Source organism: Centropristis striata, chromosome 8 (assembly GCF_030273125.1).
Source record: "Centropristis striata isolate RG_2023a ecotype Rhode Island chromosome 8, C.striata_1.0, whole genome shotgun sequence".
Taxonomy (NCBI): Eukaryota; Metazoa; Chordata; class Actinopteri; order Perciformes; family Serranidae; genus Centropristis; species Centropristis striata.
In genome coordinates, this window is record NC_081524.1 from 19,623,773 (window position 1) to 19,695,861 (window position 72,089).

General features: G+C 39.3%; 3 protein-coding genes across 5 annotated transcripts; 2 read left to right on the plus strand and 1 right to left on the minus strand.

The window, feature by feature from the left end:
- Nucleotides 1-14,728: 14,728 nt before the first annotated feature.
- Nucleotides 14,729-41,440, minus strand: efhb (EF-hand domain family, member B). Of its 3 annotated transcripts, none has more exons than XM_059339423.1 (14): nt 41,239-41,440; nt 41,057-41,116; nt 39,344-39,487; nt 38,588-38,765; nt 37,394-37,504; nt 37,161-37,290; nt 36,949-37,029; nt 36,789-36,856; nt 36,510-36,664; nt 35,962-36,169; nt 35,142-35,366; nt 33,962-34,143; nt 33,694-33,789; nt 14,729-14,821 (listed from the first exon to the last, which is right to left on the minus strand). In XM_059339423.1, the coding sequence occupies exons 1-14, from the start codon at nt 41,305-41,307 to the stop codon at nt 14,786-14,788; spliced, it is 1,743 nt and encodes a 580-aa protein (XP_059195406.1). In that variant the 5' UTR covers nt 41,308-41,440; the 3' UTR covers nt 14,729-14,785. The 3 variants fall into 3 exon arrangements, with proteins under 3 accessions (XP_059195406.1, XP_059195405.1, XP_059195404.1); XM_059339422.1 differs by lacking the exon at nt 14,729-14,821 and adding an exon at nt 32,734-33,340; XM_059339421.1 differs by lacking the exon at nt 14,729-14,821 and having other exon boundaries at nt 33,198-33,789.
- On the plus strand, nt 22,458-30,306 carry si:dkey-82o10.4 (uncharacterized protein LOC797793 homolog). Its single transcript, XM_059339424.1, has 5 exons — nt 22,458-22,956; nt 24,427-24,498; nt 24,924-25,050; nt 26,288-26,432; nt 29,513-30,306. The coding sequence occupies exons 1-5, from the start codon at nt 22,564-22,566 to the stop codon at nt 29,595-29,597; spliced, it is 822 nt and encodes a 273-aa protein (XP_059195407.1). The 5' UTR covers nt 22,458-22,563; the 3' UTR covers nt 29,598-30,306.
- An 857-nt stretch (nt 41,441-42,297) lies between the features above and the next one.
- On the plus strand, nt 42,298-54,450 carry rab5ab (RAB5A, member RAS oncogene family, b). The gene is made up of 6 exons (XM_059339425.1): nt 42,298-42,453; nt 45,260-45,486; nt 46,779-46,930; nt 48,203-48,325; nt 48,549-48,642; nt 52,577-54,450. The coding sequence occupies exons 2-6, from the start codon at nt 45,321-45,323 to the stop codon at nt 52,690-52,692; spliced, it is 651 nt and encodes a 216-aa protein (XP_059195408.1). The 5' UTR covers nt 42,298-42,453; nt 45,260-45,320; the 3' UTR covers nt 52,693-54,450.
- Nucleotides 54,451-72,089: the final 17,639 nt, after the last annotated feature.

Below are 72,089 nucleotides of genomic sequence, written 5' to 3' on the forward strand. Positions count from 1 at the left end.
ATTGCGATTCCACCTGGAATTAAACCTGCTTTACAAAAAAATTCTTGCATGCTCATTTGCTTTGCTCGATATCTTTGATCAAATTTTTAGTCTCAGGGTTAAGATGCAAAGACACTTGATACAACAGTTCCCACAATGCAGTGTGTCTTTGATTAGAACCTGTGTCCGATCCACTCACAAAAAAGGACAACATACAACTGTTTGATCAATAAACTCCTGTCTAAAATCTGTGGGGGTTTTTATATAACCTTTAACAAATCCATAAGAGAATTCAGCTGAAAGTCACCCAAAAAGCCCCCAGTGTGCATGGAAGTGTCATTGGATCATCCGTCAATCCGGAGACATCTCCATACTGCTGCAATGCTTCACTTCATTTCTAACAATCACTCATACAGTAAAACCTCTAATCCAGCTCGCACTCTCAAGTTGCCTGACAGCAGCTTAGCCACCCTGCCATCCAGCGTAACACAGCGGGTGTGGAGAAGCCCTCAGGGGTGAGATATCCTCCGCCCCCCCTCCACCTCCTCCCCGATTGCCCCCGGTGACAGTGACAGAAGTCTGTAATTGCCACCTCGTCAGACGGCTTCATTAAGACGAGCATTGTCTTTGCAGCTGAACGGCGGTGGATGGGGAAGAGAGGAGCGCGAGCCGAGGAGAGAAGAGAGCCCACAATGCAATTACTGCATCGCCGTGACAGGTGGGGCCTCCAATGCTCTGCGTCGGTGGGGCCCTGATGCATGTTGGGGAGCCGCTGCGGGCTCGCATCATTTTTCACCCCCCCTGTCATTAGTTGGTAATGATTGGATTATTTTGCAGATGAATCGCAGTATATGTCTTGCTCACAAACATTTCCTGGCCGTATTAATCAAAACCATCAAGGCAAAGCAGTCAGAGCGAATTAAAAAAACAACACGTCTAGATTAAAAATTACCGTAATCCTTCATCAGTGTGCCATTAACCCTTTGATTGGGGGTGTGCTTATCTGTGTGCCATCTTTTATAAATGTATTTGACATTGTGACAGTCTTAATGAATTGAAAAACCCAGATTACTGATAATGTTTAAGGTTCATAAAAAGCATTTCTAGGAATTCTGTTCATACTGGGTGATTCCATAGCACACAAATTACATCTAATAATGTCAATCAGCCTTAATGAAAGAAGTATTGTGCCCTTCATGTAGCAGGTAGACCTGCAGGGTGAGGCTCACATAATCAGCAGGGGTAGCCAAGCTGCTCACAAAGTCTGCTAGCACATATTGAAGAATTTACGGTGCATTCAAGAAATAGCCTACTTATGCCTGGTGCCACAAGAATATTTAAAAATCTTAGCGGATTTTAAAATATGCAGACCAGAGACATTATGAACGATTTAACTGATTTTAAATATTTTAGTTGTGAGATTTATACAATTGATTTCAGAGTAGTGATTCCAGAGATTTCAGATCTCATAGAAACTTGCAGGATCAAATGTGACTTCAGAAACAAACAAACATGGAAGCAGATTCTCGTCATCAGCCAGCGGCACTTGTACGTGCTATGTTTTGCACCAAAATAGTTATCATGGTTCAACATGTTGGAGGCACTTCCCGGTCAGCTCGCTCCCATTGACTCTTGCAGCTTTCTGCTCAGTATTCCATCGTTACACTTCTGGATTTCAGTCGTATGATTTGTAGTTGTGGAGATTCTGATCCAGTTGGTAAAATGAAGATTATTTTTCTTAACCCCCTCACACTAGAGGATCATTTGTGAAGATAATTGCTCAAATCAGGAACACTACCGCAATTGTTAAAAGGGGCGAATCAGATCATCAAAAATGTGCCTATTTAGCCTTTAATATGGGGCCAGCATTAGTTCTTTGGCTTTCTCAGTCTGTCACATGACTCTTGTCTTGCAGGTTGTAGCAGAGCAAAAATATCTTACTGTTAAAAAGTACCTCACTAACATTAACCATAACTAAGTCACCTCACAAGCACATTGTAGGAACAAATACGCCGAATCAATGTTGTTATGTTTGAGCCGCATTAAGGCAGTGACACCTGATTCAGTTGGTCTCATCCCTGTGAAGTGAATGCATTGGGTGATATGCAGATTTATACTTATTTTAGTTGAAAAAGAAAATAATTCCTATTAAAATAAATTGAGATATATAATGATACAATTAAACACACTGACAACAGTTTTCTGGAGCTACTTTCTAGTTCAGGTGACCTAGATGACCCGGCATAAAGAGGATGCTGTTTGAGCAAAGAGATGTTGCTGTTGAGATTTTGCAAATGCTAAATTCCACTAACTATACGCAAGTGGGAAAAATAGGAGTTATTGTAATTCAGGAAACTGAACTGACTGAAATTTTAATGTTTTAGCCCTTAATTCAGCCTCATTTTGATGAAAGATACCCTTTTATTTCTGCTATGAGACGGAGTAATGTGTGAGAGCAGCAGCCTGACTTGCTCCCGTTCAGTCCACCCCCAGCGAAAACACATTCCTTTCATTCATCGAAATTCCACATGATTGAAATTGCCCTCGGTGGAAACATATCATAGCCATCCACGGCTCTTGGAAGGCTCCCATTGGGCGGTTCGGCCCATGCCAAGCGTCTGGGTTGGCCGAGAGCCTCCAGGGAGGCCGGGGCTTATGTCTCCATGGGCCAGTAAGCCTAGAGGCCCCGTAGCCCTGGGAAATGTAGCAAATCAGGGGAGCACCTTGGCAATGGTGCCCCCTCCTCCCCTTAGCCTTAGGACTGTCATAGCTAAAAGAAGGCTAATGGTGGCCAACTGTGCAGCGAGTGGGTCTGGGGTGTTGGGGAAGCGTGTCTGTAGGTTCATCTGGATTGGCGTCGATAAGGATGTGCGCTCTTCGTCCTCTGCCTATCACTGCCATGCACAGGGTGGGAGCTGAGTGTGACGCGTTTATGTTTTCTGTGTGTGTGTTGTGTGCGTTTGTGCAGCAGTGGCACATTGATGAGGGACTGGCAGACCATCTCCAGAATGCCAGCAGTGACTGATGGCACACCAGACATTCCTTTCAGAGGAAACGGCGGCGTGGTCAGCACCATGCCAGCTTCCACAGGCCCTCAGGACACCAGCCCGCACCCCCCCCTCCCTCCTTTAAGCAAAGACCACGGCAGTGATGGCACGAGCTTCCAACGGATGTGTGGAACTGTGCAAACGGGAAAACAAACAAAGTGGGAAGATGTGCTTGGTCTAAACTTTTCAGATTTTGTTTCTGTATAATTTTAGATGTTCTGGAGTTTTGTTTTTCATTTGACTTTGATGCAGCAAATTATATTTCATGCAGACTACAGAGTTCAAGGAAAAGCTTGGAGAAAAAACTCAATTATTTGATATCCATCCACTCCATGAACAGTATCATCAATCTCTTGTGTTCAGTGCTGTCCAGGAAAACTTTTTAGATAAAATCTTATTGACACTTCTCACCTCTATTAAAATTAAGGGGTGGACACACACTACAATTATTGGGACAATTACAGTTATAATTTGAATCAGGAGCTGCATCAAAATGAGGGGAATGTTGATATAGACCGGAAACATGGGTATGACATACAAAAAAGGTTATTATTATTTTACCATTGCTACCATATCTACTGTAATTGAACCATCCTTAACCGCTTTTCTTTCATCCTGACCAATAGCATCCGTCACACACTTGACTACCTATTCGTAGGTCAAATGGTCAGATAAATATTATTTATAATAAAATATAAAATATTTTCTTAAAGCCAAATTTGTTTATAAAAATGCTGTCATAATACACCCTTTTATTTTCAGTAAGTGGTTTGTGAATATAGGGAAACCTTTATATTTATATACCTGAAAATCTCTTTTTCTAGTTCTAAATGGGATGTGTGGGGAAATACACATGGAAAGTAGAGCCTAGTAATGCTGCTGAATCTGGCTCCAGCATTATTTGTGGTAAGGAGGTTCATGATTTATATAGCTAAAGGTACATCACAGATGCTTGAAATGTTTGAGTTTGCTACGATGTAACGTCTCTCTTTCTTCATCGGATTTTAAATGTACTGTAGCGAGTGACGGAGAGCGAGCTGCTCCCAGCATGCCTTTCAGTGGTGTAACAGTCACTGGGATCCTTTCTCAAAACACAACACAGTGTCTGGTAGATCTCAAGGGTTTGCACTCGACACTCCATGGGTCCTCAGCAATACACCCACCAAGAATAAAGTCAAGGTTGTCAAGAAAACCAGACATACAGATTGGGACTTCTTCTATTTGTGTTAGAAGTCTTTGGAACAACTGTGGTTGAAGTACATTATAAGTACATTTAGTGCTGATGAGCGAGTTAACAGAAACTCTGAAGGGATGACTAAGATGTTCTTTTGCTTTTTTTCCTTTTCCATCCAAACTGAGACAAAAATTACAAATTTTTTTAAACAGGTGTCCATCTCAAAGTCAAATGCAAGAATTTCCCCCTATTTGGGTGCTTACCTTGCAGCAGGTCTCTAATCACATTGCACCTGTCGTTCAGTGCCATCCACTGTAATCTAAATGGGGTTTTATTTATGACTGTCAAAATTAAAACATTGGGGGAATTTTGGGGAAAACCCAATGTGTGTGTGTCTAGTTTCTGTAGGTTTTGAAAATATTCAGCTATCCTTTAAGAGATTCACAGAAATACTTTGCACGCTGAAAAAAGTCACCGGGTCCAATAGAAGCCCAAAAAAAAGTCTAACCAATGCAGTATTTTCAATAGGTAGATTCTTCCTTTTATGCATTTGCTGGAAAACTAAAATTCCCTTTTAAAAAAATCCCAGCACAGCAGAAGATATCATGAGCCACCCTGCGCTCTTCCTGTCAGACAAGCCTCTCCTATCTCAAATTATTCCAGAGGTTAGGGGTGTATTCAATCGCCAGAGCCCCTCGTGCTCCACCAGGGCTTAAGTGATGACACAGAATGATTATAGCACAGTTAAATACCTGGTCTAATGAGCCAATTAGCCCTATTGACATCCATGGCTGTCTCAGAGGTGGAGCGAGTACCACGTACATGCTCCTTAATCAGAACCGATAACACCATTTAGCCTTCAAACGCTAATCCTGACTCCCGGGCTCTCTCTGGAATCCACTGTGATTTCTCTGTACTCACGCTGAGAAACTTCACGCCTGATTCATTTTCAATTCCACTCTTCCTGCACAGTTGTAACTTCGCTGTGGTTTACAACCATTATGACTGGTGAGTTTTGATATGATTTTTTTTGCACAGGATGTTTCCAAGCCCAATATCTTTTGAAACAATTTCTGCAGAGAAGATCCCTTTTGAACCCTTTTGCTCTGACGGTGTTCACGTTGAGATTTAAACCACAATTATGTTTTTTTTTTTAATTATTACTGAAGCTGTTTTGAAGATGTAAAAGCAGACAGTGGAAAACCTTTACTCTCGGCTGATTTCCGTTTGATGGTCTACAAAAAATGAAACTGAAGAAGTGGTGACAAGTGCTTCAGGTAAATTTGGGGCATTTCATTAAAAACATGTGCCACGCCACAACAAAGGGACTGAAAGACAAAGTTTTAGCCGCGGGTACTTGTTGAGTCACAATGGTGTGAATGTTTTGATATTATTCAAGTACGGTAACTGTAAAAAAATTATGCATCCTCAGCCTTTCAGCACCGTGAGAATATCTCAACATGCGCATATGAAACCGTTCTCCTTTCTCGGTGTTGCATTGTTGAACAGAAAAGAAAATCAGTTTGACCAGAGGCAGAAGAAAAAAAATGCAGCACTGCCTTTCAGCTCTTTTACAGAAGTTTACCTGAAAAGATTTAAATGTCATATTCTAGGAAATGGGCTGGTTTTATATCAAGCGCAGACAGGATGCACGGGGCTGAGAAAACTTCAGTTTCATAGGGAATAAACGGAAAATCTTCTGTGTTTGTGGTTGAAGGGAAGCGAGAAAAGAAGAACCACTTTGGTGAAAGTCTGCTGCCTATCTGCTCATCCTCACGTCAGAGTAACAAACATCAAGGTCACTTACAGACACACACACGCAACTAATGTCCTCGCACAATCACACGTGGGCAAGGAAGCACGCGGAAATGCCAAATGCACTTGCAGACAATTGGATTCTGGGCATTTGTATTTGCCACGTGTGAGCACTAACACCTCATAGTCACATATCCCACTTCCTCAAAATTAGAAACACTCACACATGCTATTATCCTTAAACTCACTTGCAAACACACTCTTCTGTCACTCTTTCTTAATAAAATCTCACTGTCACACACCGACAATTCAACACACACACACACACACACACACACACACACACAGGGAGGCGCACGCCATACCCACAACACACACGACCTTTAAATCCTCCCATATACTCCCACACTTTCTCTCTATATCTCTCTCTTTCTCTTTTGTTACATCTTTCACACAACCTTCACTTGCATAATGCATTCTCTACACCAAACTCTAACCTAAACCAAACTTCTTCTTCACCCTCAAACAACCCTGTGACACACCGCACAGTTCTTACTTTCAAATGATGTCCTCACTTTTTGAACACGTCTGCACTTTTCTTTAAAAAAATTCTCCACTCCAAAGATATAAAGAAAGCCTGCAAATTCTCACTTTCTAATAATAATAATGTCCTCAACTGACCTATTTTCAATGTGATCAGCCCCCTTCAGTTGTTATCATAAATATGCGGAAGAAAGGTGCCTGCTCCACCTACTACATGTGCAGATGGTTGTTATCAGCCCATTAAATGGCCTGGCACACATTTTGAAAAGTTTAGGGAAAACGAAACCATATTGTTAGATTGAGTATAACAATGGTCACAGTTTGGATTAAATACCTTACGTTCCAGAACCTACACGTCACGACACCTACATGATATAAAATTAAGTTTGACACGGGATGACATGGGTAGTTCTGCCACCACGACCCTAACCTTCCTCCTTCACACGGAAGCTGTCGCAGCTTAACTCACTTCCTCCTTCGCTCCTGTTATAATTAATACAGCCACTAGAGGGTGGTGTCTAAAAATAAATGACGACGCCCATACAACTGCATGACTGGTTGAACCAGGTGATCACTTTCAAAAAATGTTCTCAAATAAAAAAAGAAAAAGAATGCCATCACTTAAAAAAAAAAAAGTCCTACTTGTTTAAAGATTTTCAAACAAAAAAAAGATCATAACTTTCCGCACTTTTCAGAAATTTATACATTTTTCAACATAGTCAACAATTTTCCTATAATGTCTTCCCTTTTCTAAAAATATACTTACTTTTTAATAAAATGCGCTAACTTTTCAAGAGTATCCTCACACACACACACACACACACACACACACACACACACACACCAGTCTTAACATACAGAGATGTTATCTTCTAAAAATCACATCAAGTCTCTCAGGTCTCAGTCAGTTCGTCAGTAAATCTGGTGTCCAGATGGTGAAGGAGGGAGACATCAGACTGTCGTCCCTAAAGAAGCAGATCCACAGAGCCACACAGTCAGCGTGAATCTCTTATCCGCCGTCCTCCCTGTGGACCGGCAGAAGTGTCTACCGGGCCACGTCTGCCTGCTTCTCCAAGTGGCCACAGGGGAGGGCCAATTAGCAGTTCCCATGGAGAGGCGCTGTGGCCTTAATAAGAGACGGAGGGAGAAGGAGAATCAATTAAACCTGCGCTGACCCCCGAAACAACACGGGAGGATCCGTCTCCACACAAGCTCTAAAATGAAACGACAGGATGATGGCTGGATTTTAACTTGTGTCCCGCTGAATTTCACAACATTGTCCTGAACTGAAAAGGCAGCAAAAAAGTTGTTTGAAAAAACAAGGAGGAAAAAAGATTTTGTTTGTATAAAAAAATGTCCTCACTTTTCACTTTTCTTAACATGTCTGCACTTTCCAATAATGTCCTCATTTTTTATGTATGTCTCGACATTCTAGATTTTTTTTGACATTTTACAAAAATGTCTTCACTTTCTGAAAATGTCGTAATTTGTTTTTTTTAAATGCCCTCACTTTCCAAAAATGTCTAAAAATGCACATTGTGTCCCCGCCAGAAAAGTATTCAGAAAATAAATTTGTTGATTTGATTTAAATGTACAAAGTTTAGGTTAGGTTTAAAAATTAAAGCTTTGTTTTTTGAGACTGATACCTATTGATACCTGGGCATATTTTTTTATTCTGCTACTCAAAGAATACTATTATTCTGACATACCGTTTAGGTTCTCATGATAGTCCTCATAATGTGTGTGGAATGTTAAATATCACACTGATAGAAACATTTCTCACACACTTATCTTCCCTAGACATGGCTGCAAGTAGAAGCTTTTGTCTGTTAAAGACAAAAACAAAAGTTTGACAGAAGGAAGTTGATGTATGAGAGAAAACGTGCAGATATGCAGTGCATTGTGGGTAGCTTCCTCTCATTTATGCTCTGGGAGTTGTCAACAAAGAACCAGCGGAGGCACCTCAGGAGGGAGGAGAGGATAATGAAAAGTTTGATTATCTGAGTTGCACTCTGTTTTCGACAATAATTCATACCAGAAATTAAATTCTGCATACAGTTCTCTTAATTTGACTTTAATTAAACAATACTCTATAAATGGTACTTTCAATGACCAAATGTTCCCATGTAGCCAAGCAGTGGGTCCCCAGCCATTAAGGCTGATATAAAGTTGGTCTCGGGGGGCCGGGTTGGAGTCTGATTTGCAGGAATGACAGCTGATGACTTCAAAAAGTTAATTAACTTTTCAATTAGGACTGCATCTGACATTGCAGTTGTGTCTGCTATAGAGCAACTAGACTGCTGTTCAGGGAGAAACAGACTGGTAAAATAGATTGATGCACTTCAGCGTCTTTGAGCACTTGAATAATGGTTTGTAATGTGAGCATGTGGCATTAAAGCGATTGTACTGCGTGTTTGTTTTAATTTTCTTATTAGATAGATTGTTATCGTGATGTTTGAGCTTGATTTGTTTGGTTCGGTCTGAGTTTGTTTTACTCTTGCAGAAGTAGTGAGTTTTAATAGCTGCTGTTGCTGTAATTTCTTTCTTTTTTTTCTTCTTTTTTCTTTTTTTGTTTGATTAATGTCTGATTTGTAAATATCAATTTGCAAAACACCTAAAAGGTGCGTCAAAGTAAATTTTGTAAAACTGGTTTGAATGGATCTCTATTTATATTATTAATCTTTTTTTTATTATAAATGAGCAGCATGATGATCACCAACTGGGCAATGTTTTCCTATTTTTGTAAAGAAAAAAGTACAATTTAATACAATTTGAAGCAGGTTCGACAGGTGCATAAAATTGAAAAATAATAAAGAAATAGAAGACTCCTACACACTGTCGAATCAAAACGTATTAAAGACCTTTTACTTAATTGTTTGTGACACACTTTAATGTAGTTGTAAGCTGTTTTAATGACATGTGTGTTGTATTTCCTCCTTAATATGATTTAATTTTGAATTCTATTATTATATCTTTCATTTTTTTCAGGTATTCTTGTGTTCCTGAAAGTTGTGATACTTCTCTCTAAAAAATAGTCCACTTTTTTTCCACCTGTGTGGCAACATTCATCACACTGGCGCCATATTCTCCTCCAGCTGGAAGAGAAACAACCATTTGTGCATCCTTTAGGACATTAGATCAAATATTCTCACCATTTTGCTTATAGCCTCTCTCTTCTTGAATGCAATGTTTTCAATTAGCGCATGATTCCTCAATTTTCGGCTAATATTAGGCGTGTGCCAGGCTCTAATTGAAGTGGCTGGGTGGCTGTGTGCGCTGACGTGGGGACAATGTGCGAGCGTGGCGCTACTCATTAGCGCGACAGTGCCTTACACCTGGGGTTCATTCAGAGCACGGGTCAGAGGGCACGGGAATTTGTACGATAATTATTGACAAGCAGATGTTATAAAATCATTTATGGTAATGCAATCATAATAAATGGGGCTTTGTGTAGCTGGGCAGATGAGCAGAGGGGGAGAAAGTTTATGCAAGAAGGAGAGAAAGGAGGGAAATTTACACCAAGCTGCTGGAGTGATTGCATTAAAGCCGGATGATGAAAATAATGTATGGATGAAGAGCACCTGCATGTACCACACACACATACACACACATATACATACATTCAGACGTTTTAAATGGTAAAGAAGACAAAAGAAAGCTGCTTTAATGACGTTATTGTCTTGTCTTTAAATTCTGCTAAATAAAAATAGGACAAATTAGCAGCTATTTAGCGCAGACACATTTAGATGTATTGTGTGTAGGAACTTAGTGTGGTGTTAAAATAGCATTTTCCTCATGTCTGCAGACCCATGGCCCGACTTGAAATGTGTGTTTAGGTATTTTGCTGCATGTCTAGCTGCTTTTGATCACAACGCCGCCATTTAATTATAAAAATAACCTCTATCCCCAGCGTAAGGAGGCTCCTCACAAATAAAATATTAGGAACTAAAAGGGTGGGGGGGCTAGGTGTCTTTACATATATTGTCATTTGCTATAAGACACCCTATCTGTCTCTCGAAATGTGTCAGGAATTACCGCCAATTCCAAAAACATGCATTAGCCCCCACCTTAGGTGCAATAGTTCTTTTTACAGCGGGCAAATATCGCAGTGAAACACGGCTGTGCGAGGCAGCTAACCTGGCAGCTGGCGGAGAATAACCCTGCACAGGAAGAAAGCAACCATGTTATCATGCACACACATGTGGCCTGGGTAAAGATTAAGCCGTATTCATCCCTGGCTGCTTCGCTCTCTCCTGCCTCAGTCCATCACAAGATATGGCAGCCGTTCAGCCAGGAAGCCAGGAGAGGTGCCACGGATTTCACGGCGTTCCCAAATCAGGCCGTCTGGAGACTCGGGCGAGGTGCTCTGCCGCTCCGCAACTCGCCTCGGCTTTCCCACAGATCATAAGCTCTGTACTGATGCCGGGGGTTTGGAATTTTGTTGGATGGGAACGCTGGTGCTAACAGAGGCTCCCCTCCACCCACCCATCACACACACACACACACACACACACACACACACACACACACACACACACACGTAGCCTCAATACAATCCCCTGTTGTGTGCATGGAATTGGGAATCATCTGCTGATTCATGCTTTCTGAGGACTATTGTTTGACAGCATGTTAATATTTTCTGGGAGTTTTTTTAGGGGAGTGGATTTACTTGAATGAAAGACAGAGTGTAAGAAAGAAAATGATCATTTAGCATGGAGAAGTGAGGGATCATTGCGTGTCCCTGCTGACATGTACATTATCACTGAATGGGGCCGGGGGCTCAGAGTGCTGTTGGCCTTGACTTGGGAGAGGGGCTTACACCCCAAGAGCTACTTAGGGGCCTCTCAGTGCTAAGCCGCTAATAATTCCTGCAGTTCCCTTAAAAAAGGCGAAACACAAAAGGGGAAACAAAGTGATGAATGTAGGGTGTACGGTAATACATCAGGCTGGGTTTGCCATGAACCGGAGGCTTTTTACAGCAGCAGACCGGTCAACATTAATATTAATGAAACCATATTCAGCAGCAGTTTGTTCAACAAAGTACAAGTGAAGGAAAAAACAAGCAAAAGTAAGAGTAATTACAACTGATTCAATTGCCGATAATTGTTTCGATTAATTGACTCACTGTTGATTTAAAAAAAAATGAAAAATGCCTGTTTTTTCTTTTCCTGAAAATCTTTAAATCCCTTGTTAGTTTGTTTTTACGACCAAACTTCCAAAACCCAGAAATAAACAGTTTACCATTATATATAACAAAAAATACAGGACATTCTCACATTTGAGAGCTGGAAGCCAAGAATATTTAGCATTTTTGATAATTATTGTAGTTATATTTTCTATCAGATTCCCTAATTAACATTAGAGCCTGTATTAACTACTGTTAATGGTCTTTAATTTTAATTTTGTAAATATAGATTTTCAAAATTAACATAAAGAGGAGCAAAGCAGAGGTACAACTACAACAATATAAAGAAAGAAAAACAATAAAACTGAGGTTTAGATTTTAAGATGCACAGAGTGACAGTGTTTGTGTAAATGTTGCTCATTTGCACCAGCTGATAGGTGGTAAAATCATCTTTTTCTTTTGTCATTGGAGACACACTCCTCATTGAGGGTGTTTGTCACAAAAACTGGAGACTGGTTTTGCACTTTGCACGGTAATCACAGGTTGTAAAAGGAAAAGAAATAACATGTATTGGTCTGAATTCACGGCGTGAACTTCAGCGATAGAAACTCATTGTGTGGCCTAAACTTTTTAATGGAACTAAATGAAAACAAAAGGCACTCTGCATCGCCTTGAGAGAGCTCAGAAGTGATGCCAAAGGAGCCAGGTAATCACAATGGTGTATCCAGGCATAAACGATTAGCTTACCCATCTGAATATTCAAGGTGATGCCCGAGCCATTTGTGTTGTGCTTCCTACATCCTCGCTTCAGCACACACAGATGAGGGGGGCCACGGCGCTGCGGCGGCGAATCCAAAGTGGTTTCCCTGTGTCAGTAATTTTTTATTTTCGAAAAAGCCACTGGTGCAGTGTATTAGTCATAATTTATGTTTATCATCGCTTGTACCCCGACTGACTTCAACAAACCGTTTAACGCTCCAAGCATATGTGCATATGGCTGCTTTAATAGCTATTCTGCATGGAGGAGCACTTTAAAGACTCTAAATCATTTCTTTGGACAAACACTAATGAATTATGTCACCACAAGTGCAATTTAAAAGTGCAGGGGAACCAGTGGTAATTATTGGGAGGCTTGGAGATTTTAATTATGAGGAGTAGGCTCCTTTAAAGTGTAACTAACAGGATTCAGAGGGAGGGCGACGATGGGACACGTCAGTCATTAGATCCTCTGATGGGGAGGAAAAGAGGATGGACAAGACAACTGAGAGTTTCACTTCAACTGAGAACGTATCTGAAAATTTAAATACATCTTAACAAAGAATGAAAACAACATATAAAAGAGTTCTTAATTTATTGAAAATTTTCTCTTGAAATGTGTTTTAATTTTTTCTTTTTTTGTCTGAGGTTAAAAGAGTTGATGGTACATTGTTCCCGGTCATGAATTAATGAAATGTTTTGTTTGTTTCCTGCACGCGTCAATGCCCCGTGTCTCAGGGTGAACAATAAGCATCTTCTTGCATGTGACCCTTTAATAAAACATTACCTTTTTTCCTGCAGTGTGTTTGTACCCTCCGTTAGACAATCAACTTTTTAGATTTTCCTTTAAAATGTGAGAAAAAAACCCATCCACAGCAGACATGTCACCGTGTTAACGAGAAGAGTTCTGTTATTGCATGTGGACACATTTAAGCACCTTTTCTTGGCTGTCTGGAAATGGTAAATTGTCTGTCAGGAGCAGCGCCTGATTTTTGCTTAATGCATTAAATTCTGCAATAATTTCATCCCCTAATTTTTTAAATCATATTTACAGACATTTTATGAAGTTTGTTTATGAAGCCGGTGACAGCTCTGAAGGCTCCTCTCGCCACACGGTCTGTATTTATGTCTGAATACGCAAGCAGGACCATTATGAATGTCCTGAAATCAGATTTATTCCAGTAAAAATATCCTCATTCCAAATCATTATAAAATGGCAACAAGCTGTGTTTTTTTTTTTTCACACAAAAAATAGCTGAAATATGGCATGTGAGAAATGTGCAAGGTGGCCGTCTTACAGAAGGTGTAGAGGTGGGATAAATTTAATTACAGCTTCAAATATTCATTTGGCAAATATATCAAGGTTGGAAACACAGGCCCAGAAATGGCAAGCCAGTCTGGCAGGCGCTCACAATAGCGGATGGCAAATGACAGTAATCCATGAAAAGAGACCAGACATTTATAGAATTTATAGAGAAGGACTCGCCATCCCAGATCTCTGATGTTTGTGGGATTTGCTCATTGGCATGTTCAATGTGGGGAAATGTATATAATAATCCCAACCTGTTTTTCTTTCCACTACTTTAGTTGCTAAATTTCCAAATTGATTTAATTATTGAGCCACATGTGACAACATACCTGACTTTTTTCTGTCTTAGTCAAAATTAAGTTATCCACACATTAAAGGTCTATGAATGTGTTCTTTGGAGGTTGAGGGAAGCATATTTTGAGTAAGGCAGAATGTAAAAAATACAGATTTACAGTCACTACTGTAAGTGTTATTTCAGTGTAACGAACACTGAATCATACTGATACTTTCAAAGAGCAGCATTTCAGTTAAGGCAGAAATGAGCCATCTTCTCTGTGTCTCTTTTGTTCTGAGGCCTCAGACGGTCACTCGACTCAGTCGCAGTAGCAGGAAACGCAACACGTGAGACTCGCTGTTCTCTGATCTAACACAATCGCTGTCTCGTCTCCAGCTGTGCAACGGGTGGAAGCGGCAGCACCAGCGAGGCACCAGACACAGGTGAAGGTACACCAGGGCACTTCCTCTTCCTGTGACAGCGAGTGAAGGCGGCCTACTTTGCCTCTGTTATCGCGCTTCGCCCTGAGTAGGGCTGATTTAATCAGCAGGCTTTGGGGGGGTTAAGGAGGGAGAGAGGCTGCCTCACCTTCCCGAGCCTGGAACTGGAGGAGAGCATGGGGGCGTTAAGTGGTTCTCCAAAGACCACACAGTCGCAGAGAGTCCCGGTGCTGATGCCAAACAACTCCCCAACATCCCCTCCTCCCACCGACAACCAGATTAGAGTATCAAACCTCACCCACCTCACTTCCACCTCCAGGGGGCTCCCTCTCCGGCACTGCTGCGGCTCCGAGGAGGGATGGCTCTCAGGAGAACATGGGGCGTCAGCTGGTGCTCAGGTGCTGGTTTTTGGATGAGCTCTAATAACAAACGGGAGCAAAACAGTTAAGTCAAAGGTGGAAACTGGCACTGACCTACATACAAGCCACAAGCCATCTTCACTTCACATCTTTTCTGCATGCATCATTGTAATTTCACATTTTGGGCACACAGCAACTGTGTAGTGTTGTGAAGTTTGATAAAAGTAAACTGAGGGCTGTTTGATTTTAAAGTTACAAATAGACATCTTAATGCAGATAACTGTTTGTTTTCTTGCTCTTTTTTCACTGAACAAGTCAGCAAGCAAACTTTTAGCAGGCACAGCCTGGTATCACCAAATGGTGTGTGAATAACAAGCCAATTTCTTAAGTCATTTTGCTTGTTTGTCACTATAGAATTTTTGCTTCTTGCATGTTTTTTTCCACATAAGTTTTTCTTTACTGACATATACTGTGATGTATCATAAAGAGCAAGAAAGTCCGTTCAGAGATGGGTGGATGCATGGATAAAACAAACAATATGACTTATACTTAGGAGATTGTGTCAACAGTGACAAATTTACACTGACTACTTAACTTACTTATATAATACGTACTTATTTAATATACTTATTCTATCCGACAGCATGATATTCTCTAAACCTAACCAAGTTATTTTGTTTCCTTAACATGACCAAGTCTTTTTGTTTGAAATCACAATGTTAACCACGTGTTTGAGCGTCACAGTGAAGTGTCATAGTTTTACGCATAGGGATACCCAGTATATTGAAAAATGATGTCTGAGCAAGTGTCCATATGTGATGGGTTAGGAATGAGAATGGGGGTGTTGGATGACACCCGAAAAGCTTTAAATGCATTGACAAGCATAATGGAGAAAAGTGGAGTGATATTTATATGCATTTTCATGCTTATAACAGACTATATAAACTAAACATATAGCTTTTCTAAGACTTAGAGGAAGAACTGTGTTATCATAAGACTGTCCTCCCAAGAAGAATGATGTGTCTCAACATGACGAACAAGTAACAAGGCCGTCTAGTCGTTGTAATAATTGTCATAGTAATTATGATGGGAGCAAAGGAGGAAGTCAGGCAACACAGTCCTTGTTGGGAGTAGGCTGGTGTGGATGAATGGGTCGAAGAATGGGCCCATTTCCAACTGACAGTCAAAATAGCTGTATTTTAAAGCATGATTGCGATTGTTTCCTAACCTTAACCATGTTAATATTTCAGCCATGATGACAAAACTCCTCTAAACTTTAACAAACCATGTTCTTTCCCGGAACCGAAGCCTCTTTTGTCTTTAAATCTCACCGAACTTTAACCATAATAATGGCATCACCACATCATTAAACTGATTTATTTTTCACAAGCGATTTGTAGCAGTTTAGGAAGGTCCTGGCAAATAATGTTGTCCTGGAGGACATGGACAGAGAACATAGTACACAAATATGTTAATAAGGAGGACTAGTTGGTTAATATTGTGACATCATCAGCAAAACATCGAACAATCAAAAGAAAAAGATGTCAAAGTATTGGACACAGTGGTGATTGGTGCAAAGTTTTGCAAAATTAAGATACTCATATGACCTTGAAATTGTAGGTTCGAGCACCTTGGAAGCTGAGTGGTTAAAGCGCATGCCACGAACAAAAAAAATGCAAAAAAATTTTTTATCAAAAAGAAATTATGGGATCAACTTGCAGGTCAAACTGCTTCTTTACTTGAGCTTTCTGAGGAACATCTATCTGTATGTCACCTCTTCATATATATCAGCTCACCACACGTGTCAAATCAAAGACACGCAAGAACTGAAAAAAAGAAAAAAAATGTCCGCTAACAGGAGCCAAATCATCAAACGGCCTTCCACCCTCCTGCTGCATGTGAACGGTCGGTGTGGAGGTATGGGAGACGCTGGTGGCAGGAGGGAGACGGGCGGGGTAGAGACGGTGGTGGTGGGGTACTAATCGGGGAGGGAAGGAGGGATGGATGGATGTAGGAGGAGGAGGAGGAGGAGGAGGAGGAGGAGGAAGGGAGGGTTGATAAAGCCTGATCTGTGCCACGGGGCATTTATGGCTGTTGGGGAGGCAGGGGGACGGGGATAGGGGGGAAACGGGTGGGAGGAGGCATTGTCTGCTGTGTCCGCGCGTTTATAGGATTGAGCTCAAGTTTCCTTTGTGTTTCCATTTTGTTGAGGGATTATGTTCTTTGAGAGAGTTGTGCAAGCAGGCAGGCACACAGAGTGGAGGCGGAGAGAGAGAGAGAGAGAGAGAGAGAGAGAGAGAGAGAGAGAGAGAGAGAGAGAGAGAGAGAGAGAGAGAGAGAGAGAGAGAGAGAGAGAGAAGATGGGTGAGGGGGACACGAGGAGGGAGGGAGGAAGTCTTTGTTCAGAACGTTGATCATGAACAAGACAGATAGCAGAGGGTGTGTGTACAAGTGAGTATGTGTGTACAAGTGAGTGTATCTGTGTGTATGTTTTTAATGCCAAGGAGTGTGTGTGTGTGTGTGTGTGTGTGTATGTGTGTGTGTGTGTGTGTGTGTCGGAGAGCAAAGCAAGATGTCAGGACATGTAACCAGCCATGTAACAATTTAAAATCAATTTGCCTCCCAAGAAGGAATTGCTCTGTGAGACATTTTTCCCCTCCGAGCGTTTACAGGACTTTCATTCTATCTAAATAGATATCAATTACATAATCTCTTTTCTTCTCTCCGCCCGGCCGCAGAATGCAAAGTTTGTCACGCCGAGCTGAGGCGTAATTGTCCCCCGCGCATAATGTTTTGTGATTGCTTGTGACATTTGCAGTGTCATTGATCAAACGGGGCACAGTTATAATGAAGACACAAAAAGCTGTGAGTGACTCGAGGAGGGGCGGAGGTGGAGGTGGTCTGACACTTCTTGTGAATTGTGTCAACTGAAGCAACAGTTTCCAATGTTGGAAAACCGCCTCTAACACGAGTCCCAAGTCACATCCAAAAACAGTTTTCTCTCATTAATCAATTGGTGATGGATGGGAGTGTGTGCCTCTCCACAAAAATCCCAAAAGAAAAAAAGTAACTGGAAGTGTTAACTGGTGATAATCTGAGCGCTGAAAGTTTTCCAACTCCTCTCATTTAAAAAAATACGCCCTGATGTCTTTACCTTGTTCCAAACCCACTGGGTAACCACGCACCCATTGTGTTTTCCTCAACTTGTTAAAACACCACATGGTACATTTGCATAGGATAACCAACATATAGCAAATCATTTGCATGCCTGAAAGTGCACTTGAGTAACCATAATTACACGTGACACCAATTACTCTGTTACTTTGTATTAAATTATAATGGAAAATTCCACTAGAGAATTGGAGCCTAATTGCATCTTAATTTGCATAATTTTGCATATTAATCACATCTCAGATGAATAATAAATTTCAGCAGATTTTTTAATTTATGCATAGATCCAAAAACAAGTTGAAAAATAATTTGTGAGTGAAAAAAATCAGGAACTATTACTTAGAGCATTTGTGCTAATTTCTCTCATTACCCCACGCTCAAGTCAAAGATATCTGTACTCTTGATCAACAAGCGTTGCATTTTTGAAAGAGTTAGAAAAAGCTTCAGCAAAAAAAAAGGGGGGAAACATAAATTTTGGAAATATCCATGCATCAATTTAACATAAAACTTTGTGGCTCTATTCGATTGCAGAGATGCCAAATGCATTCTACAATGATAATTCAAATCACTTTCTGCTTTTCCCTTCTCTCTCCTCTCCATTTTTTTTTTGGTCAACACCTGTGCTGCTATTGTGTGTGGCTCCCTGCCAGCAGACACAAAAATCCAATACCTGTAGCCCAGATTAAATTCAAATTTACAAAAACAACATATTTTCAGATTTAACATGCCATCTTTTCCAGCGGAAAGTTGAGCAAGTTATTTTTATAAACCTGATAATGAAGAAAACAAAAAGTTAAATCTGCTCTTTTGAGCTGATTATTGCTTCACTGTGGGAAAAATAATAATAAATGTGTTTAGTTGAAATCACAACAAACGAGGTGCGGAGAAAGAAATCAAATGCATTAATCAGTTTTATAATATGTGTAATTATCAAAACATATGCTATCAGAATGTTTCAAACCTTTTGTGGTCCCTGACCCTTAAAACAAAGAAATTACTGTCTTTCTTTCACAATGCTGTTTTTCTATTTCTGATTACAATTTTAGAAAGAACCTTCATGATAATTTACATGAAAAAACAAAGATTAGAGGTAAATATGAAAAAAAAAAAGACATGCTGCATCCTAAATCACTCCCTCATTCACTGGATAAAAGACACTCAATAGTTTACTTTAAAATTAACTGTCAATTTAGATTTTGGACACTTGTGTCATGACTGAGTGTACTTTAGTGGGTACATTTGTCCCTCAGAGCAAGGATGCAGTGCATATTGTGCACTGTTTTGTAATTTGAGACACAGTTTCTAGAGCTGAAACATGTTTCTACTTTCTATCCTGTTAATTGTCTCGGGATTTAATTTGCAACCCAAGAAAGTTCTCCACCATGTGAACATGTGAGAAGTTTCATCTGATTTTCCTACATGAACACCAAAGTGACAATATCCCACACATATATTCATTTATACCCCAGAATCCAGTTTTCAGAGTTCTTCAAAGCTGTGATTTAATCCAGTTAATAGACAACACCACATGCCCCAGAGCAGCACATCTTATTGATGAAGTCCTCTTATCATTATTGATAAAGCAGACTCCATATTTCACCTACGCTCCACCAGTGACCGGCCTTTAAACACTCTGGAGGTTTTTGCTCAACACGACATCTTCATCATGTTGCTGAGGAGTTCAGCTGTGGACAACAGTGCCTTTCAGTGGCACAACGGAGGAAAGAGCTCAGCGAAGACACAGTTACAGCTCACACACCACCTCCACGACACCGAACCACATCTACTGTAGGCACAAGACACTCTCAGCGGGAGGTTACAGTCAGCGCAGTAGGGTAAACCTGCACATATTTATGTTAAAAGACTAGTCAGACATGCATTTCATAAAGTGGAGAAATAATAGAAGTAGAGAAGTAATATTCAAGGCTGTAAAGTCATGAATCGTTTTCCTTTCAATTGCAAAAATCTGTCAATTGAAAGTTGTTTCTTTTCTTTTTTTCCAATTAGGTGTTAAGTTATATTTTCTGTTCATTTTAATGCTACTGCAAAGAATTCCCCATACTGCCAGGATATAATTCTTAGGCAAAATACAAAATCTCTTCATTTTATTTTATTCGAATTGATCTGTTTTGCACAAATACATCAGATCTAAAGATGTTTTTACACATAATCAGTCCTAAAAAAAAGTCTATACTTGTGGAATTTGAACTCCTACTCAGGTTGGTAGAATTCCCAGAAACTGTACAGAGGACATGACCTCGGTGGCCGATAGCTGCAGCCCTGCTGGCAGCACCACCTCAGCATGGAGGCTGCTTTTGAGCTGTTTTAAAGGCAGCTGGACAGTTTTTTGTGGTATCTCTTATAGCAGATTGAAACTTAATTCATTAGCCTGCGGGGGCACAAACCACAAAAAGTCTCTGTAAAAGACTGGAAGTGTCTGTGTTGATCGCTTCTTCTCTTTCTGTATTGCACAAATCTAGATGGATGTAGATATGTCTCGTTGCTGACAGTTGGTATGTGGCCATCTAATTTCATCAGACAGATCACATGTTTGTCACATCATGTGGTCTGGCTGCATTTGCAAGTTTTCACATGTAAAAGAGGCACTTTTCTATCTTTTTCTCCCTCCTACCTTCACTCCTTCTTGAATTCTTTCCCTTCATCCTCACTCTGTCCTGGATAAATGTCTTGATTATCGTGTAATAAACAGCAGCCTGGACTCTAACTTCTTCACTTGTGTGTTTATCTGGAGATTCTCCGACAATTAATCTCATCCAGTGTGGAAGTCGTTAATATTCTGCTCCATTCGACTCGCAGATGTAAAAAGCATTCTCAACTGACACACATAATTACTATGATACATCCCCGGAAAGGTTTCCGTGTCTGAGCGCAATTTCAAATAACCAAGTGCTGCGCTGCTAATTATTGATAAATAAAATTAGTTGGGAGAACTTCAGGTGGGCGGGGCCGCGCGCAGGTGTCTGCCGCGTGCGTGCGTGCGTGCGCTGAGGAGGGAGAGAGCGACGGGGAAACGGCGCTGACCTGTAATCACCGAGAACAGCGGGGACTTAATGATGTTTTGGTCTGCTGATCAAATTTCACATTTTCGCACAATCATTTTGGGCACCTGCGCAGAAAACAAAGACTAGGCGGAAACTGCTGGCCCGTAGGAACAACTGGTTGTGTGTGTGTGTGTGTGTGTGTGTGTGTGTGTGTGTGCAGACTCTTTCACTGCTTTTTGAGATGTTCTCTTTTATTGTGTTAATAATATATGCACGCACAGCAAACACACTTAAAGTTTGTTTTCTCACTCTCACTCACTCTCTCTCTCTCTCTCTCTCACACACACACACACACACACACACACACACACTCAAACATGCACAAACGCGCACACAAGACATGAGAGACAGATAAGTGGATATTTATCTCCCTCTACTGGTTTCTGTCAGTAAAGCCACTTTGCTGCCTTTAAGTGCTCCTTGTAAGTTTCGACGGACTCATCGATACAGAGAGAAAAACACTTATTACAAATATTGTCCTTTAGAGCTGCAACACTTATTCAATTAATCGAACAATAATTGATTATTACATTAATCGTCAACTATTTTGATAATTGAATAATTGGTTTGAGCACTTTCTTAAAGACAATAAGTCCAAATTCTCTGATTTCAGCTTCTTCAATGTGACTATTTCTGGTTTCTTTGTTCCTTTATGACAATAAACGGAATATATCTTTGGTTTGTGGACAAAACAAGAGATTTGAGGATGTCATCTTTGGTTTGGGAAACACTGATTGATATTTTTCAACATTTTATTGACCAAACAACTAATCAATTAATCGTTTAAATAATCGACAGATTAATCGATAATGAAAATAATCATTAGTTGCAGCCCTATTGTCCTTGAAAGCCTCCCTTTGATTTGATTTTAGACATATGCAGGCAGCAGCAGTAGAAATTAGAGACAACATATGAAGCATACAACTGATTTAACTGCTAAAGTGTGGAAAACACATTAATGTAGTTGTTGTCGTGGCTTTACTGTTGTTGGCAAATCATATTTGCAGAAAATTTGTCATCCTGATAAATCTGACAACCCTCACATACTGTAACCTATTAAATGTGTTTACATATAATGTCAATTACCAAATGTACAAACATTTGACCCCCATTGTGTCACCTCTTCCCATCCCTTTATTTTCCCAACTTCAACTTTACTATCATGAAGGAAATTTGGTTTGCAAGCAAGGCAATAAGCAGTAGCAAACTCTTGGTACTATAAAAGTACCAAAAGTAACGATACTATTTCTAAATAATATATATATGAACAACAACCTGATACAAATATTTAAGATAAATGTATCAATTTATCAGCAGAAAAAGAAGTGAAAGGCAGAAATCTATCCAGAGAAGTGAAGATCAGTGCTCCTTCTGACCGTTCCTGCATTTCCCACAGTACCTGAATGCAGCAGTCATGTGTGTTTACGTCGTGTCCACGATAGGCATTATGGGTACAGTATGGGGTGAGTTGCATAAGGTTACCAAAGGCAACAGTGACAATGGAGGTTGTCTCGGACTCGGTCCGCGGTTGAGAACGCAGGCCGGTAATGCTGCGTCCTCCTGGCGCTGATGCAGCGGATCAGCAGCCTCGCTGCATGCCGGGAGCGCGGCGGCCTCGCGGCATGCTCTCTCGGGCTCTGTGCCTGGAAGAGGGGCCCGACCTGCAGCGAGCAGCCGGCCGTGCACCGGCAGTGGGCGGGAGGAGGTGTGCGTCCTTTCACCGGGCTGTCCGGAGCTCAGGGCCGGAGGTTCGTGTTCGCCTGTCAGAAACACAGACTGTTCGGCTCACAGCCTGAAGGACCTGACGGGCCGCCGGGGAGCCACAGCGGTCAGCCCGATGTTTCCGTGGTCGGTATCCCGGACCCGATCACATGGATCCGGTGCAGAGTTATCATGTATCTCGTCAAACTGATCTTTGAGTTAGACATGAACTCAGAGGAGTTTGAGAGAGGAGCGAAGCAGGTAACTACTGACAGAAGTACTGACACATCTACTAACTCCACCATCAATAATAAACAGCTCTTCAAATCACTGTATCAAAAATAAACAGGTCTTGTAATAATTATCAGTAACAAACAGGTCTTCTAGTTACCGTATCAAAAATAAAATGGTCTCCCATTAACTGTATCAGTAACAAACATACTTCGGGTACTATGAACGTCCAGATTTAAATAAAACATAAAAACTGGAGTCTTGACATGGCCTCAGAGGTTCATAGAGGTCAGACATGAGACAGATGAAAAGCTAGGGTGGATTCGGGTAATGTGGGACACTTAAGGTTTGGCTCGTTTATTTCCTGCTTAAATTAAATATAGTCATTAAAACCTTAACTATTGGTCTACCATGGGTGTCATGTGACTGAAATTACACAAAATATTTTTAAATTTAGAAAAATATAACAAAGTCAAAATTGCAAGAAGTGTCCCACATTACCCGAATTCACTATATTAGAAGATGAAGTCTAAATTGATCTACTTCTTCTAATTCCTTCCATCTAGAAACAAGATAATGTCTCAAATGCTACTTCACTATATTCAGTGAGTGTCAATCTAAACAATTCCTTTAGAGAAAACAAGTCAAGGTCTGTTTAGTAGCTGTTGTGGAGCTTTCTACATTATCAAATCAATCAAAAATAAAAATGACTATTTATCCCTGAGTGTAAATTCAGTTAGTTTGTTTTTCTCTGTTAGAATGAGACAGCCTGATGTCTGTAGGAGAGAAGGATCTTTTATATCTCTCCGTCCTGCAACAGAGAGAGAGGAGCCGTCCACTGCTGTTTTTTTGGTCCATAAAGGTTTTGTGTAGCAGATGATCTGGTATTTCAGGATGGAACATGTTGACAGGTCATCTCTCCACCACCTCCTCCAGTGTGTCCAACCTGGCTCCAACCACAGAACCAGCTCTTTAGACCAGTCTGATCATCTCTGTGTGTGATGCTGCCTCCCCAGCAGATTGCAGCATAAAACAACACACTACCACCACACACTGATAAAACATCTGCAGCATCGCACTACACATGTCCAGAGATCTGAGCTTCAAGAAGAAAAAGAGGCGGCTCTGCCCCTTTTTGTAGAGAGCGTCTGTGTTTAGGGACCAGTCCAACTTATTGTCAAACATGAGACAGATGAAAAGCTATTAGAAGATGAAGACTAAATTGATCTACATCTTCTAATTCCTTCCATCTAGAAACAAGATAATGTCTTGAATGCAACTTCACCATATTCAGTGAGTGTCAAACTAAACAATTCCTTTAGAGAAAACAAGTTTAGTAGCTGTTGTGGAGCTTTCTATATTATGGCAGGATCTTCATCAGCAGATGGAGTTTCCATGGTGGTCATGGCTGTTTAATATTCTAATTTCCATGATATCAGAGCCCACAACCACATGGTGCAGGTGAATAAATGACCTTCCTACCCTCCTCATCCCTCCCAGGCTTTGGTCCACGTCTCCCACATGATGTCCAGTGGAAGTTATCACCAGCTGGTGGGGATTGTGTCCCATGAGGTAACAAGTCATGCACATACTGCACATGCACACACAAACTGGAGTAAATGTTTTGCCACAAACTGCTTCTATAATGAAAGACAATGTACAATGCTCAGCCGCACAATACTGTAATAAATGTCCAAATTAATTTAAAAGCATGCATTTATAAAAAAGTACTCAATTTGTGTGCACTGTAAAACTCAATGTTGCTTGTTTGTTATTATAGCTATTTTTTCCTTTTCAATACAACAAAGATTTGTGCAAAAAATCATTTTAACCTAAAATATTGAGTCAAATAGCAAGATTCATTTGAGTTAACTCCATTGTCTTGACATAAAATTCTTTCGCAGCATGGACACTCAAATATTTAAGTTGAAACAAGTTGGGTTTTACAGTGTGGATGTAGATACATTTTTTGTTTTGATGATCTCTTGTCGTTTCAGATGATAGATTATGTTCAGACGAGGTGCAAGTCTCTCACCAAAGCTCAGAGACAAGAGCTGGCTGTCAAAATGGAAGATATTATATTTCTGCTGCCAGAAGACGTGTCTGTCGTCGTTGATGAATACGGTGAGTTTTGTGCAATCAGTTTTCATCCATTTGACGAGTTGAGAACACCAAATTACAAAAAGGATTTCAGGACACTTTAGTTACAATATGTATTCCATCAGGGCCCTGTTCTGGTCAGTCTGAGTCTTTCTCAGCCCAAACCAACTAATTGAATGGGTGTACTTTAAATAGGTTTTTGTGAGTAAAATGTCATTAATACTTGGGAGTCCATGAAAGCACCAGCACATTACTTCTTCTTCATTCTACGTCTTCATGACGTCACAATATAAAATCGAAGCAACGTCGAGCCGTTAGCTTCCCTCTAAAGGATCGGCTTAAACTACATTGTAATTTTTAATGATGGTGACAGTAAAAAAAAAAGAGATTTAATATATTTAGTATAAAAAAGTAAAAAAAAAAAAAAGATGTTATCCTCATTTTACCTTTTTTTTTTTTTTTTTAATATTTGCAACCATTTTCAACATTTGGAAACTTTAACTCTCATGTGATCTATGCACTTTATTCCTATGACTAAAACTAATTTGCACATGTATTCCAGGCACTTAATGTATTTGCACTCAGCAGTTTTTTTGTCTCCATGAGAAGTGATTTTACATATTTGACTTGATTTAAAAAATATATATAGCATTTTTAAAATCAGATTTTATATTGTTGTTTGTTCTGTTCCTTTTGGGCTCAAAATGTTGATCCAGTAAGTCAAAGAGAAAAAAAATAATTATCAGCTCATAAAGGTTAGGTTGTGCTGAAAAAAACGATACCAACACCACGGCATGGTAAAGATCTTTTAAGTGGCAGAATGAAAAGTATTCAAGAACCGACAAAATAGTCGAAAACTCCAAAGGGTTAAAAAGCAGCTTTGAGATATTGTATTGATTCTCAGAAACACTAATTAATAGTTAACATGCAAAGATTTGCAGCAGGCAGATTGCACAAAAAGTAGTGCCGTTACGAGGACTGTGATAAATGCAAATGCAGATCCCACTGTCCTGATTGTACAAAAAAGTGAACTTTGCAGATGGTGACAGTTTTCTATAAGCCTAAATTTAGAAAAAAATCACATCCTAGCTTACTGTATCTCAATATACTGCAATCTTATTTAATGTTAACCCCTGCATCATGATGAGTGTCGATGTGCTCGAGGATTGTAACTTAATAGTGACTTTATTTCCCTTTAAGAAGCTGTTATTACGATCTCTACTGCTAACTCTTGCTGGATGGTCTGCTGTTTTCCTTGCAGGTAGAAAGTTCTGCTTCATTGTCATAAGGTTTTGGCTTCTGTCAACATATGAAGGCTCTGATGACCCCGAGGGCACAAAGATCTTCAAAGTGGCCTCCAGTGAAGACGGCAGCCCACAGAAGAAGATAGTGACGGCTGTCTATGAGTGAGTGTTCAGCTTGTCTGCACATTGAAATATCGCTTACAATCATCATTCAGCTTTGACATGTTCAAATCTATTTCATGCAGTTTGTGCAAACTCTTTTGGCTTAAAGCTCATTTTTGATCATTAATTTGTTCAGATGTTATGTGCCAAAATCTCTGTTTGCTTCACAATTAAAAAAGGTACAAATATTTACTTAGGGACTTAATTATATGTTGGCAAAAGCTCAAAGTTACCTGCAGGCCTTCCAACATATGGCATGTCTGTTGTTGTTGAGTGGGTAACAGAGCCACAAAGCTGATGATGGAGAGTCAGATACATGTGGAAAGGATCATTTTTTGAGAAATGTTCCAAAGTGTCATGTGTGGGTGGATGAGAGTTCATCTAATATTTAATGCCTCATTTGGGGAAACAGTAGAAGTGATATTTATTTCACTGGAGGACTGCCACCGAGGCATTTTAAAGTAAGAAATATTAATAGAAGCACTTATTGGGAGAAAAGTAAATAAAAGCAAAGCAAAGACAATCCTATGATCCTATCTGTATTCACTGTAATACTTCTGTAAAGTTCACAATGAGGCACACTGGCACACTTTACAAATATTAACAGACACACAGGCAGTCTGTGAAGCTCAACTGGGGCAAAATAGGTCCAAATAAGAAAATCTTGTACAAGCACAGTAATATTCAGACCAGCTGTCTCTCTCCTCATCTATCAAATTTTCATTCACACCAACTGGATGGATGAAATTCAAGAGTATCCGGCAAAACGCTTCACACACAGCATGTGAGCAAACAATAGTCCCATCATAGCGTCTTGTCTTTCTCCATGCTTGATCATTGTCTGACTTTAGAAAATGGGCTTTCATCTTTTGAGAGAACAAAAAACACTCTTTGTCCTTGATATCTAATAAACTCACCGCTGTTCTCAGCAGTGCCACTGTTTCCCCTCGCACATCAGGTGCCAAATATCTCACAAGCATTTATTGTGGCTTTTCACTGAAATGTCCCATCATGTCTGAATGAGGCTGTACAGAGAAATTAAAGGAACGCTCGTCCATAGAGTGCTGCAGGAATGAGTCCTAAGTCCTTAAAGTCAATGGGTTTTTCAAATGGGTTTTAGGTTAGATGCCTGAAATAAGGCCTGTGGTTAACCTAAGCTTTAGAGATCTTTGTGCAACCACATCAAATACATCAATAAATCCCTCACTCGTGGGTTTTGAAGCTTCTACATGTCCTCATAAAGGCGGTTGTTAACAAGTGGCTAAATAAGTCATTGTCAGTTTTGTGGTAGTGATGTCATGCGACCGCGGTGCAGTTGTTTATAGCCTGATGTTACCTTTTTTTTTTTTTTTTTTTACTTCTGGCAATTGTTTTTACACTTCAAAAATCAAAAAAGTTGTGTTCGTCTGTGTGAGACAAAATGTGTGAGAACCAGAAACCACAGAGGCAACAGAGCTTATTTTCTATAATATTCCAAAATCCAATGGAAAAATCACATTGGCTTTTTGTTGAGGAAACCAGGGCAAACTTCCGGATTGGCCTACAAAATTAAGTCATCCCTGCAGCACACTATTTCACTTCACTTTAACAGCTAGATGAAGCCAGTAAAGATGTGTATTCAATGTCTGAAAGGGCCTTTTGCTGCTTGTTACAAATGTAAATGTAACATTGTGTTACTGCGTCACTTTAGTTGTTCTGATTTGGGTCTAAAGAACCACTGATATTACCACCGCTGTCACAGGAGAGGGGGAATAATTTCACTCCCAGTGCATGTAACAAAGCCTCTTTCCATTTCCAATCAGTAATCCAGTTAGTTGCTGGACCACATGGTATGGGCTATTCTACCTAATGCCCACCTATCTAGTTTAGCCAGATTCTCTTTCTATTGTTTCAGGTCTTGAAATCCCCTCTTGAGAAAGCCTGTTACATTTCAAATGTTATCCCAAAGGCTAGCAAACAGGCAGTTTGGATGAGGAAGGATAAGCAAGCTATTTTCAGAATCCTCACTTCATGGTTTCAAGGTGAGACATGAAGCAGAACTTAGTTTCAGTTGAGGTTTCGCAGTTTGCTTTGATACGATTGTTGCATTTGCCACTTGGTTCATTTGTGTGCACATTCAACAGCGGTACAAAATTTGAAAACTAATGCTATTCGAAAGCAACCAGTTCTCTCATTGTTTACAAAGGTTGTCCTCATTATTGTCACGTGCCAGGCAGCAGCAGCATATATTGTTTTCATGTGTCTATGATGCTACGGTGTTCAGTAAATATAGAAAATATCCAGCTCCAGCAAGCAATGCCCTGGTGCAACTTATTAAGAGTTTGTCATTGCATATGGGTTTGATGGGTGCACACTACAACACATTTGCACAGCAAGTGTTCTTCAGACAGCGCATAGGTTATCTCTATAAGCCTAGTGGTTTTGGATGGGTAGATTGTGCTCTGACTGCAAACAAATCGCTCCAAAATTTGGGTGGAGGTGAGTCTAAAACACCCTCTTGAGGCAATATCTGCCGATTTATTTTTCACCGTATACAGTGTGATTGCTGTCTTATATGCCTGAATGGACCTAACCTGCAAGTAACAGGTTTCATAACAACTGGTCTGAACAAGCTGGCTGTGAATACACCCTTAGGCCCGGGGCAGACAAATTGCATTTTAGCAGCCTAGGACAGCTTTTTGTACTCGTTTTCAATGACTGAGTGCCTCGTGTTTTCTACTCTCAAAACTTTTATGTTCATTAAAGCACCCAACATTATTTGCATTTTTTCCCCATTATCCAATGGGATGAATTGAGAGGACGGGTGATTCAGTTATTGACTATGCACAATTAAAAAAAAAGCCCAAAACTGCTCGTTTTTAAAATTGTAGGCTTCAACAGAAAAAGCCAGTTTGGTACACCTTGTGTGAGTCAATCTGCCTTTTCCTTCAGCACTTTGTATACATTTGTACTACAAAGATGAATTTAGGATGCTGTTTCAAATATGCAATAGATCATTTACATCAGTCTCGGGAGCTGTTTGTGTATTGAGAGTAAACTGTCATAACTCCTGTTAAACATGTTTGCCCCTTTCCTTCCAGATTCCACCGGGAGCTGACGAGAGGAGCTTTTCCTGACTGGACGGTCGAGACCGTTTGGCACTGGCACTGGAAACAGGCCGAGTGATTTGACTCGACACTTAAAGGCTGTCAGGACACAACAGGGGAGTTGTGATTGGCTCAATTTACTTTACTTTAAACTTGAACATCTGTGAGCAGGAGACTGAAGGATCACATGAAACGGGACCCAGAGTCACAACACTGAAGCTGTGCAAACACCTGAAGACCTCAGACCTACACCTAATGTACAACTCTTCTAAACTGCCTGTGTCAGGTGGTTTTAGCTTAGATAAGTTACAAAATAACAAACACCGACAGAAAAACGCCACTCCCGGTCCATTTGCCCACTTTTTTTCCGGAGCTTTCAATCACATCTCACACTCTTCCCCTGCAATTGTCATTTCTCAATTTACAGTAAATCTGTGACAACAGGTGCTTGTTTGTGGTCACTGTTGTCACATGACCAAAGTTTAACACTTACTGTAGAGCACATGAGAACAACTGAGCCTTCCTTATGACAACTGAGAAAACTATTCACTGAGGAAGACCATGAGATGTAGCTGAAAATTCCAGAAAAACAACCTGAAGTGGAACTTTATTTTCTTTTATTGTCAAACCACTTATCCAAGGTCAAGAATGAACTCTGTTGAGTTTGTTAAACCATTATGTTGTATCAATAAAATGCTCGATCAAAGCACCAAACTGCACTGTGACCCTTTAATTTACAATGAAGTGAACAATAAATTCTTAGGCCTCTGCCTTAACCCTCTGAAATCTTGGGCTATTATGTTGGTTAAACAAAATCTGTTAAAAATCTATACCATGCCATGTTGGTATCAGTTTTTCAGCGTTACCTCACCTATATGTCCTGATAATTAATGTTTAACTTTGACTTACTTGATCAAAATGTTGAACCCAAAAGAAACAAAGAAAAACAAAATCTGATCTTGAAAATTATGTTTCACACACAGAAATGTACATGTTGCAAATATGAATACAGATTGCATATATAACATATAACAGTTAAAATGAGAATAATATCTAGTTCTATATTTTATACTAAATATCTTAGTCATTATTTCTTTTATTTGGCTGAATATCATCAAATAAAAATCTGGTATGGAGTTTCAAGCCAGAACTTTAGAGGGCAGCTGATGTCAAGGCTCAACGTTGCTTCATTTTTATGTCTTCATGTCATGAAGAAGTAATATCGAGGTGGTTTCATGGACTCCAGAGGGTTAATAGTTTCTGTACAGTCCCTAACTTTTACAGCAGAATCTCACCTCAACATCAACAAACGGATGTAACCATATAAAGTCCTTGTATTCAAAAACTGTATTCTCCACATAAGGGATCAACTATATTAGTAATTCTAACAAGCAAAGGGCAACAAGATAATCCATTTTCCATAGTAAGCAGGAGGGGGCGTATGTTCTGGTAAATGGTTGTTGGCGACGCAGTTGACGAGTACTTTATAGAGTACAACCCAAGTCACACCAAGGAAAATAGTTGTGTTGCATCGCTACAAGCAAGAGTGATAAATTCCAGCAGCAAATTCCCCTCCCGTTTAACTCAGACGCAGCCTGTATGTGTGTGTGTGTGTGTGTGTCTGAGCGCACGGCCACTGCCAGAAACATGTCACTTGTCAAAACCATCACGTCTGACAGGCTCGTGAATGCTGCGTGTCATCCCATTCTGTTAAAGCTCGCTGCAATATTATTAATGTTGACAACATATCTGACAAACAGAGAGGATTCTGTCATTAGCGGCCACTAATTCATGCATAATGAAATACGCTGAGGATTATTCTAATTTTCCTGCATAGTAATATGTGGTCTGTGGAAGTTTGCGTGGGGGTTTTTTGGTTCCAGTGGAGCATCTCGCAGAGCCATAATGAGATTAAATGAGTGCGGTTAGCTTAGCACATGTCAATATGCTCACGGATATGGTGAGAGCACATTAAACAATTTACCACGCCTGTGCATCACTCAGTTTAATGGAAATTAACAAGAAAACAAAAACAAGTGATGAATGTACAAAAAGCTAATGTTTTTTTTTATTAGTTATTTCACCGTTTTGTAATTTCCAGACAGTTGAGGCGGCATGCCAACCTGTTTCATTAATCTGGTTAGCGAAACAGATTGCAAACAATTCCTCGCACCTCTTTCTAAGTGTGTGCGTCTTTATGTATGTCTGCACGTGTCTGAGCTCTAAGATGCCATAAATTAATTGCGCTATCTCTGTCAGACTTCCCATTTCAAGGATGATTAATAGAATTACAAAATAAATACGCTTAGAAATCTAATCTAATACTCTGACAGAGCAAATGATAAGGCACTGGGAACCTAACCTCTCAGTATTTACTTAGGTCTTTAAGCAGCATCGAAACAGTCACACCAGCTGTTATTGTTAAGTCCAAAGCAATCAATTAAAGATTTAACACTGTTTCACAGCAGCTTAGGTGTGCCAACAAAAGATGCCATGTTCCTTCCAACAAAAGAAATATGAAATGTTGACATGACAAATGAGCGTTTTCTGTGCATGAAATTCTATTTTTCACTTTAATAAAGACACTGATGCTCTGTAAACAGACATGTAATAAGAGCGCAAACACTTCTTTTGTTTGCTGATATGTTTATCTATGATTTTGTGGGATTATTAATATTTTGTGTGGCGACTGATGAATACTTAGACTGGACAGCAATATAAATGCCTTAGTGTTTTTTGTGCAGATAAAATAAAACCAAAAAAGCACTTTAGCTTCACTTTAAGTACTAAATCATTTTTGTATTGCAGCTTTACTTTATTTACAATTTATTTTTTCATTTACTTTTTATGCTTTTCAATGTCATGTGCAGGAGATTATCCATTCCTCCATGTGTTTGTAGTTTTTACATTTGTTTAGACAGGAAACTGGTTTTAATATTCAGACCAGAACAAAGATATCTTGAGCCAAAACAAGCCCAGGCTGACACTAATAAAAACAGGGTGTGATAACAAAACCAGGACCAGACTAAAACTTCAGCCAGTCACAGTATATATTAATAATGACAAACACATTCTGCTTTGTTCCACCAATTTCTGTCTTTTTGTCATTTCCCTGCATGCTGATGTGCCCTCTGCTGGGGAAGAAAATATTAACCAGATTGGTATCAGAACAAGGTTGTTTTGTACTATAGATGAAAACCCACCCATACATCCGACAGGGGAAAGTTTATTTATTGGTGTAAAATAGGCTACATGGTGCATTATTGTCTACTCCAGACATTGCATGGGAAACTACATTAAACAAGTTGTTTGTTGCTGTTCCAAGTGATGCAGATTACAGGTTCAAAGAGCAGTCCAGTTCTCCAGCATGTCATCACGAGAGGAAACTTGATGCTTAATAAGAAGTAAATCCATATGTTGAAAAGTGTGTATTAGGTACAGTTTGTCTCTTCACATAACCCTCTTTTGAATGGGTGCTCTGCCAGGAACTGCTAACTGGCTTCCAGCTAAATTCATGAAATAACGAGAACAGCAACACTCCAAAAAACCTTAATCCAAAAAAATAGGTCAAATGGATGCTCCAATAACAGCTTATATGATGCAACACATTAGCCATTATAAAGGGGTTCATTTTGTTAAAGTTCTATGGAGTGTTTCTTCATTAATTTGTTTCAACAGATTCATAGAAACAATAAAAAGTGAAATAAAAAGTCAGATGAATAGAATAATAGCAGCAGAATGTGACAGCTCAGATAAATTACATACAGATGATGATCTCAGCAATTAAATTGTAGTTAGGTCACCAGCAAGCTCCAACAGACACTGAAAAAGATTTAAATTTTACATTGTTTCCTAGATGGATTGTTTTTTTGCAAGGGTTAATAAAAAACAAAAGAACTGTGTTTGTTGCTCTTTAAAAACAGTTTTACTTGATTTTGAGGTTAACGAGAATTGCAGATAATTATTGTTGTTGTTTGAAAACTTGGTTGCAGCACTTCAGATGAACTCCAACAGGGCTTCAAAAATATTTTGGAGCTACAAAGATTAAGCTAGATGTTATCTTGTTTCGACACATATATTGACTGTGATGAGGAAACACTGTGTCCATAAAAACATCTTGATTATTACATCGCTTTTATTTCCTTGAGTACGTTACGGAAAACCTCAACACAAACCTCCCCGGCTGGATGCTTCATGGACGCCAGCTTCCACGCTTCCTCAAACGTCTCTTCAGGAACATCAACACCCACATTCCTGAAGATCTCTGCAATCTGTGAAGAGGATAAGAGTGACAGAATCAAAAACCACTTAACTAAAAATGGTCCTAAAAAATTAAATTGATCCTATTTTTTAGTTCATTATTATAACACTGTATTCTATTTACACACTTTCCTTTTAAAATGTGCAAAGTACGAAAGAAAGAATCCAGCGTGTAGTGCGTACCTCTGTCTTGTTGCGAGGAGAGAAGAAGTGTTCCTCGTGAACACCACGCAGGTCATAAACTGATGGATGCAGAAGGTGTGCAGCGGTGGATGTATCGCCGTAGTTGTTCATGTCACTGACTCTCTTTATGCGTGGGGCTGGAAGGTCACAGCGCACAGATGGGATCCCATAGGTACGGCTGTCTATGTAAAGAGAGACCACATGATGAACGGATTGTTGGGAGACTAGTGCTTCTAAAACTATCAGTAAAAATGTCCTTTGTCCTAAAAACGTCCGGTTAAGCAAAAAATAATAATAATTAGAATAGAAGAATAGAATAGAATGCCTTTATTGTCACTATACACATGTACAATGTGATTTGAGAGCTGACTCCTAAAAGCAGTGCGACAATAAATAAAATATATATTAGATATAAAAATATACAATGTAAACATAAACATAAACATACATAGGCAAGTAAATGTAAAGAAAAATATATACGATATAATGTAAATATAGGCAAGAAAGGGAGGTAAGGTGCACAGTCTTCAATTCAATTTGCCAGAAGCAGATATGATGCTATGCAGTGTTCATAAATATATTGCACGTTGACGGACAATTTATTGCACAAATTATTGCACATAGCCAGGTATAGTATATAAAAAAAAAGAAAGAAACATTGCACAGTAATACATTCACAAAGTGCTCCAGGAGTTAATACAATAAAGACTCCTATAAGACAGTATTACAATTTGAGGCAGTGAGGTAAAACTTACAGCATTTTGTCTTTCAACAATATATATATCCCTAATGATGTAGCAGATTTACTGGTAATACAACAAATTGGAATAATAATAATAGTAATAATAATCTGTATGAAATTTTTTGAAATTTCTAATATAATCTGTATGAAAAATTGAAATTTCCACAAGTAAAGTGCCATTAAAAATGACACAAATATTGCCATAACACAATTCAGACGCTATTTTTTTGACATAGTAATATGAACTATATGGAAAAAATATATACAAATTGCATTTTGACATTGTTTTGACTATATATATCTTCCCATAACCATGCCCGACTATAATCATTTCATCTTTTATTTGCTTCAGTTTACACTACACACATAACACTGTGTGATAATGTGTGATAATGTGTGAGCTCTAGCTCTCATCACATGTCTCTATTTCTGACTTACTTGATGTGGATGGATCGCTGACAGCCCCAATGAGGGAGGAGGAGGTCATGAAGTGGTCTGGGGCTGCCCTGGGGCGCCGCAGGGTCCTGAGGGTCTTCAGTGAGCTGCCTGGTTTAATTGGCTCCAGGTCCTCAGGCTTAACTAAGGTCTGAGAGGCAGGAAGCTGTGCCGATACTGGCGATGACTTCCTCTCCATGTTAGCTGGAGCCGAGTTGGTTGGACGATCTGCAGGACACACAATGAATAGAAAATGTTCCAGATAATCAGCCTCTGTATTATCCTAATGCGAAATTGCTTAGAAACTGATTTTTTTTTTGTCTTATATTGCTAAATTCTGACATTCTGAAATTCTGTTTGTGTCTAAGGCTCGCTGAATCAGTGAATTATTTTAAGTCACTTCTCAAAACACATTTTTACAGACCTGCATTTATGTGATGTTGGTCCTACAAACTTGTGTGGTTTGTGTATATGTATATATATTTATGTGTGTGTGTGTGTGTGTTTTTAATTTCTTCTTCATTATTGGCTTATTATTTTTGCAAGAGTTTTATCCATGCTTGTTCTGTCAAAGCACTTTGTGAACGCTGTTTTTAAAGGTGCTATATAAATAAAGGTATTATTATTATTATTATTGTTCTAATCTGAAATTACAAAAAAATATATATGTACATGTCACCTAACTGCATTTGTGGTTCATACCTTAGACTTCAACAGAGGAAGAGAGGAAAAGCGCTTCTTGAAAAGTATACCCACTTTTTTCAGGTTATCATAATTGGATAGCATCTAAGTAAATAAATGCATTACAATGCTTTTTACTGACCATTTGTAATAATACACTGCTCTCGAATGTTAATGGGCATCTTGTCCTTCCAGTTGAGGAAGTTGGCAAACTCCAGGAAGTTGATTAGTCCGTCCTTATCTGTGTCACAGTAGTCCATCAGGTCATCCAGAACCGGCCTGCTCACGTCCAGCTGGAATTGACGGCACACTGCCTGCAGATCCTCTTTGTCAATCATTCCCTTGCCTGCCTAGTGATTTACATAAACAGATACACATGAACAGGTTCAAACGACGACAGTGTAAAACTGAATACCGTTCACATGCAGTCTATCATTCATCATATCATGCATTTCCTGCATAGATTCCTACTATATGAACAGATGCAGGGATCAATATTTAGGACAATTCCCACCACCAAATTCCCACCTCAAGAATTTTAACATTTCAGGGGAAATGACAGGAAAATGACAATCACAAGACCCTGCAGAGTTATGGTTTAGCTTTTATTCCAGTACTTATAGGGTGATTTTACAACTATGACCAATGAATCGCCAGCGACTGACAGCAAAGTATTGATCAACAATGTACCTTGTCATAATGTCTGAATGCTTGCAGCAGGGATGGGAAGTTGTGGAAATTGGCTTTCTTGAGGTGGTGTCGCACTGCGTTGACCAGGCTGCGCTGTCGGTCTCTGCCTCTCAAGAACTGGCCTGGCTCTGTGAAATGGATTAGATCCCCAACACCTGTGCAGGAAGCAAGCAAAATGTCATTTGATGACCTGCTCTAGTGCACTTATTTTTTAACACACACCACATCTGCTGATATTCATATGTATATGCAACCCAGGAAAGATTACATTAACTTTACCAAATTCATCTGGCAGCAAGAGATTTCCAAAGGTGTGATCTGGTGGAAGATTCAAGGTATTTTCTCTCCTTAAAAGAAGGGAAACTAACGTTAACCATAAGTTAATGTAGTGTAGTCAGTTATCACAGAATTTGTCAGAAGAAGTGAAATAGAAACATACACATTGTTTGTTTTGCCAAATTGTTGCGCCATCATCTCCCTGTTCCCAGATCTCTTCCAAACAGGCTTCGGATTGTAAAACCTATCGCACAATAATACAAGTACAAGATCAGATATAATTTACATTCCTTTGAGTTAGATATACTCTGAATAAATACATTGTTTTATGGAAATTAACATTAAAACCAGGATCCCACTTTTTTCAGCACTTACTTCTGTGTCTCCCCCAGCCAGTGGAGGGATTTGCGAGCACTACGTCCATCGTTGAAATGAGGCGTGAGGATCCCAAACCTACTGTCTCTACCACAGTGACTCCAGTCGTATTTCCTATCAATCCGTTCACCTGGAGGAGAGGTCAACAAAATGATCATTATAATTCAACAAATAGATAGTTGGCAGCCACAGAAAAGGCCTTATGCATTAAGAATTTTTTCCATTCTTCTTACCAACAAAATAGGCGTTGTGGCTACGAATATAAGTCTCGTGTCCCTCCTGAGCTTCTCTCTGCAACTCCTCTGCTGTTTTTGAAGGGTTAATAATCTCACGCACATCCAACCCTGGAAAAAGGAATGAGACATTTAAAAGAGAGGAAGCTTATAATTCCTACACCCACAATAATTATTTATAAATCAACAACATAAAATCCCCCCCCCCCCCCCCAAAAAAAAAAAAAAAAAAAGAGTACAAAGTAGGGCTGGGCGATATGGACCAAAAGTCATATCCTGATATATTTAGGCTGAATATTGATATACGATCCTGATATTTTTATCGCAGAGTGAGAGCAAGGGTCCACTGGACCCGGGGCTAATAGAAGTGTGGAAATTGATGTTCAGTCTGTCTTGACTGATATGTTTACTCTGTGTTCATGTGTTCAGCTTGTGTTGTGCATCATCTGTTCAGTATTTTAACATAAAAGTATTTGATTGTGAGGCATTAAAAGCAAAATGCAACGGGTCCATCAGACCCACAAACACTGGCTGAGTAACAACAATATGAACATTACACAAATAATAAGTTATAAGTGTGACCTAACAAAGGTAAAGGGCAAATATTAACCATATATATTGTTTATACTGCTTGTAATTGGGATAAGGTAAACATCTGTTCAGTATTTTAACATAAAAGTGTTTGATTGTGAGGCATTAAAAGCCACAAAATGCAACGGGTCCATCAGACCCACAAACACTGGCTGAGTAACAACAATATGAACATCACACAAGGGTTAAATCAAAGGCCCATAAAGTGGACATTAAATAAAAAAATATCTTAAATAAAAATAGCCTATGAAATAAAATAGGCCAATATTTTTCCGGAATCAATAAATTTATATTAGAAAAGAATAGCGAACATCACTAAAGAATATGACAAACCCTAGTAAGGGCAGCATTTATATATAATGAAAGAAAAAAAAACTATATCGATATATGCTATATGGTCTAATTCCATATCGCATTTAAAAATATATCAATATATTTTTTATATCGATATATTGCCCAGCCCTAGTACAAAGTTACTTTTTCAATAAGAATAGATAAATAGTTGCATGTTTTTGTTATAGCATTTATGTCTGATCATACATAAACCTACTTTTGTCTTCTTTATATTGTATTAGCCATGATCTTGTTAGACCAAACACATACCTCTAACTGTTTTCACACCATATGTAGTTTTGTCATTGCACCAGGTGGGAAGTCCAAGATGCTGATCACGTGACCGGCCCACAGGTGCCTTTTGACTGGAGCCGTACACTGCTTCACTGAGCTCTTGCAACTTGTGCTGGAACAAGGTCTTTTGAGGAGGATTTAGCAAACTTCTGCCCTGTTGGAATCATGTACAAAAAAGTTGTGTGTACTGTATGCAAAAAAACAAAAACAATTACTGAACACACTACAGTAAAACTGATCTTTTTTTCCTTAATTAGCTTCATCAACAATTATACATCATAAATGAGCATTTTGAAATGCCAAGAAGCCGAGCTGTTTTGATCCTACATTTGGAATTTGTCCTTTAAATGTGTCCAAAAAATACGTTTGCTGCTATTTGAATGTCCACAGTGCCATCCTTACACAGTCCTATGCTTCATTCCTGATGGACAGGTCGCTGTGGTAAGGACATGTCAATCATAAGGTAGCCCTCTGGCCATTTGAAAGAATTAAGGTTTAAGGCACTTCCACATCAGCTTCGGTTTTCAGGCCTGGAGGTTGCCTTAAGACATGTTTGAGGGCCAAAATATCATCACTAAGCAGAGTATTAAATTATACATTGCCACCGATCTAAAAAATATCAACCCACCAAAAGTGTTAAAATAATAACTGTCTTTATTGCCCTTTTAACCCACAACTTGTGTGTGTGTGTGTGTGTGTGTGTGTGTGTGTGTCCTCCTGAATGGTACTTACAGTGAGGGAAGATTTTGTGCTGATGCCGTGAACGAGGGTGCTGGCAACATCTGGATCATTGGCCTTCCCTCTGTGCACTCTGATAGCTCCTGGTTCTGGTTGGTTGCTGTTGCGAAATTTTCTTACCACAGGTGGGGTAGGGGGCTGGAAAGTAAAAATGTTGGTATGACATATAAGAGAGAGTGAAGATACGCCTTCAAAATGAAGAAAGCAGTCTGCCACTGCATAGTATAGTAATACCACAACTTTAAGTCTGCCAAAGTACCCAGACATCACACTGATGGGATAGCCTTCCATAACTTAACCCCACCAACTCGCTAGCCGGATTGAAAAGTATGTTTTCTTTGAAATATCGCATAAAATACACCAGTTATCATAGAAAGAAACTGTGAAAACTGGTATTGTCATTAGAATTTCACATTTTCTAAATGGAGTTAAAGTAACGAAAGTTTCCGTTAGAAAATGTAGTCAAAGCAAAGCTTAAACTAGTGCTATTTCTGTCAAAAATCATTTTATTCAAATGTTAAAACTAAACAGTTTGCAATACCTACAACCACTTAAAAACATTAAATTCAGCGCTCCTCAGCACAACTGCTGTGAAGCCATGAATGACTTTGCTGAGAGGAACAGTCAAGTGGCAAATAACTTTATTCCCTAAAAATTGAACAGAACTGCAGAGAGGATGGGACAGGAGAGGAGAGGTTGTAAAAATAGTTCAATATGTATATCTTATAACGTTATTTCACAATATTCATGACACTTGTGGGCACTTGGGAAATACATTTTTGTTGTTCCTACTTCTAGCCATGATTGTGCTGATTCTATACTGCCTTACAAAATCTAACTGCAGTGACTATGCAAAGGGTAAAATTGAGAAAAACTGCTTTAAAGTTTTTAAATGCTTTTTAACCTGGCCAACCAAATGCGTTATAGGTAGGTAAATGATATGACACTTATTTCTACATGTATTGATGATGTAATTATTATGTTCAAAAATCATGATAATGTATTTGACCTTTGACCCCAAAAATGTAGTTACTGCACTCTGGTTGTGCTGTAAAAGGTTCTAATAGTAATGCTGTTGTCTTCTTTCAGCTTTTTTATTTTGTTTTCAATTAATAAACATTTTCAAATTGATTTTCTTAAAAGTGTTTAACAACTCTATTCAATTATTTGTGTATTTAAGACTTAATATTATAAAGTAATGTTATGTTTTAGTCTTAATATCATTTTATCTCACATTTTTTACTTAATTACTATCTAGATAATAATTTCCCTATCAAATAAACTTTAATTTATTTAATTTGTAATTTATAATACTTGTCTCCACAATTCAACAGAATGAAGAAATACAAGGCTACACTGCATCGCAGTCAAAGTTTAGCTTTGGTTTTGAGTTGGGTTTTGTAGCTACTGCATTATTTACAATAATATTTCTGTGAAATAAAGCAAAATTGAAACCTAAAACTTTGTCACAAGATAAAACAGACATCAAGGAGTTCATTTTTAGTTATAACTCAATTTCGACCAAAAATGTAGTTACTGCAGTTAGGCTTTGTAGGGCAGTATAGAGGTGCAGGACTTATATATTGCAGGCCACAGTGAGTAAAATGTGAAAGGAGAAAGCGCCATGAAAATTTGTTGACCAACACTAACTAAGCTAATCTACATCCCACCGTCAAAATGGACACACAAACATTTAATTGAACTTACCCTTGCTGCTTCTTGTAGGCAGGCTTCAGTCCTGTCTCCTTCAGGTACACATTTCCCTGCCTGGTGTTAAGAGAAAATTGTGTTCCGTGTAAAGTAGCCAAGACTAAAGTAAATTAATGATAATTAAAAGGCTTCACAAGCAGGAGTGAGTTAGCTAACCTAGCATCTTAAAGTTGACTTACCTTCGGTATGTTTGGACATCTATCTTTAACTTTATGTTTCAGTTGGCAGGAGGTTTTTCCCTCGGTCATATTCAACTTTAGCTAATTCGCGTGTAGCAGAGGCAACAAAGGTAACTTCAGTCTTTATATTTTAACTTCACCGTCCTTCCTACCTGGGAAAAGTTTGAACTACTTTCAAGCTAGTTTGAGCGAACATGTTTAAGTTTGAGTGGTGTTGCCTAGCAACGCTGGACTGTTCTATTCCCCAATAGGAGGTGCGCTCCTTTTCCCACTGCCGACGCCCGATCCAGCAAGAAGTGGTAGATAAACCGACATTAAATCAATTTAATTGCATAATTTTTATGTTTGTATCTGCCATGTGATTGACGTAGGCGTGCAGGCCGCTTTAGCCGCTTGAGTTGAGCAGGGCATACGGCTTAGACGCCGTTTAAATGTCAGACTCCGCCTACTCGGCGCACCGCAGGCGTACGTCGGCGGAGTAATTGTGCGAACCCACTGTTAGTATTTTTAAAATAAAAATACTCATGTTAACCCTTTGATGCACAGCATGGGTCTAAAGTGACCCGACTAAGTTTCTATTTTCTATATCTTTGCAATACATTAATTTCATCATTCAGTTTTGCAGGTTTTTCCCTCAAATAACTTGTTTTTGATCATCATACATACATCCTCATTTTTTGTTTTCATTTCTTACTAAAGAATAAAGAATAAAACCCTTTTTTTATCACTACACTTCTAATGCATAAGGTTATTGACCCATGTTGTGCATTAGAAGGTGTTTAGATGTTGTGCATCAAAAGGTTAATAATAAATTATAGTAGTGAAAAAACAAATAATAAGGAATTTTAGTTTTGGCATTTCTTCCTATCTGAATAGGCTCCTTTTAAAATAAAACCTCAATTATGATTGTCGGCCTCATAATATCCAACTGAAAGTAACATCAGTGTTTAATTTGATGTGTCTTGTTCTTAGGAAAGGAATATAGGATTAAATTGGGAATAAATTCTAACATGTGATTGGTCCGTCTGGCAGTAGGTAGGCGGGTTGTCAGTTCCAGTCATAGATCTGTCATCATCCTTCGTACAATGCGAGAAGGGAAGTGTAAAGAAGTGTTAGAGGGACACCGCGGAGCCTTATGAGAGCTGTCTGTACGGTAGCTGGCTGGGTAATCGACACACTGTGAACAGACCCTGACAGACTGTCCTGAAGACAACAGTAAGAGAAGCTACCTCCTTGTTTTCCTGCTAGATGAGAAGCTAATATTAGCGTTAGCTCGCTAGCTCGGGCTCCTCCCGATGCGGCTAAACAACGTTAGCTTACAGTGTCTATTATCTAGCTAGCTAAGGGCCAAGCTAGTTAGCATAGCAACTTAACGCTGTTCGGCTGATGAATCCGCATCAACCTTCGTGTTAAGACTACTTTCGTTAACCTTCGTTCAATAAAACAAACTAGTGCGACTTAAATGTAGCCCACTGATTGATAAGGCAGTTTAGTAAATTATCGTCACTCAGCTAAGGTTAGCTAGCTGTCACTTAGCTGTACACACCCAAAACTGCATCATCTGTGTTTTCTCAAACGTTATGCAGAGTTAAATGTCTAACCTAGTGTGTATCAGCTTCATGTGTACGACCCATGCTAATGTAATACAGGGGAAATTATGCTTTCTGACAGGCAGAGATTGGTTTTGGGCTAGCTGAGACATTTTGACTTTACTAGGTAGCTATGTTGCTAACGCTAGCAGTCTCTGCTCATTGGAGCCAGTCAACAACAACATAACAGGTTATTTGTGGTTAACTGTGTCGTAACGCGATTTCGACGAAGTTGACAGTAATTATTTTTGGAGTGATGCTGTGTGTTTTCTTGGTTGTTGGTAATGTGAAATGCCTAGTTTACAGAGAGGATCTCGTCTCGTCTAGTTCATCTGTTTCATGTTGTTATTCACCTGAATCTGTACACCAGCAGATAGGAAACTGATTGATTGATAGAAAATTTATTTGAACACAAAATAAAAGATGAACAATTAAAAACGAACAACAATAAATACAAGACAACAACACAAAATGAAACAACAACAAGACTCAACACTTATTTGTGTTCAAAAGGACTGGGACTGGCTTATTAAATCCCACCCCTTCTCCCTATGTTAATTTACTATATTCTGTTATATAACAACAATAATACTTACATGTATGTATGTATGTATGTATAACACATAGTAATGTAGTATATAAACTTATTATTAACATTATTAACATACATAACTTGTTATTAACATACACACACATAAGTACACATACACCCATGTAGTCACAATGAGACAACAATAAACAAACAAACAACAACAACAACACCCAAAATAATAATAATAATGCATTTGAAAAATAAAACGTCAACAATAACCACCTACTGTCATTTCACACACCCGTTTTCATCCCTATAGCGTGTAAAGGCATGCTCTTTATATTTGATTTTGAAGTGTTTAATGTTTGAACATTGTTTTAATTCTTCACACATCCCATTCCATATTTTTACTCCGCTGAATGAAATGCAAAACCTTTTCCTATTTGTATGTACTGTGTGTACCTTACCCTTGAAACATTTTCCCACATATGTGCCCAGACCCGTCCCCTTTGTGACGGCCTGACTCACACAACTTAACGCTACAAGCAGGTGTTTTAGAGATTTGTTGTTGTAGTTACACCAGTTGGTCAACTTTTGACATTTCAGTGATATAGTCAAGAAACTTTGGCAGCTTCCGAAGCAGAAGTTAAGGTGCCAAAATGTTGGGGTTACTCTGTCAGTATCAGCCAAACCCTAGTATGTTTTTGCCATACCTGCAAGGCTTATTTGCTCAGCTTGTTATGGCAAGTAACCAACTTTTGTTTGGAGAGGGGAAAAAAAAGTTTGACTGGTAATGTGAAACTCTTGTTGACTGACTTGACGGTATGAAGCGAGCTACAGTAGATTTCCTCCATGGTTATTGTATCAACTTTTACATGTAGGCCTCCGGGTTTGAACAGCTTGTTTTAAAAGATAGATCATTTTAGAACAACAACAATATAGAAATACAGTATGACATTGAGATTCCTGAATATGGCCGCCAATGTACAAAAAAAGTGTGCATTAACATTTTAGTTTCTAACAAATGACTTTGCTTGTTAGTCGACAGTTTCTCAAATCACATACTCCAATAGTACAAATATTCATTTTCAGGAAATGTTACATAGAGTTTGATATTAAGTACTTTGAATTCTTGATAACACAAATAATTAACAGTACAGAGCATGAGTTTTTTTTTTTTTTTTTAAATAAAAAAATAGTTAAATAGTTAATGTATCATTACAATGGATGGTTTGCTTGTACCATTTATATGTTCTCTGTACTACAGCCACTACGTTTTAGGCTCCTTCACCAACAGAGGAAATATTTATCTTTTGGAGTATTAAGGAGTATGCACCCATTGCTGTTAGTGGTCGACCGATACAGGTTTTTTTAAGGCCGATGCCGATACTGATTATTTTGACAGTCTTAACCGATCCCCGATATGTCCTTTTTTTGGGCCGATTCTTGAAGCCGACATTGCCTTTTCTCCCTCCATTTACATGATAAAAATGACACAATCATAACAAATGTTACACAAGTCTCAATTTAAATAAAAAAAGAAACATTTATTAACAAAACAAAAAATAACATATTCACAGTTGGATAGCAAACAATATGTATGTTCTCGGCCTGGAGGTGGTTGCGCCTCAGATGATCCACATATTTGATGTGTTTTTCTTTTTTATATCAGTCTATCTCTATGCTGTATGCTACCAATATCTAAATAATTTAAGAAAATCATGAATCAGTGCTTTGCTTTTCATAATCGTGATTCATAGTTGTAGACAATACAATTTTGCATAATTTTCTAATAAATGTCAACGTGAACCAAAGTTGTCGCTTGACATTGATTTTGTTTGAATCAGTTTAGACTTTATATGTTACATACACTTTGCTTTCCCCCTTCTCTCCTGCTCAGGTATTTTCTACAGTTTTTCGCAGCACGTCAGCGTCCAGAGGAAGAGACCGGGCAGTGTGACATGGCAAGTAGAGGTGGAGCTACACGACCCAATGGGCCGAACGCAGGCAACAAGATTTGCCAGTTCAAACTTGTGCTTTTAGGAGAGTCGGCTGTGGGGAAGTCGAGTCTCGTACTTCGTTTCGTCAAGGGCCAGTTTCACGAATTCCAAGAGAGCACAATCGGAGGTTTGTATCTTTATAAGGTCATGTTTTGGCTTTTCTTTTCTGTGAACAGTCCTACAAAATTGTTTGCGAGGACTGATATTTCTGGAATACTTTTTATTTATCTTCTTGTCCCAGGGAGACTCGCAGTGAGTCACAGTGGAATGAGCTTTAAATTAAGGCTGTCGTGATAACTGCCATATTGCAATACTGTGAGACTGAAAAACCAACCACGGAATGGCAAGCAACCCCCCTATCTGCTATGTTCACTTCTTGTTTTACACTTCAGTGTGTGTGTCCTGAAAGTTAAACATATTCATAATGAAAGCAGGAGTTAAGTGTGTCATTTTGCGGGTGAATTTAAACAACCTAACAGCCCAGGTGATCTGTCAAAAAGGGGGCTTTGAACAAACGATTGGGTTGCAACTTGCCCTTGTGATATTTGGTTCCATGTTATGTACATCAATCTACATACCATTTGTATATATGTGCTAATAACGCATATTGTGCCGTTGAGCCACAGTGGGGAAAATTCCTTCACTGCAACAGCCTACATTGAATATTTCTATAATCTTCATGAGGGTACAAACAAATAGCTGTAATAATTCTCAGTAAATAAATGGATTACAAAATGTATCAATAGCGTTTCTGGTGTCAGAGTGTTTTAAATATTACTAAGAGCAGAGAAAACTCAACGAAAAAGAAGATCATGGTGGCAAACAATAGGCTATAATAGGATTACTTTTAGATTTTGGGGAAATTAATAAGAGCAGAACAATGAGAACAGAACTGTAGGGATAATTAGGTGGTTTCCTGCACCTTTATATCTGCTTCCTGGTAAAGTAAAGGAGTCAGCCATCATCTACCTAATCTTACACTTGTTGCCCTTTGGCAAACAACTGGATATGGTACGGTTGAATCAAATTCCATCTTTATGACGGGAAGGTCGCTGGTTCAATCCCCAGAAATGCATAAGAGGTTGAACTGGGCAGTTTCCTGGTGTGAATGTGTGAAATTGACTGAATATAAACAGGCCATTTTGTTATTAATCTAACCAAAATGTGTCAGAGTGAGTGAATCCCACCATATTTAATGCTTCAGCACCCATCCAGATTTTGGACTATCAGTATAAAACATGTTTGATATGAGGAGGGCCCCGTTTTCCAACTGTGAACTAAGTCAACCAGATAATCCTCATGTGTGTGTATGTGTGCCTCGAGCATTAGTCTTAAATTATCACCTTCACAAAAACACATTTTGTGTAGCTCAGTAGCTATGTGCCCATTTGTCATCGGGTCCTTTTGCTTCCCCTGCAGCTGCCTTCCTGACTCAGACAGTATGTTTGGACGACACAACAGTCAAGTTTGAAATCTGGGACACAGCTGGTCAGGAGCGCTACCACAGTCTGGCTCCCATGTACTACAGAGGTGCCCAGGCTGCCATTGTGGTGTATGATATTACAAATGAGGTGAGTCAGGTGCCAGTTTTTCTGTTATGTGTTGCCAGTGGTGCTGTCACTACCAAAGCTGGAGCGACAGTGTTGTGAATGATGAAGTGATAGTGAGGAAGGGAACAAAACAGGAGTCATCACTCCCAACACAATATTTTATAGACAATGTATAGAGCAAGACAGATATACCAGCTGGCTGATGTTGGCCTATCATACACAAATCGATATCTTATGGTATCAACATTGTCTGGTATGTTTATCATTGTATGATAATGTTAACAGTTTTTATTAAAGTTATTTGTTTAAGATAGCCGTCTTCTGAATACCTTTGCAGAGCCATATCACTGCAAAATCCACATAAAAAGTCTGAAAAATTCACTATGTCGGCCGCCATAGTTGTGAACGTTTGTTTCCCCTCTTTAATTAGAATCAGCCCTAAAAAAATCCCATATCAGTGGGGCCCTTGTATTAAGACCTTATATGTATAACAGTGACTTGACTCCAAAAAGGTAACATATGACACTAAAAAGTATGTATATATGCGGTGTGTGCTGATAGATTTTTCATTATAAGAAAACATATTTGACTTGCTATTAGTCCAATATGGAGTGTCCATTTTTCACTGTCTTATAGTTTTAGAAATCTTGATTTGCATCTGGCAAAAGGCCTTACTTTTGAAAGAACAGCTGCCACTAAAACAGGAGCTTATTTAGCTATATTATTTTTGTAAATTGTAAAAGATTGTAACAAATATAAGATGAGAAAAGTTGAATGTGAGCGTTACTGTCAACTATGATGGTTCCTCCGTGACAGAAAGCCAGCAGCAATTTTGTTAAACTTAACTTTTCTAGCAGAAGTAAAGCTCAGAAAGGTATGAAATACCTTCAGACACTTCAACTCAGCTTGCTGTAAGAATTATTGTTACATTAGGTGATCTTTTAAAGTCAAGGAACAAAGTTGTTTCTCTTCGGATCTCGGAGAAAAGACTTTTGGATTTTCTTTCTTTTGTACACTGCATAACTTCTGCATGGCAGTATAGAATAATCCTGCCTACCTTGCTGTATAAATTGCTGCTTTTGTACCTGAGGGCATTTTCATTTCTTTCATATTTCATCAAAAGCATCTTTTTTTAATGTGTCCTTTTGGGGGCCTTGATAAAAAGATTATCAAACACATATCCAGACATCCTGGAAAGGCTCCTTTTGTCCTCATCAGTCCATCACATGGGTCTTATTGTTATTTTCAATAACTGAGTCACCCCCCACTACCCCTCCCTGTTCTGTTTCCCAGGAGTCATTTGTACGGGCGAAGAACTGGGTTAAAGAGCTTCAGAGACAAGCCAGTCCAAATATTGTAATAGCTCTGGCTGGAAACAAGGCTGATCTCGCAAACAAGAGAGCACTGGACTTCCAGGTTTGTGTTCTTTACATCTCTATTAATTAATAATGTAAACAGAACCAGAAAATATTACAAATATGTTCTTTGAAGTTTTCAAGCTCAGTATTATAATAAACGCTGTCTGATTGGTCCCTTTCCCATTTACTTGTATATCTACCTTGCCTCCTCCACATTTATTTTTACTATACAAACTGACATTATAATGAATGATTTCCTGATGTTGGTTTCCCCTTCACAGGATGCACAGTCATACGCAGATGATAACAGCTTGCTTTTTATGGAAACATCAGCAAAGACCTCTATGAACGTGAACGAGATATTCATGGCCATTGGTAAGTGTCTCTTATGTCTTTAACTCCCTATTCTTATCTTCAAGAAGAGTTTAATTATTTTATGATATATATCACCTGGCCTGCTGTTGGAGCCTGATACACCAACCTCCTGAGCAGCTGTGGGATAGACAGTGGTGCTTTCAGGCTGTTGGCTTCAAGCCATAAAGTTGGGAAATACTGTGTCTTTACCTATTTGCATTTGGTTGATCACTATCACTGAAGTGGACCAATGAGAAAGCCACTGCAGGTTGTGGATAATGGAGGCCGGGTTTAAACTGAAATGAAATGTCAGCCTATAATAAACACCAAATTCTGTTCACTTAATATATGTACATATCAAATATGTATGTTAGGCCTTCTATTCCATATATAGTTTTAGGTAATTAACAAAATCCTTAGTTTGAGCCATCACACAGCACTTAAAAAAAAGAACCCTTAAAAAAAAGAACTTAAAAACCCAGCAGCGTATGCCAGCAGTTCAGTTTTCATTAAAACAAAATTATGACTGGTGTGTTACATGTATGCCAAAGTAATCAGAGCACACAAGGTCAAATTTCTTCCTGAGTTACCATGTGACAGGCTGCTGACAACTGGTTTGTAGCATCCAAAAGCACAGCGCTCGCCTGACATAAAACGCAGCACAGCTACATGTCATCACTTCCAGCTAACTTCACGGAGAACAATGAGGCAAAACAGCATCACCGATCTGTTTTGACTGTGGTCTAGCTCGGCTAAAAACCACTGTCTGTCATCACGTTAGCATGACACTCATTACTTAGGCTGCTTTACTCTGTGTGTGGAGAGGCTAAGCTCTTCACTTGTTAAAACATGAGACAAGAGAGCAGGGGATATTAATGATCCTGTGAAAACTCTGCAGTGGTGCTCAGAATTATAGTGAACCGCTTAGAAAGTCTGGCAACTCTGTATGCAAACCAGGTTGTTGATGGTTGATGAAGTAATGGTTCATCTGGTCAGACCTTGTCCCCGGTCTCAGCGAGGTGAGACCATCTCATGGTGAGACCAACACCTGTCAGCTCACAATTCATCATGTAGAATAATGTAGAAAAGCCAAAGTTTGAGAGAGTGCCTTCCACCCGAGTGTCCTCAGTAGGGGTAGGACGATATGCTTTGGTACGATTCGATTGTATCACGATTCTTGATAATTGCAATTCTACAAGTATTGCGATTCAATAAAATCAATAATTGCAATTTTCTTTAAAAAAACCAAACAAGTTAAATTATACACTTCTAGAGATGAAAAACCATGAATGTTGTTCCCATAAACAATGCACATCAGTCTGTGTCAGTCAGTCCAGCAGCTGGCATTTATTTCAACTGAGACAAAAAATGTAAGTAAGTAAGTAAACTTTATTTATATAGCACCTTTCGCAGACAGAAGTCACATTAACAGAGGATAAATAAGTTAAAAAGAATAAAATAACATTAAAAAAAATGTACATACAAGTTTTAAAAGTCCAAAACAACAGCAATTAAACAACCATAGCAGTCGCAAAGCAACTAATCAAAAGCCCGAACAAAGAAAAATGTGGGCTAGTTTCAATATAATTAACTTAATGTCATGAATTGTTCAATAGAGTAACCAATATGTTTTTAAATAAGTTACATGCTCTGACTACTCAGTGCTCTCTGAAGTAGTGCTGTAAGATAAATAGAAAACACTTGGCCAAAATAGAGCCTCTCTGTGGTGGATTGTTAACACACTGTGCTCTTATTTTTGAAAGCTGCATGTGTGTAGCAACAGGAAGTAATAGTAGCTCTCTGTGATTAACACAACTTTAATTGTTAGCTAATGTTACCTCGCGGCTAACGTACGGCATAATCGCAACAGTGTGTTGGGACCTCTGAAGGCCCGGACAGGTTGACAGTATTTAGTTCTGCTCGTGCGCACACACAGACGTGCACGCAGAGATGATGTGGGGACTGGACTGATACAGACAGGTAGGCACGTTTCTCTATCATGCTGGAATCATGCACGATTTGCAGACTGGACGCTGAGGGGTTTCCATCCCCTCTGGCTCTGACTGCAGCTGGGAGAGACTCCTGCGGGAGGACTGTGCCGCTTGTGAGTGCTTTGGGACGAGGGATGGGCTGCCGGCAGCACCCACGGCTCGTTAAGAGTAAGAACAAGTCTCCAGTAATACCAGCAGGTCTGAAAAGTCGCTTAATATAACGACAAAGTCACTAAGTTGCCAACGCTGACGGCAGGGCTGAAGTTTTTCTGTACATGGATATGACGTAATACAATCGATTCCAGGGAGGAAAATCGAGTTTTAAAATCACCCAATATAAAATTCCGATATGTACATGAATTGTTTTTTTCCCCACCCCTAGCCCTCAGGTGTTTTCACTTATGCTGCATGATTAAACTTCTCAAGCACAAACTGTGCTCATTTTCCTTCTGAGGTGGGACAAATGGTACCGTAAACATTGTTAGTACAATGAGTTTAATCATTCCACCTTTGTGACCTTCATGAGTGTGCAGGGCCTTTAAAGGGAACATTTAAAAAAAAACGTTGATTATGTTGTGTGTGCTGGTTTGTTGCCTTCTCTTATGATTTTATTTGTCATAAACAGTACTCTCTAAATGATAATGACAAGTTGTCTTTTGAATGACCTCCATTCAAACCCAGACCCCCCGATTAACTCTTGGGTTGGCTTAAAGAGGCTTCAGCAGGTGCAGCAGTTTTATTCTTGACCTGTCTTTGTTAATTACAGCTCTGTACTTTTCACACTGATAACAATTATATCAGGGGCATGGTGTCCCAGAGAATGTCGAAGAGTTGTCGCAGATTTTTTGGGAAGTCTAGACGACAGTAATGGCAAAGTTACTGTCAGCTCTGAATGTACCTGAATGAGACGGAGCCAGCAGCAGTTCTGTTCAGCTTAACTTTTATAAAAGAAATGAAGCTCAGCAAGGTATCAGGTAACTTCTGTCACTTCTACTCAACTTGCTGAAATAATGATGTGTCACACTAGGTGATTTTTTAAAGTCACAGTCCTGAACAAAGACAGTTTCCATTCTTTTGTGCACTGCATAACCTCTGCACAGCAGTTCAGAAAAATCCTGCCCATTATGCTGTATAAGCTGCTTCTTTTACTGTACTTGAGGACATTTTAATTTGTGTCATATTAAATGCAAAAGCGTTTTTAAAGGGCCATTCTATTATGGGCCATGATCAAAAATGAGTAAAAGCATAGTCGGACATCACAGGAAGGCTTCTTTTTCCATCTTTTCATCACACAGGTCTTATTGTTATTTTAGAAATACCCGATTTTCTCTAAATATATTAAATAACCTTTGTTTTAATTAAATCTGCAGACTGAGAGGTTAAAAGTTAATAAAGTGTAATTAAGTGGCCGTGCATGTGATTTACTAACTTAAGGAAAGAGGATTTAATGTGAAGCTGCTCTTAAGGATCCATTTTGGTGTTATCAAAAGTTGTGGTCGAACGATACAGATTTTTTAAGGCTGATGCCGATACCGATTATTTTGACATCAGTCTTAACCGATCCCTGATATGTGCTGCCGATTTTTTTTGGGCCGATTCTTGAAGCCGATATATCCTTTTCTCCCTCCATTTACATGATAAAAATGACACAATAATAACAAATGTTACACAAGTCTCAATTTAAACAAAAAAAGAAACATTTTTTTTACAAAACAAACAAAGCATATTAACAGCTGGATAGCAAACAATGTGTATGTTGTTCTAGGCCTGAAGGTGGTGGCGCCTCAGATGATCCACATATTTGATGTTTTTCTTTTGAATGGTGTTGGCTCAGTGAAATGGGCTAATAGATCGGCAAATGCATGCACGTATCGGCCGATGCCGGTCTACCTCTAATCAAAAGATGAGGTTATCGGATAATCTATGGTAATGTCATCACTGATCTTGTTGATTTGTCATTGTAGCAAAGAAGCTACCCAAGAACGAGCCCCAAGCAGCTGGAGCCAGCAGCGGGCGGAACCGGGGAGTGGACCTGACGGAGACGGCTCAGCCCGCCAGCCGTTCCTGCTGCAGTAACTAACCCAGCTCTTCCTGCTCATCCTCTCCTCCCCCCACACACACACACACCCACCTCCTCCGCCCCACCCTCCCAACTGAACATCTGGACATCGGGCTCCTTGGCTTCCTGACGTCAGATCTGACCGTCAACCTCACTCCCCTCCTGGAATAGCTAAAAGACTCTGTATAGCTGCATTTCTAATACCTTTTTTTTTCCTTTTTTTTCGTTTATGTTCTTTTTTTTTTTTAACTTTTTTTAAGAAGTGTATATCAGTATAATGGATGCATGTATCACTACAACGCCTAAAACACATTTTTATCTCTTATTCAGTTGGAAGGCTAACCCCAATTTAAGAAAGATGAGCGAGCGAGAAACCTGTGAACGTGTGATTGTGTCGTGTGTGAATTTTCAGAGTGTGATTTGCTGATGAGAAGGTGTAGCCTCATTTGTCACTTCACAGGGTCTACTGGATGCGAATGGTGTTGCCTGTAAAGCTCTCTGTGTGCAGGTTTAGTTATGATCACAATCAGAAGAAAAACCAAATTGTTCCCACCTTGAGACGCCTGGGTCCTCAGACTGTCGTGAGGCATCGACACAGTGCCAGGAAAAGGATTGTTGTGCAAACCAAGAATCCCTCCCTACTCACATCTGTTACACAAGAAAACATCTTCATCCAAGGGTCCTAATGGAAAGTGCGGCAAATAGAATTGGTACTGTCCTTTTTTTGTCGTTGAAAAAGTTGGAAACAAAGTCTTTTGAGAGAATTGAAAAAGAAAAACCACCTGAAACACATTCGGCTCCTGTTATGATCTGTAGAGCAAAATGGGCTTGTCACGTTGCCGTAGCAACTGTGTCTCTGTTGTGTGGAAAACATGGAGTTTTGTAAAGTGCGGGAACATCAGGAACCAACACCTTCAGGCCAAAATGACAGGATGTTTTAATTTTGGCTTTGCTATTTAAGAAATGCTTTCATCAAGTCCATCACAGAAGTAAAATTATGACACTTCCAGTGGAAAATAAAATCAACAGAAAACTTGAAGACTGTTGAACATCCTGCTTTGTGAGTTGCAAAGACTTGAACATACGACTAGTTCTATGTTAAACTTTGTGAATCCGCTCCATTTCTGTCCAGGCCAGTAGTCAATTTGGTTGATCTCATTCGATGGGAGGGATGTTTTTAAAATAGAGTTCAGACAGCACACAAACAGTAAATTGGACTACTACCATTGTCACAAGTCTGTGGAGAAAAAAATATATACTCTAATGTTGTTATAGGGTGCAATGTTGTCTTCTTCCTCCTTTAGCACAGCTTGCTGAGCTTGTGAGCTCACCGGAAATTTATCTAGAGATTCTGAACAATTGTACAGTTCAATATAAGTCTGCTTTTTTTTTTTTTTTTTTTTTTTCATCCTAGACCTTGTCACAAACCGGTCAAATGTTAAGCAGTGGTGGTCTTTTTAGGTATATGTAGTGTTATTAACAAAATCCCTCTCTGGTGTCTTGTTACTTTTCTCAGAAATGGTCCATGGTCATGTTTGAAAGGAACTTTTATTGCATTGCACAGTGTTGATCATGTTTTAATTAATGACTGCCCTTCGATTTTATATGACGGACTGTATTGGACTTGCTAACCTACAGCTATAAGCAGGTAGCATAATTAACCTTACTGGTGGTCTCTCTTACAGCTCAATGAATTTTAATGATGTAAAACAGCATTACTAGTGATGGGCTGATCAGTTTTGAGTGTCTGAATACAACTTAATAAATTCAATAAAGAGGTCTCTTGTACGCCTTTTTGCTCTGAATATGTCAGCGGCTTCACAAAATGATACGAGATTCTGCTTTGAAAATCCAAACCCATGAGTAGAATAACCACAGCTGAGATGTGTCACTACACATCTGTACGCATCTGAGCTTTAAGGTTCTCAAAGTCCTCAGGAGGATTATGAGGACTTCCGACTAGAGTAGCAGTAATTAATAAATTAATCAACAATTTATTTGCCATGTTAGCTGCTCTGTGAGGCTGTGGAAGATAAATAATCTAGATATCTGCTGGCTACACTGGAAGTCCAGAAATATCAGTGTGGGCACACCTATAACCAATTCTGTGGTTAAACTGAGGCTGATGGGATTACCACTAGTTGGGAAAATATTCTACTGAAATCAAATGATAATTTCAATCTGACGGTGTTGCTCAATGTAAAGGTTAAGGTAACAAAAAGGTGTGTACCAAGTAATAGTGAAATTCTTCCAGTAGTTGAGAGATTTCAACCCAAATGCACGAATGCAGGGCTTGAAGACCTCCGGCACGGTGCCGGAAATCCGGCTCGGGATTTTTTTTGGTGGTTTTTTTTTTTTTTTTAAATCGTGTTTAAAACCCTTAGTTAGTTAGATCTGGGTAAGACCGGGGAGGGCGGCATTACGGTGGATAGCGTATAGCCTGCCGGAGAAGAAGAAGGCGGCTCATCGGCGAGCGTGCTTTAGACCCACGTCATTACTATTTCTCAAGAAAGTGACTGGAGACAAATCCAGCGACTCCTTCTTACTCTCTTTTTAACGAACCGCTAAGGAGCCGGAGGCCGGCTCGTTAGGAAGAGCCGCCGTTAGCGGCATTTAGCTCTGTAGCAGTACAGTGTGTATGTGCTGCTGCTGCAGGAGAAACAGCGATCTGTTTGTTTACAACAAGCACCGGACACTCTGTGCGCAGTTAGCGTGTACCGTTAATTCACATAGTTAATTCACTATGTTTATGATCAGCGGAGACACTGTGCATAATAATTAGCCATGCTGCTTTGTTTATGATTATTTGCTGTGAACAGTTAACGACGGCGAAAACCATACGTCACCTCCAGAGTCTCTAAATCGCTCTGGGGGCTAACTTGTTGTGGAGACACCAAGCGGCAAGCTCCGGTCCTGAGCTGGGAATCCTATGCGGAAGTACCAAAAACTGCAGTTCCTCGACTCGCCGCTTGAGGCAGGCTGCAGAAGGGAGCAAGTTACATTGACTCTCATGTTAAAATGTCCGATTTCACAGTAGAAATAAACTTGTTTACAGCCTGGTTCAAACAATGGCTCTAGTTTCAAGAGCTGATTTCTCTTTTCATGACAGCTCTGGGGGGGGTGAATTATTTTATATCTCACTCATTTAAGTTTTGAAAATGCTGCATAATTGAGGGCGCTCCGCTTTGAGTGACAGCTCGGTGCTCTGCGTCATCGCCGCTAGCTGGGAGCTAGCCGCTTGGCCCCTCCCTTAGCTCATGACTCATCTAAATCAGTCACTGAACTTGTCGTTCGCCGTGTGTGTGTCATCGTCCTGTTTTTCTGATATTTTCTGCAAACATTGGACTGATATAATGTCTTGCTGTGCTGTTGATTGTACTAACAGACCGTCCAAGAATTCTGTGTTCCAGTTTTTTCGGTGAGTGAAATTCTATAATTACTTAATTTATATGTTACTAGTAATTATCAGGTATTCGCGCCGGTTCGCGCTAGCTTAGCTCGTTAACTAACGAGCTAATTAACCAGCTAATGCTAGCTTCGGTAAGCATTTACGTCTTATTCAGCAAGGTTTTTAAAGCTTATGCTTGCCAGTTATTGAATCGGTATGCACCATAGTCGAAATGAAATATAGAAGTTATAATTTACTGTGATTATTACCTTATTTATACAGTCTATGGATAGTAGTTCTTGAACAAATCAAGTTTGTGTGAGTGTGGAAAATAAGGTACATCACGTTAAGTTAACATTATGCAATATTAACATTTAATTAATTTAATTTCAGCACTATTACAGAAATACGGTTAACCTACCGGTTGCAATATGTTATTGTGTGTGCTGGAGTTGGTTAGGAACGTAAAAATCAGTATATCAGACGGTCTAATCCAACATTATTTTCATATTTATATTTATATTATTACAAAAAAAACATGCATTCAGACTATAACACTACAGAAGCCGGGCTTTTATGGTAGCGTGCCGGCTGAGACATTGACATTTACCTGTTTCAGGAGCAGTTGTGCCGTGAGAAGCGTGCTGTTTACTCTATGCGTTAATTAATATTAATAATAGATAAATACATTGCTTAACAATAACTGCATTGAGTTAGATGACAGGAGACTGAGTGAACACATAAACAGGGAAAATTATACTGAAAATAAAACGCACGTGGACATAGAATCTGTAAGGTAAATTGGAAAATAAAACTCAACACAGTTAACACAGTATTTGTTTTAATTGTTGTAATTATGTTTGGCTCAGGTGAATTAAATTTGTACATTACATTATTTTTTTCTTCCCATTATTGTCGAAATCATTCCAAATATTTCTAACATAAGTGCATTTGGCACAAAATAAATTTAATTGAGTGTCCCATGAAATAAATAAATAAGTGTAGGAAATATGCCTGCCACTACACAAGAATAGACTGTATGTTTAAAAAAAAGTCTGAAGAAGGTAATCTTACACATATATCCACTGAATCTATTTTTCTGAATGAAGTTTTCCTCTAGGTGATCCAGAGAGGCTGGACCAGTGGGTGCGCAACATTAGAAGACAGAACTGGAATCCGAACAAGGCTTAAAATTGTTAAACTGTTACTTGTGTACTGGGTGTGATTCTTTTGTCATATATAATATAAAAAAGGCACCTTCTTCAAAGCTGGCATTCATCTGTTTCCTATATTAATTAGAAATTGTCATCCTAACCTTTAACATAATGCAATAGTTCATAATTCTCAATGTTATTATTAGGATTGGATTTGCTTGTTAACATTGACCAGATTTTAGGTCTTCAGAGTAAAAAGAATGGAAAAGCTAGTATTTGCTGGTAACATATGTATCTATTGTGAAAAAATATTTTTAGCTGCACACTGAATTGTCTTAAAGCCTGCTATTTTTTCTTAATGTTATATAATATGTTTTTGTATAGTACTGTGTGATTTGCTTGTATTTTCAATTGACATATTTTCTGTCAGCAGTAAAGAGAACTGGAGAACATATAAACATTTATTAATAGAAAATATAACATTTATAACAATATATACATATAACACAAGGGCCCAGAGAGCAGCAGACCATACAGTGTGTTGGGGGAAGGGGATAAAGGGTGGAATAGAGGAAGAGCAACAGAACAGGCTACAGTGTTATGGCTACATTTGTTGTGTTTTTTTTAACTTTTTAACAAATGTCAACATTAGCCATGACAGTCAGGGCTATTTTAATGCCTAAAATGTGTCCCAAAGGCCAAATTCAAAAGCAGTGACACTGCAAACTGTCAGCAGTTCACTGCATTTGGATGTGGTCTTTCAGGCAGTTGGCCAATGCCCCTAAAAACATATCATTTCCACTAGGTGTGAGATGAACTTTATCTGCCAAAAATATCCCAGGACTGTTGTCTAATGTTAGGGTGCTCAATCATGGCACAATTTAATCCACGGACAAATGTAGCCTTAACACTGTTGACAAACTTCCTGGCCTTGTCCATCTGTCCTGGGTTTGCACCAGCCCTCCACCGGCACCTTTGGGTCAAAGAATCTTCATCCTAATCTTCATCCCAGGGTGCCGGTGGTGGAGCTGGTGCAAATCCTCCATCATGTTGACCAGCTGGACACTGCTGGTTTCCCCCATGTCGTTGCCGCCACAGTTGATCATCAGGTAGTCTGGGGCTGCTCTTCCTCGCAGGGAGTGGTCGAAGAAGGGGAGAAGGCCTTTCCAACGCAGTCCACCCCCGCCAAACCAGCAAACGTGGACGTCAGGTAGGCCGAGGTTGCTTCCACATGTCTCTGCTGCTCTCTGGGCACCACGCCGGACAAAGCTGTCCCCAACAATCCATACGGTGGCTGTGGGACAAAAATAAATTACAGTAATAGATTGCACCAGGTCATGAAAAATATTAAGACCACCTATAAAGGGTGGCTCAGTACTATTGTCTCACCGGTTAGATGGAACAGGGGGCACTAAATGCACAAATACCCCGCTGTGAAATACTCACACCAAGTAAAAGTTCTGCATTTAACTTTTACTACTGATACTTTAAGTACATTTTGATACATTTGCACTTTTTACAAAGTTTTTAATGCAGGAATTTTACTTGTAGTGGAGTAATTTCACAGTGTGGTATTAGTACTTTTATTAAAGGAATCTACAAAATGCATTTTAATCAATATATATTTTCTATATATTATTGTAGTATTGTTGTAATAAATGTATTATATAACCAACATGTTTATGTTTTCAAAGTAGAGGTAATCTTAAAATACTGTTAGTGTGGTTTAATTTATAAAAACGCATAATAGTTTGAATAAACTGATCATGTTTCTTATATTGAATCTTTACCTGAAAGTAAGTTAACAGGCAATGTAATATCAACTGTCAAGACTTAATTAACAAAAACTGGTACTTACGGTTTATCCGGAGTGGAGCAGCTTTGGTGGAGATCTCACTCGCTGCCATTACTGATTTACTGAAATAAATATGCATGTTGTAAGAAACACCGAAGTACCGTTCTTTCTCCACTGTCATTATGACAATAATCACACACAGTGCTGTCAATGGCAGTACACGTGAATAAATAAACCCCCCGCGGACTTTTATCACTGTCAAAACCACTAAGCATTCTAAGCTTTAATGAAACGCATAGCTGTTATGCACTGGTGCATCTGAACTGAAAATCAGCAATAAATCCCGGCGATAATAATTATGACTAAAATTACGCAGGTCATCATCAATACAATATATATAGCAAGAACATTGTGGCTACCAGTAACCTCACATGTAATTTAGCTAGCTTACTAACATTAACACACACACACATATATATATATATATATATATATATATATATATATATATGCCTATGTAATAAACGGTAATAAATAGCATCACTCTGATTCGCGGCCAAATTGCTGCAACCGCCGACAATATGTAGTTTAACCAACTTTAACAGATTGCAATGAAATAATGAGCATATATATTGAGTAATATAATATCAGTCTAAATGTCAGGTCGTTATTATTTCAAGTTTCGTTGTATAGTTTTTGTTTCAACTTACCTTTGTTAAGATAACTGAGAAGGCGGCAACCGGCGGCAAGGGTATGCACCGTTATGTAGCATCCGTAGCATCAGAGTAGCATATAGCCTAGCTTCTTAGCCTAGCTCCTTAGCCTCAGCTATCTTGCTTGGTGGACGTGTTTCAGTGCATGAGCCCGCCTCCACTCCAGCTCTTAGCCAATCACAGGAAGTTGGGCGGAGTCAGCCCTGCCAAGATGGCGACTGGGGGAACGCCCACAAAGCTTCATTTGCGCTCTTCAGAACCCTATGGGTGACGTCACGGTGACTACGTCCATTATTTATACAGTCTATGGGAGACACGCAGAGTGAGCGGACATTTGAGAGGGTGTGGCATGAGACTTTCCCGGTGGTAGTCGAAACACGGCTATACGGTCCGTGCGTGCGCTCTCCCACATTTCCACCGGGCGCGGAACGGCTCCGCCGCGGGTTTGCTCCGTCCTCTTCCCGGCGTCAGTTCCCACCGGGCACATAACGGCAGCGTAGCGAGCCAGCCGTATACACGCGAGATAACGAGAACACGCGATAATCCTGGCCATACGGGAGACCGCGAGATCCCGTGATGAACGGTGTATAAGGTAAACAACAACAACATACAGCTTGCTTCTCCGACGTGGAAGATCTGTTGACCTGACCATCTATCCTTATAGAAAGAATGTTATGTCATCAGTGGCGCCTCCATGGTTGAAAAAGCGCTCTAAAGTGCCTCTAGAGTGGTGAAAACAAGAGGAAGTGCCTTATTGGCTGCCCTTTGCACGTGCAAAAAATTATCTATTATCTCTAGAAATTATCTCTAGATGTTTGCTCTCATTAAGCTCTCAAAGTGCACAAAATAGATGCATTTTACTTAAAAATGTACAAATTTTCTCTGGGGGGGGGGGGGGGGGCATGCCCCCGGACCCCCCTAGATGGTTTGATTCGATACTTTTAATTGTCAGTACCATATCATTAATGACTTTGATCTGGATCTCCTTTTAACTTAATGCTAATATTTCATCATACATGATGCATCAGAGCTTTTTGCGTGCTTGTGGGGCCCCATGTTGTGCAGAATGGGCCCTTTTTATTTTTACACCCCTGCCCTTCTAACAGTTAGAGTCCCCCCCCCATGCATAAAAAAAATTCAGGCACAGGATTTTTTTCTGCTTCAAGCCCTGCGAATGTCAACCTCATGGTGGCCCCAGGTGAGGATCAACCAAATCAATGAGCCTCACCTTCCAGAATCCACATTTCAAATGCAATAGTTTAAATATAATATGAATATAATTTGAATATAAAGGTACGGTGGCCCTGAGAGCTCACAGCGCTGCAACTTACAACTCAACCACAACACAACTCAATAAGAAAATGCGCTGCAAATAGACCACAACAGAAGTGTTTCCAGAGGACACTTACAAGTGTTACACACATCTGGACACGCTTGTGATATTATCACGTTATTTCAAGATGATATATATATATATATATATATATATATAAAACAATCGTAGCGTGCTAACGTCCTCTGGAAACACTTAGGTTGTGGTCTGTTTGCAGCGTGTTTTCTTATTGTATTGTGTTGTGGTCAATTTGCATCGTGTTTTATAAAATGCTGCTTGTGTTGTCAAATTGATGAAGATGTTTTCTCAATTTGCTTGTGTTTTGTGTATTTGCATGTGTTTTCTTAAGTTGCAGCGCTGTGAGCTCTCAGGGCCACCGTATATCTGAGTTTTAGACTCTTTGTTGGAAAACGAAATTTGCATATTTCACGATTTAATAACCTTTTAAGGATCATAAACAAATAAATGATGTGAAAAAAATCCAACAGTTGAGTACTGGTTGAAGTCAGTGTTGTAAAGGCTGACATAAGCAAGCTGTTAGTCAGTAGAATGGCTTGAGCTTGAAAAATACTGGCTCCTACAATTCATATAATGCTCTTCTTCCCTGGAAACACCCTCATCTTTCAAGCTCCACACCTGCTGTTTTTACAGGTTGAGTAACAGCACTTGCCATGATGATTAAACTGGTCTTGGCATATACAGTCAATGTGTTCATCAATTAATCAATGACGAAAATAGCCGTTAGCTGCAGCCCTACTGCTAACCACATTTTCCACTTTCTAGGACGAACCCTGTTGTCAGTTTGAGGTCTGACGTTTCTCGTGTGTTTCCACCATCTGCCTCCTCTCTCAGCTCTTGGCTGTGGTCCATCCTGAGTGACACTTCACACACTCCTCATCCTTGAAGTGGACCTCACTGGATGAGTCCTCTGAACTCTCGACCAATCACGTGTTTGGCCAAGACTCAAATCTCTGTGGAGAAAATGACCTCCTGCTCCTGTCAATTATAGTCCTTACACCCTCATTAACAGCCTCTTGATCCAGCACCACCCACACAGTCAGAAGATAGAAAGAGGAGTTGTGAGGCTACACGGTACAGGGATCAATAACTGATTAAACTCATGGCTTGGTCAGACAGACAGTACTGTGTATTAAAAGGTCAGTTCACCAAAATTACATTTTCTTACCCCTAGTATCTAGTCACAGAGGTTCACCAAGGTTTTAAGATTTTTTGTCTGGATCCATGGATTATCTTGGCTAACAGGGATGTTGTTTCTGCCTGTGTTGCATTTTTTATGTAATTCGATTCAAATCCTCTTAGCACCATACAGAGACGTCCATTCACCTCCATTGGAATTGTGGTAAATCTTGATCTGGAAAAATTAACCCAAAACTTGAAGCTTTCAATCATATGACATCTTCATCAATAGACACACTAAAAAAACATGAAATTCGATTTCATGACATCTGGGCAAATTCCATTAGCGGATGAAGTTGCTAATCATGTGATGTGATCAAGTGCCACAGAGCAACTACTAAATGGGCACAAATCAGTGGAATTGGAATTGGTGGTGGATGGAAGTAATAAGTGTGAAAATATTCATATTATACATTATATATATAATATATACGTATTAAAAGGATGAGCTGACCCTTGAAGGCTGCATGCCTGGTTAGGATTATTTGTTTTTCTGGTACAGTTTCACTGTACTAAAGTGTTTATAGTGTTGTTTCTTTCACAATGTACATCGCTGGTTGACCTTGACTGATTCCACCAGTCAGCCTGTCTTTCCACCTTTGGTTCAGCATGCCTTTTGTCTTTTTTCATTGTAATTTAATAACGAATTATATTTGTCACTGGATGTCCACATTATGGACTGGTCAAACGTCATCTCTCAATTAATTTTGTGTCTCTGTTGGCTTAGCCCTGGGGTCAGCAACCTTTTTTAATATCGAGTGCCATTTTTACATTTGTATTGATAATCAGTGTGCCATATTACAGATGCGTGTTGCCGCCATCCTTATAAAAAAATCCTCCATTTATCTCATTATAACAAGATAGTATCACGTTATTTCGAGATAATGGAAGTTTCTCGTTATACGAGAAACTTCAATTATCTCGTTATAACAAGAAACTGTCATTATTTCGAAATAACGTGATACTATCTCTAAATAACGGGATAGTATCTCGTTATAACAACATAAATGGAGGATATTTTTATGGGTGGCAGCAATATGCTTCCGTACCATATCAACATTAGGGTCAACATTAAGTTTAATTATGACACTACATCAAAATTTAAATCTCTCTTGGGCGTTCCCGGTGGCACACCTGGTAGAGCGCATACCACAGAGGCCCAGTCCTCGTAAGCGGGCGGCCCGGGTTCGAATTTCCTTTCCCGCATGTCTTCCCCTCTGTCTCCCCCTTTCACTCTCAATATCTCTCCTATCAATAAAGCTACAAAATGCCCAAAAAAAAATCTTAAAAAAAAAAAAATTAAATCTCCAACAGATATATTGTTTTATTTAGCCTAGGGCTACAACTAACGATTATTTTCATTATCGATTAATCTGTCGATTATTTAAACGATTAATCAATTAGTTGTTTGGTCAATAAAATATATAAAAATATCAATCAGTGTTTCCCAAACCACAAGATGACGTCCTCAAATCTCTTGTTTTGTCCACAAACCAAATCTCAAATGAGATTTAGTCTGGAAACCAGCCGTTCATTTCTCCGTAGAGGAGGTGTGGTTTACGATCCTCCGGAGCCGTTTATTGGGCGCTTAGAATGTCTATCAAAAGCGTCTGTAGGTAGCTCTTAGCCAATCGTATCAGTTATTACCAGATGACGTAGTAGAGCAACAGAAATGGATGTTTGTTGTGTGTGTGTCTGTGAGAGAGTGTTGCTTGCTGCTTTGCTTCTCCAGTTCTCGCTTTCTGCAAGATTATTTATTTTCATGCTTTATTCCCCCTCATGTCATTCAGCCACACACATCCACTGATTTTATGGGCAATAAACAAGCTGCTGCGGGTCTCTCGGTGATCTCGCTACGAGAGCCGCCAAGAGACCTTTCGCCTTTCAACTTTCGCTCTAAACTATTTAAAACACCATCTACAGCTAAAGAGAGTTTCGCGTCTGCTGCAGCCATGTTGGATCCGTAAGAAAACTACAAGCTTCCGTCTGCCGGGTAGTACGCGTCATCGTCTTGCCGTCCCTCCCCGTTCTGTGATTGGATCCCTAAAACAGGGCTAAGAAACCTCCCTGGTTTCCAGACCCTTTGGCAGTTCGAAATGAAATCGAACGCGCAAGGCAGTCTGGGTACACCCAGGCTAATGTGAAGCTGCATTTTGACCAAGAATGTACCGGGTAGTGAGTCCATGTGGCACTTTTGAAGGTACTTAAAGGTTATGAAAGCATCATATCAGAGTTGAAACCTTCTGCTGAACTTGTTTATTAGGAATTAACTTAACAAATACTTTTTTTTACCCACTGTAGTTATAAATTAAATGTACAGTTCCCATTTCAACTGCTTTAAATGTCATTCCTTCATTTACAAAATGTTGCAATAATGAGTACTACGAATGCTGCTTATCTGATAGGATTTGGATGCAGATGAGAATGCACCTCAACATTTTCAAAAAACTCTCTTTTGTTACACAGTAACAATAGAAAAGTCCAATACCGACTATTTTACAAATCTATAGGATGGTTATCACAATACTACAAATAAATGTGTATAAAGACATTTACAGACATTTTATACATGTGGTACTCTGCTTTCCCACAATGTGCCCTTTTATATGGATGAGAGTCATCACTAATCACAGAGAAGCACAAGGAAACTTTTTGCACCAGTCAGATGGCATTTACTTTCATTACAGTGGAGCTTTGTGTTGCCACAGAAGCTTACACAAACGTTGGACCCTATGAGTCACTACTGTACGTTGCATGCTGCTCTGCTGGAAGAGCTGCCCATCTACTTTGTGCAGAGAGCTAAATCACAACCCTTTGATGAAAAGTTCAAACATAAACTGAAGAGGCTGCCGACCACAGTTTTTGATTACAATCTTTCCAGTGGGAGATTCTAGGCCCTGATCTTTCCCACTGTCAATAAGGCAGAGCAGCTCTGTGCAACCACTCAAACAGATCCTGGAAATTACATTTCTGCCTTCTGAAAGAATGTGGTTCATCCTATGGCAGGCAGTTCCAAAGGCTTCTCACACTATGACTGGATTGCCATGGAGGAGTTTTCTGTCTGTCCTCTCCTTTTGAAAGAGCCTTTCAGAGAGGGACAGAAAGTATCTATGGTATTGTTCCAAGTACATGGAGGGTTTAAAGAGCTGCTCGAGGGCTCACAGCAGCAGTTTGCTAGATGCTATTAGGACAGAGTTTTGCTCATGGGACCTGTCAAAGACTCAAAATAAGCTGGGCCCATTCTGCCATCCATATATATTGTTTTATAGTCACTTCATAGCATCTTTTCAATCAATCTTTTTGTTTTACAGCCTACAATTCAATGGTTTTGGTTCAATTTCACCCCAATCGTCAACCTGTTTCCAACAGCAACAGGTGGCTGTTTTTACCCAGAACGCTTTTAATAACCTGACTGTATGCTGCTCCACCTGCTTGGTACCAAACATACACTGAATACAATATGGACTTAGTCTTTGTGACATCAGCCACAGGTTTATGAAGAGCCCAAATTAAACTCACCCATCGCCATATTTGCATCTTTGTCTGATACGCCCAGGTGGAGCGTGGGTGAGCTGAGCCTGGTTGCTTAAACTCACCATCTGCGACAGCACCAACAGGTCACTCAAAGTGGCCTCAACCTTAATTATGCATAGCTTTAAACATTAATATAATTTACATGGTTAGTTACCACCCCCTTGTACAGGTGTCAGGAAAAGGGGAAATTAAATCCTTTTTTTTTTTAATTTACTTTTAACCAGGTTAATCTCTGCTGTTAAATTGGATACTTTATCATTGGGTTCTATGGGGATTGAACCACTTTTGGAGCCAACCCCAAGTGTCCAAGAAGAGAGTGTTTCTTCTTTGGTAATTTCTTGACTTTTTTGTAATGGAAGACATTTGACGTGAGGTGTACATAATAATGATCACTGAATTGTATTCAGCTTCTTCAGCTTCAGGGTCCTGGGGCCGAATTCACAAAAGTCTCTGTGGCGTAGTCTGAGCCACTGTGAGTTCTCTTCTCAGCAGGTAGGACACCGAGTACAGGAATGGTTCAGATTTCTTTTATTAAGTACAGTTTAGACAAGGCTACAGAGCTGTTCACAGGCACCTCCTCCGTCTGCTTGTTTCCACTCCGGAGTGTGTGCTCCAGTCATCTCTCTCCCAGGTCCAGCACGCTACTGTGTTTTAAAAGGGAGAGAGTGATTAGCTAATCCTATGCAGGTGTGCCAATCACTCTCCCCTGGCGCTGCTCTCCTGAGCCCTCTCCACACCTCTCTCCTGCAGCTGATGCACCACGCCCCCTCCACAGTCTCCTTAAGATAAACTTAAGAAAATTCTTAAGAAAAAAATAAGATGTTCCTAAGAATGTCCTTGATTTGTCTTATGTCTTAGTTTTCTCACTAAGGACGTTCTTAGATTTTTAACTTAAGATCACTCGCATGACAATAACATTTTTAGCCGCTGAGCAACTAACGGAGTCAGATCGATCAAACCAGATTTCAAAGAGTGAATATTGGACTTCTGCTTTTCAAGTGGAGATAAGCATGCCACCAAATGAATACTGTTATTAGATGTCTTAATAGGTAACTTGCTATTTATGTAAACTCAGAAGGTGGTATTAGTATATGTCAGTGTTGTCTTTACAGCTTCTACCACCTGCACGTAGCCAAAAAATCAAGTAAAATGTGGAAAAGCAGGTTCCTGCACCACCAAGTCTATAGTCATGCAGCAAGGTTAGATTGTCTCTCACCTTCCTCAGGACTGAGCTGCAGTGGTGTCAGAGTATGCACACTGCAAAAAAGGTGTGTCTAAAAACAAGATAAAAACACTAAATCTGAGGGAAATGATCATGCTGCATGGACAGATAATTTACCTTGACAAGATTTCTAAAATTAAGATTATTAAATCTAGAAATAAGCATGTTGTAAACTTAAAATAAGAAATTAACTCTTAAAAATTAATTTATATTTATTTAATTTATCTTGTTTTAAGAGTTAATTTCTTATTTTAAGCCCCCAACATGCTTATTTCTAGATTTAATCATCTTAATTTAATAAATCTTGTCAGGTGAAATTATCCGTCCATGCAGCAAGATCATTTCCCTCAGATTTAGTGTTTTACGTTGTTTTTAGACACACCTTTTTGCGGTGCACAAACTCAAACTAATCCATTTGATGCATTGTTGAGCAGATCTGAAGGTGAATCTGTCTGTAGCTGCTCTGAACGGTCACACTGTGTAGTGAAAAGCTGCCAGTGAAAGTGAAGGGAAGAAGAAAAACAGTTTGAAGCAAACTAAAGTTATTTTCATCAAAGTTGTAGCCGACAACGATAATAACACCTCAGAAAGGCCTTTTTGAAAGAACTTCATTATGAAGCTGATGGACAGGTGGCTCTTTGGATGGACCGATCCATTTACCACTCTGCACCAGCCCCATAACTCAGAATGTAAAGCAATAAAGGTAGAGTCTATCTCTGTTTGTCTGAAGACATAAATGTCTGAATTCAGCCGTTTGTCGACCTTTCATCAGTTTCCCTGGCAACAAAATCAATTTTTGAACGGTGCAGGACGTGACTGTCTGCAGCCTGCCAGAGAAGAGAACAAAGCGAGAACTTTATGTTTTGAGGGTGTTTTGACTTTTTGATCACAAGCGTGTAAACAAGGTGTATTAAAGTTTTAATGTTTTAAGTGTGAAAAGTTTTGACATATTACAGGATTTCATAGCTTCATCTGGACACAACTGATAGAACTGATGGTGATAGTTTCCCTTCCAGTTCTGGCCCTTCAGTCTTTGGCAGAGCTGCTGAGGTGGAAGAGGAAAATGCTCTTTGAAAAATGTGACAGACACTGAAAATAAATCTCACTCACTTGTCTATAAACTTTTCCTTCAACTGTGTATTAGAGGGTGTCGACAGTGTTTTTAAAATGCCAAACAATGAATATCTGGTCTCACTTTGTCTTAAGTGGGTTTTGAAGTATTTTGGCATTTTCAGCAAATAGAAATCTGGAGTAAAACAGCTCTAAAGACGGAGCTGCTGATTATTGATCACTGCTATAAAACCTTGTTCAAATAAATATCTCAAATCTCTGTTGTGAATGGATCAGATCCAATTTGCACTCGAGGCGGTCTTGTTATCAACAAATGCTGAGGGACAGAAACTCTGCAGAAGAAGCCGGTTTCTGGATTGGATTATAAACACTGTAAACGAAAAAAACGAGGCTTTGCTCACATTTTAAGGAATGTATATTGTCATGTCCATCCAGTATACATTTAGAATAAACTGTGACAGGAATTCCCAAACTAAGTATTTTTCAATGGAATTTTTTTAAAGTTTCTTGCCAGCAAGCATGTCTATAGAATGTATTAAGCCTCATTGTGTGTCCATGTAAATGTGTTTCTTCTTTGGTAATTTCTTGCCTTTTTTTGTAATGGAAGACATTTTGAAATGTCACAAGAGGTCTACATAATAATGATTACTGAATTGTATTTAGCTGCTTCAGTTTCAGGGTCCTGGGGCCGAATTCACAAAAGTCAGATAAAACTTAAGAAAATTCTTAAGAAAAAAATAAGATGTTCCTCAGAATGTCCTTGAATTGTCTTATGTTTTAGGAAGTTCTTAGTTTTCTCGCTTTGGACGTTCTTAGATTTTTAACTTAAGATCACTCGTGCGACCATTACCTTTTTATCCGTGGACTTTAAAAAATGGAGGATAGCGCCGCTAAGTGTAGCAAGAACTTTTCCAAGCAGGAGTTGGAGGTGTTGGTAGAAGACGTGAAAGAAAAAAAATTGTTAGGGAAACTAAACAATGTGGTGGCATGAGCCAAAGTTAGCCAGATGTCACACAGACTGAAAGGCTTTTTCAATTATATGTCAACTGCCAAAATAAGCTTTTCTTCTTAAATTCTATCTTAGGAAACTTAAAGTTAATAAAAAAAACTAAAGAAAAGATACGTATTTCTTCATGAACACCAAATCTTTAATTTTGTCTTAAGAGCAAAGTTAAGAAAAAAAGTGGCACTGAAGAAGTGTTTTTTTCTTAAGAATGCTTTGTGAATCTGGGCCAAGGGCTTGGCTTACTGGGACTCTTGAGCCTTCGTTAGTGTTATCAGAAGCACCTGTGGTCTTTCTACTGATAAACACACCTGGCTCAATCAATTAACTGGAGCCTTTGAGACACAAAATTTAACTTTTGGTCTTCTTAAAAATACCTCCAGGCAGATGCATTTAATTATAATTCTAATAAACAGTTTGGGCTGAATGTTCAGACTGATAAAATATCACTTTATGTCAAATACTCTACTGATGAGACCTTCAAATCAGGCCAGATTCTCAAATCCTCCCAAAATATACAGAAAAGATACTTCTTATTGCTCTTTGAACCATGTATGCTTTAATCCTTACACAATGCTTTGTAGGAACTTTGGGTTCAGCTTTGGGTGCATTTCACTGTGGTTGCCATGTGGGGGCAGCAGTACACTGCACCTCTATAATAATCCCATCAGTCCAACCATCTCTGGGAAAAAAATGGTCTTTTTGAGAAAACAGCCCACAAAATAACATCCCTCATTCACCCTCTTTCAAAACTGATGTATTTGCACTTAAAATGTTGACCTGCTGAATTGATATCCACTTTACACAGCAACATCAGTTTCCACACTGGCTACATAAAATGTCAAATCTTGAGTTGAGTGAAGCAGGACGATGCAGCATCAGAGTTAAGAGATATTTGCAAGAGAATTATACATATTTAACAGTGTAGTTCTGGCTTTTTGCCCACAATTGAGAAACCTATCAATTAACATATTCACGTTGGGTACATTAGCACTAAAGAGTGCACAAGTTTTAAGTCTTTACAAAGCAGCACTAGTACTCACTGACAGGAAAAAGAAAACAATTTGAAAAGAAGCGAGTCCACTTGGTACATGTCTGCAGGGAAATCAGTCATCAAATGAGTCATTGACCATGTTTATATGGGCAGAAATATGACATGTTTTCATTTAGTTTTGCAACAACTTAGCTTCCAAGTGATCAGTGCTTACACTGCACTTATCACATATCACTTATTCCAAACACAATGCTGCTGCCAGAAATATAAAATGCATGACTCCCTGTGCACCACATGTCTTTTATTCTTTAGAAATATAAAACCTCTCCTTAACTGCCAAAGTTAATAGTTACAGTGTAGCAGTCGTTATAGAGAAAAGCAAAACAGGAAAAAATGCTATAAAATCATGACTAATTTAGGGTAGACAACAACCTTTTCCACCTTCACCTGTCACTTAAGAAATGCCCGCCGACAGGTAATATCAGAGTGCTGTTTGCCTGCCTTCAGTGATATGTCGAGGCAAAACACAAGGTTAGACCTCCTGAAAGTCACGGCTGTTGCCCGCTGTGATCTCCATAGCTGCCGGCATGCGTCACCTGTCCTGGCTGTCATCGGTAACCCTGGGACGTCGCCATGGTGACAGCCTCATTACAGTGATAACTCGGCCGGCTGAAAACATTTTCCGTTATGTTCCTCGTGATGTTATGATGTGCAGTGTTCCAGTGATGACCGGGGGAGGAGAGGGGGACACTTGTGCTAACTTTTAACTCAGGCAGCAGGCTGGGAGATATTTCATCCACGTCTGACCTGCGGGGTGAAGCGGGGGCAGAGGGACGCTAACCACAGCCACAAACCACAGCAGCCTCGGCTCATGGGCTTCAGCGGTTTATCGCTATGCGGCTGATGCTTATCTAATCCACCCTGCTCTCCGCTGGCTCACACCTTCACAGCAAGCAAGCCACATGGTCTCAAGTGCATGCAAAAATAACATGTTAAAACAAGGCTACTTTAAAATATTGTCCTTTGATATATGATACCTTGTAGCACTGTGTTATATTAATCTCTGCACACTACATAGTGTTGTGTCCTTAAACAAGGGTGAGAGATGAATAAAAGAAACCATGCGAAGCTCCGTTACTGTATTGAATTATTACTTACTTTAGTCCTAACAAAAAAGACATTCAACATACTTTAAAGATTTTTTTTTTTTTGGCATTTTAAGACATTCAACATACTTATTCTATAACAAAATAAACATCTTCAACATATTTCACAATCGTCATTGTAACATTCACTAGCTTAAATGGCGGGACCGAGGGAGCGCGGCCATGCCGTCTCCAGGAGCTAGCTTACATGTCGGCTACATTTACAAGAAAATCTTTCAACAATATAGTACAACATAACACAAAACATCATCTCTTTCATACAACATTACAGTAACAGGCAGGGCTAACAGATGTGACAAGTTTATGGTGCTTTGTGTACAGTAGCTACCTTAAACAAGGTAATTTACTTTACTTGAAAAGTTTAAGTTTTTGCGTAAACAGTTCACAACTCTTTGTCAATCAGATTTATTTGTCTTCTTAATATTGATATATGAATAAAACAAAACAATGGGAAGCTCTGTCACTCACTCATCCGTGTTGAATGAAGAATCGGAGCACTTCTCCCCCTAGCCCAGAGGCATTACTAACAGATCACCGAACAATCAACCCACTCATACTAGAGTCTGCATCACCTGTCGGTGTTCGTCTACTTGTCACTGGTTGCATACATTAACTATAACCACGACTGGTACACTTAAACAACTAACAATGAAAACAAATGCAATGGACAGATCATTCTAACAGTAACAAAGAAGAATTGAATTAACCTTATTTTTCCAAAGATTAAATATTTCACCTGGAGATTACTATTTTCTGTAAAATATTAACCTGTCACAAATATTATAGGCTACTGTGACTCAAAATAGCCTATAATATTTATACTTTATACTATGAACCTTTGCACATAT

What these genes read in the sequence shown, in the direction of transcription:
- si:dkey-82o10.4 (XM_059339424.1), top strand. Translation starts at nt 22,564, where the DNA reads ATGCAGCGGATCAGCAGCCTCGCTGCATGCCGGGAGCGCGGCGGCCTC. An exon ending in TTGAGAGAGGAGCGAAGCAG is followed by an intron (nt 22,957 to 24,426) that starts GTAACTACTGAC and finishes CATCCCTCCCAG; the next exon opens with GCTTTGGTCCACGTCTCCCA. An exon ending in TGTCGTCGTTGATGAATACG is followed by an intron (nt 25,051 to 26,287) that starts GTGAGTTTTGTG and finishes TTTTCCTTGCAG; the next exon opens with GTAGAAAGTTCTGCTTCATT.
- rab5ab (XM_059339425.1), top strand. Translation starts at nt 45,321, where the DNA reads ATGGCAAGTAGAGGTGGAGCTACACGACCCAATGGGCCGAACGCAGGC. An exon ending in TGTATGATATTACAAATGAG is followed by an intron (nt 46,931 to 48,202) that starts GTGAGTCAGGTG and finishes TCTGTTTCCCAG; the next exon opens with GAGTCATTTGTACGGGCGAA. An exon ending in AGAGAGCACTGGACTTCCAG is followed by an intron (nt 48,326 to 48,548) that starts GTTTGTGTTCTT and finishes TCCCCTTCACAG; the next exon opens with GATGCACAGTCATACGCAGA.
- efhb (XM_059339421.1), bottom strand. Translation starts at nt 41,307, where the DNA reads ATGACCGAGGGAAAAACCTCCTGCCAACTGAAACATAAAGTTAAAGAT. An exon ending in TTTGGCAAAACAAACAATGT is followed by an intron (nt 36,857 to 36,948) that starts GTATGTTTCTAT and finishes CCTTCTTTTAAG; the next exon opens with GAGAGAAAATACCTTGAATC. An exon ending in CTCCTCGCAACAAGACAGAG is followed by an intron (nt 33,790 to 33,961) that starts GTACGCACTACA and finishes TCCTCTTCACAG; the next exon opens with ATTGCAGAGATCTTCAGGAA.